Source organism: Gorilla gorilla, chromosome 4, assembly GCF_029281585.2.
Source record: "Gorilla gorilla gorilla isolate KB3781 chromosome 4, NHGRI_mGorGor1-v2.1_pri, whole genome shotgun sequence".
Lineage (NCBI taxonomy): Eukaryota > Metazoa > Chordata > Mammalia > Primates > Hominidae > Gorilla > Gorilla gorilla.
This window is the reverse complement of record NC_073228.2, coordinates 66556791-66628879: the sequence shown is the minus strand read 5'-3', so window position 1 is coordinate 66628879 and position 72089 is coordinate 66556791.

Sequence of the window (72089 nt, the reverse complement as noted above, 5' to 3'; positions counted from 1 at the left end):
ACACATCTCAAAGGAGTTTCCCAGAATATTTCCGTCTAGTTTTTATGTGAAGATATTTCCTTTTTCACCAAAGGCCTCAAAGCACTCCAAATATCTATTTGCAGATTCTACAAAAAGACTCTTTCCAAACTTTTCAATCAAAAGAAAGGCTCAACTATGTCAGATGAAAGCACACACCACAACAAAGTTTCTCAGAATGCTTCTGTCTAGTTTTTATATGAAGATATTTCCTATTTCACCATAAGCCTCAATGGGGTCACAAATATTCCTTTGCAGATTCTACAAAAAACTGTTTCCAAACTGTTCAATCAAAATAAAGGTTCAACTCTGTGACAATAATGCACACATCACAAAGCATTTTCTCAGAATGCTTCTGTCTAGTTTTTAAGTGAAGATATTTTCATTTTCACCAGACGCCTGAAACCGCTCACAAATATCCGTCTGCATATACGACAAAAAGACTGTTTACAAACTGCTGAATCAACAGAAAAGTTCAGCTGTCTGAGATGAATGCGCACATCACAAAGAAGTTTCTCATAAATCTTCCATTTCGTTTTTATGTGAAGATATCTCCTTTTTCACCATGGGCCTTAAAGCGCTCCAAATATCCATTTGCAGATTTTACAAAAGACTGTTTCCAAACTGCTCAATCTAAAGAATGGTTCAACACTTTGAGGTGAATGCACACATCACAGAGAAGTTTCTGAGAAATCTTCCATCTGCTTTTTATGTGAAGACATTTTCTTTTTCACTGTAGGCCTCAAATTAATACCAATATCCATTTACAGATTCTACAAAAAGACAGTTTCCAAATGGCTTAATGAAAAGAAAGTTTCAACTCTGTGAGGTGAATGCACACATCACAATGATGTTTCTCAGAAACCTTCCATTAATTTTTACGTGAAGATAGTTCCTTTTTCACCATAGGCCTCAAAGCGCTCCAAGTATCTATTTGCAGATTCCACCAAAATACTTTTTCCAAACTGCTCAATCAAAAGAATGGTTCAACTCTGTGAGATGAATGTGCACATCACAAAGATGTTTCTCAGAAATCTTCTGTCTACTTTTTTATGTGAAGAAATTTCCTTTTTCACTATAGGCCTCAAAATTCTCCAAATGTCCATTTGAAGGTTCTACAAAAGACTGTTTCCAAACAGAGCAAGCAAAAGAAAGGTTCAACTCTGTGAGATGAATGCACACATCACAAAGAAGTTACTCAGGAATCTTCTATTTAGTTTTTATGTGAAGATATTCCCTTTTTCACCATAGGCCTCAAAGTGCTCCAAATATTCTCCTGCAGATACTACAAAAACACTGTTTCCAAACTGCTCAATCAAAAGAAATGTCAACTCTGTGAGAGGAATGCACACATCACAAAGAAGTTTCTCAGAAAGATTCTGTCTAGTTTTTATGTGAAGATATTTCCTTTTTTATCATAGGCCACAAAGCACTCCAAGTAGCCATTTGCAGATTCTGCAAAAAGACTGTTTCCAAACTGCTCAATCAAAGGAAAGGGTGAACTCTGTGAGATGGAAGCTCTCTTCACAAAGAATGTTCTCAGAAATCTTCTGTATAGTTTTTATGTGAAGATATTTCCCTTTTCGCCAGAGGCCTCAAACTGCTCTGAAATATCCCGTTTCAGATTGTATAAAAAGACTCTTTCTAAACTGCTCAATCAAAAGAGAGTTTCAACTATGTAAGATGAATGAACACATGACAAAGAAGTTTCTCAAAAAACGTCTGTCTAGTTTTTATATGAAGATATTTCCTTTTTCACCATAGGCCTCACACCGCTCACAAATATCCCTCTGCAGAAACTTCAAAAAGACTGCTTCCATGCTGCTCAATCAAAAGAAATTTTCAACTCTGTGAGATGAATGCAGACATCACAAAGAAGTTTCTGAGAAAGCTTCTGTCTAGTTTTTATGGGAAGATATTTCCTTTTTCACTATAGGCCTCAATGTGCTCCAAAAATCCATTTGCAGATTCTACAAGAAGATTCTTTCCAAACTTCTCTCTCAAAAGAAAGGTTCAACATTGTGAAATGAAAGCACACATCAGAAATAAGTTTCTCAGAATGCTTCTGTATTGTTTTGATGTGAAGATATTTCCTATTTCATCATAAGTCTCAATAGGCTCAACAATATACTTTGCAGATTCCACAAAAAACTGTTTCCAAACTGCTCAATCAAAACAAAGTTTCAACTCCGGGAGATGAAAGAACACATCACAAAGAAGTTTCTCAGAATGCTTCTGTCTTGTTTTAATCTGAAGATATTTCTTATTTCACCGTAGGCCTCAATGGGGGTCAAAAATATCCCTTTGCAGATTCCACAAAAAACTATTTCCAAACTGCTCAATCAAAAGAAAGCTTCAACTCTGTGAGATAAATGCACACATCACAAAGCAGTTCTTCAGAATGCTTCTGTCTAGTTTTTATGAGAAGATATCTCCATTTTCACCATAGGCCTCAAACAGCTCACAAATATCCCTCTGAAAATTCCACAAAAAGACTGTTTCCAAACTGCTCAATCAAAAGAAAAGTTCAACTCTGTGAGCTGAAAGCAAACATCACCAAGAAGTTTCTCAGAAATCTTCTGTTTAGTTTTCATGTGAAGATATTTCCTTTTTCACCACAGGCCTCAAAGTGCTCAAAATACACTTTTGCAGATTCTACAAAAAGACTGTTTCCAAACTGCTCAATCAAAAGAAAGTTTCAACTGTGTTAGATGAAAGCACACATCACAAATAAGTTTCTCAGAATGCCTCTGTATAGTTTCTATTTGAAGACACTTCCTACCACCTAATAGGTCTCAATAGGCTCAACAATATACTTTGCAGATTCCACAAAAAACTGTTTCCAATCTGCTCAATCAAAAGAAAGGTTCAACTCTGTGAGATGAAACCATACATCACAAAGCAGTTTCTCAGAATGCTTCTCTGTAATTTTAATCTGGAGATATTTCCTATTTCAACATAGGCCTCAATGGGGTCACTAATATCGCTTTGCAGATTCCACAATAAACTGTTTCCAAGCTGCTCAGTTGAAAGAAAGGTTCAACTGTGTGACATGAATGTACACATCACAAAGCAGTTTCTCGGAATGTTTCTGTCTATTTTTTATGTGAAGATATATCATTTTCACCATAGGACTCAAGCCGCTCACAAATATCTCTCTGCAGATTATAAAAAGACTGTTTCTAAAATGCTCAATCAAAAGACAAGTTCGACTCTGTGAGCTGAATGCACGCATCACAAAGAAGTTTCTCAGAAAGATTCTGTCTAGTTTTTATGTGAAGATATTTCCATTTTCACCATAGGCCTCAAACAGCTCACAAATATCCTCTGCAAATTCTACAAAAAGACTGTTTCCAAACAGCTCAATCAAAAGAAAGTTTCAACTCTGTGAGATGAAAGCAAACATCACAAAGAAGTTTCTCAGAAATCTTCTGTTGTGTTTTTATGTGAAGATATTACCTTTTTCACCAGAGGCCTCAAAGTGCTCCAAATATCCATTTGCAGATTCTACAAAAAGACTGTTTCCCAACTGCTCAGTCAAAACAAAGGTTCAACTATGTGAGAGGAAATAACACATCACAAAGAACTTTCTCAGAAAACTTCTGTCTAGTTTGCATGTGAAGATATTTCCTATTTCACCACGTGCCTCAAACCTCTCAGAAATAGAACTTTGCAGATTCTACAAAAAGACTGTTTCCAAACTGCTCAATCCAAAGAAATGTTCAACTCTGTCAGATGAAAGCACACATCACAAAGAAGTTTCTCAAAAAGCAGCTGTCTAGTGTTTATGTGAATATATTTCCTTTTTCACCATAGGCCTCAAACCACTCACAAACATCCCTCTGTGGAATCCACAAAAAGATTGTTTCCAAACTGCTCCATCAAAAGAAAGGTTCAAATATTTGAGAAGAATGCACACAACACTAAGAGGTTTCTCAGAAAGTTTCTGCCTAGTTTTTATGTGATGATATTTCCTTTTTCACCAAACGCCTCAAACCACTCACAATTATCCCCCAGCATATTCCACAAAAAGACTGTTTCCAAACTGCTTAATGAATAGAAAGGTTCAAATCTTTGAGATGAATGCACACATCACAAAGAAGTTTCTCAGAAAACTTCAGTCTAGTTTTTATGTGAAGATACTTCCTTTTTCACCTTAGTCCTCAAAGTGCTCCAAATGTTCATTTGCAAATTCTACAAAAAGACTTTCCAAACTGCTCCTTTGAAAGAAATGTTCAACGTTTGAGATGAATGCACGCATCACAAAGCAGTTTCTCAGAATGTCTCTGTCTAGTTTTATGTGAAGATATATCCATTTTCACCATAGGCCTCAAACTGCTCACAAATATCCCTCTTCAGATTATAAAAAGACTGTTTTCAAAATCCTCAATCAAAAGACAGGTTAGACTCTCTGAGATGAATGCACTCATCACAAAGAAGTTTCTCAGAAAGCTTCTGTCTAGTTTTTATGTGAAGATATTTCCTATTTCACCATAGGTCTCTTCAGGCTCACAAATATCCCTTTGTGGATTCCACAAAATCTGCTTCCACACTGCTGAATGAAAAGAAAGTTTCAACTCTGTGATATGAATGCATACATCACAAAGAAGTTTCTCAGAATGCTTCTGTCTAGTTTTTATGAGAAGATATCTCCATTTTCACCATAGGCCTCAAACAGCTCACAAATATCCCTCTGAAAATTCCACAAAAAGACTGTTTCCAAACTGCTCAATCAAAAGAAAAGTTCAACTCTGTGAGCTGAAAGCAAACATCACCAAGAAGTTTCTCAGAAATCTTCTGTTTAGTTTTCATGTGAAGATATTTCCTTTTTCACCACAGGCCTCAAAGTGCTCAAAATACACTTTTGCAGATTCTACAAAAAGACTGTTTCCAAACTGCTCAATCAAAAGAAAGTTTCAACTGTGTTAGATGAAAGCACACATCACAAATAAGTTTCTCAGAATGCCTCTGTATAGTTTCTATTTGAAGACACTTCCTACCACCTAATAGGTCTCAATAGGCTCAACAATATACTTTGCAGATTCCACAAAAAACTGTTTCCAATCTGCTCAATCAAAAGAAAGGTTCAACTCTGTGAGATGAAACCATACATCACAAAGCAGTTTCTCAGAATGCTTCTCTGTAATTTTAATCTGGAGATATTTCCTATTTCAACATAGGCCTCAATGGGGTCACTAATATCGCTTTGCAGATTCCACAATAAACTGTTTCCAAGCTGCTCAGTTGAAAGAAAGGTTCAACTGTGTGACATGAATGTACACATCACAAAGCAGTTTCTCGGAATGTTTCTGTCTATTTTTTATGTGAAGATATATCATTTTCACCATAGGACTCAAGCCGCTCACAAATATCTCTCTGCAGATTATAAAAAGACTGTTTCTAAAATGCTCAATCAAAAGACAAGTTCGACTCTGTGAGCTGAATGCACGCATCACAAAGAAGTTTCTCAGAAAGATTCTGTCTAGTTTTTATGTGAAGATATTTCCATTTTCACCATAGGCCTCAAACAGCTCACAAATATCCTCTGCAAATTCTACAAAAAGACTGTTTCCAAACAGCTCAATCAAAAGAAAGTTTCAACTCTGTGAGATGAAAGCAAACATCACAAAGAAGTTTCTCAGAAATCTTCTGTTGTGTTTTTATGTGAAGATATTACCTTTTTCACCAGAGGCCTCAAAGTGCTCCAAATATCCATTTGCAGATTCTACAAAAAGACTGTTTCCCAACTGCTCAGTCAAAACAAAGGTTCAACTATGTGAGAGGAAATAACACATCACAAAGAACTTTCTCAGAAAACTTCTGTCTAGTTTGCATGTGAAGATATTTCCTATTTCACCACGTGCCTCAAACCTCTCAGAAATAGAACTTTGCAGATTCTACAAAAAGACTGTTTCCAAACTGCTCAATCCAAAGAAATGTTCAACTCTGTCAGATGAAAGCACACATCACAAAGAAGTTTCTCAAAAAGCAGCTGTCTAGTGTTTATGTGAATATATTTCCTTTTTCACCATAGGCCTCAAACCACTCACAAACATCCCTCTGTGGAATCCACAAAAAGATTGTTTCCAAACTGCTCCATCAAAAGAAAGGTTCAAATATTTGAGAAGAATGCACACAACACTAAGAGGTTTCTCAGAAAGTTTCTGCCTAGTTTTTATGTGATGATATTTCCTTTTTCACCAAACGCCTCAAACCACTCACAATTATCCCCCAGCATATTCCACAAAAAGACTGTTTCCAAACTGCTTAATGAATAGAAAGGTTCAAATCTTTGAGATGAATGCACACATCACAAAGAAGTTTCTCAGAAAACTTCAGTCTAGTTTTTATGTGAAGATACTTCCTTTTTCACCTTAGTCCTCAAAGTGCTCCAAATGTTCATTTGCAAATTCTACAAAAAGACTTTCCAAACTGCTCCTTTGAAAGAAATGTTCAACGTTTGAGATGAATGCACGCATCACAAAGCAGTTTCTCAGAATGTCTCTGTCTAGTTTTATGTGAAGATATATCCATTTTCACCATAGGCCTCAAACTGCTCACAAATATCCCTCTTCAGATTATAAAAAGACTGTTTTCAAAATCCTCAATCAAAAGACAGGTTAGACTCTCTGAGATGAATGCACTCATCACAAAGAAGTTTCTCAGAAAGCTTCTGTCTAGTTTTTATGTGAAGATATTTCCTATTTCACCATAGGTCTCTTCAGGCTCACAAATATCCCTTTGTGGATTCCACAAAATCTGCTTCCACACTGCTGAATGAAAAGAAAGTTTCAACTCTGTGATATGAATGCATACATCACAAAGAAGTTTCTCAGAATGCTTCTGTCTAGTTTTTATGAGAAGATATCTCCATTTTCACCATAGGCCTCAAACAGCTCACAAATATCCCTCTGAAAATTCCACAAAAAGACTGTTTCCAAACTGCTCAATCAAAAGAAAAGTTCAACTCTGTGAGCTGAAAGCAAACATCACCAAGAAGTTTCTCAGAAATCTTCTGTTTAGTTTTCATGTGAAGATATTTCCTTTTTCACCACAGGCCTCAAAGTGCTCAAAATACACTTTTGCAGATTCTACAAAAAGACTGTTTCCAAACTGCTCAATCAAAAGAAAGTTTCAACTGTGTTAGATGAAAGCACACATCACAAATAAGTTTCTCAGAATGCCTCTGTATAGTTTCTATTTGAAGACACTTCCTACCACCTAATAGGTCTCAATAGGCTCAACAATATACTTTGCAGATTCCACAAAAAACTGTTTCCAATCTGCTCAATCAAAAGAAAGGTTCAACTCTGTGAGATGAAACCATACATCACAAAGCAGTTTCTCAGAATGCTTCTCTGTAATTTTAATCTGGAGATATTTCCTATTTCAACATAGGCCTCAATGGGGTCACTAATATCGCTTTGCAGATTCCACAATAAACTGTTTCCAAGCTGCTCAGTTGAAAGAAAGGTTCAACTGTGTGACATGAATGTACACATCACAAAGCAGTTTCTCGGAATGTTTCTGTCTATTTTTTATGTGAAGATATATCATTTTCACCATAGGACTCAAGCCGCTCACAAATATCTCTCTGCAGATTATAAAAAGACTGTTTCTAAAATGCTCAATCAAAAGACAAGTTCGACTCTGTGAGCTGAATGCACGCATCACAAAGAAGTTTCTCAGAAAGATTCTGTCTAGTTTTTATGTGAAGATATTTCCATTTTCACCATAGGCCTCAAACAGCTCACAAATATCCTCTGCAAATTCTACAAAAAGACTGTTTCCAAACAGCTCAATCAAAAGAAAGTTTCAACTCTGTGAGATGAAAGCAAACATCACAAAGAAGTTTCTCAGAAATCTTCTGTTGTGTTTTTATGTGAAGATATTACCTTTTTCACCAGAGGCCTCAAAGTGCTCCAAATATCCATTTGCAGATTCTACAAAAAGACTGTTTCCCAACTGCTCAGTCAAAACAAAGGTTCAACTATGTGAGAGGAAATAACACATCACAAAGAACTTTCTCAGAAAACTTCTGTCTAGTTTGCATGTGAAGATATTTCCTATTTCACCACGTGCCTCAAACCTCTCAGAAATAGAACTTTGCAGATTCTACAAAAAGACTGTTTCCAAACTGCTCAATCCAAAGAAATGTTCAACTCTGTCAGATGAAAGCACACATCACAAAGAAGTTTCTCAAAAAGCAGCTGTCTAGTGTTTATGTGAATATATTTCCTTTTTCACCATAGGCCTCAAACCACTCACAAACATCCCTCTGTGGAATCCACAAAAAGATTGTTTCCAAACTGCTCCATCAAAAGAAAGGTTCAAATATTTGAGAAGAATGCACACAACACTAAGAGGTTTCTCAGAAAGTTTCTGCCTAGTTTTTATGTGATGATATTTCCTTTTTCACCAAACGCCTCAAACCACTCACAATTATCCCCCAGCATATTCCACAAAAAGACTGTTTCCAAACTGCTTAATGAATAGAAAGGTTCAAATCTTTGAGATGAATGCACACATCACAAAGAAGTTTCTCAGAAAACTTCAGTCTAGTTTTTATGTGAAGATACTTCCTTTTTCACCTTAGTCCTCAAAGTGCTCCAAATGTTCATTTGCAAATTCTACAAAAAGACTTTCCAAACTGCTCCTTTGAAAGAAATGTTCAACGTTTGAGATGAATGCACGCATCACAAAGCAGTTTCTCAGAATGTCTCTGTCTAGTTTTATGTGAAGATATATCCATTTTCACCATAGGCCTCAAACTGCTCACAAATATCCCTCTTCAGATTATAAAAAGACTGTTTTCAAAATCCTCAATCAAAAGACAGGTTAGACTCTCTGAGATGAATGCACTCATCACAAAGAAGTTTCTCAGAAAGCTTCTGTCTAGTTTTTATGTGAAGATATTTCCTATTTCACCATAGGTCTCTTCAGGCTCACAAATATCCCTTTGTGGATTCCACAAAATCTGCTTCCACACTGCTGAATGAAAAGAAAGTTTCAACTCTGTGATATGAATGCATACATCACAAAGAAGTTTCTCAGAATGCTTCTGTCTAGTTTTTATGAGAAGATATCTCCATTTTCACCATAGGCCTCAAACAGCTCACAAATATCCCTCTGAAAATTCCACAAAAAGACTGTTTCCAAACTGCTCAATCAAAAGAAAAGTTCAACTCTGTGAGCTGAAAGCAAACATCACCAAGAAGTTTCTCAGAAATCTTCTGTTTAGTTTTCATGTGAAGATATTTCCTTTTTCACCACAGGCCTCAAAGTGCTCAAAATACACTTTTGCAGATTCTACAAAAAGACTGTTTCCAAACTGCTCAATCAAAAGAAAGTTTCAACTGTGTTAGATGAAAGCACACATCACAAATAAGTTTCTCAGAATGCCTCTGTATAGTTTCTATTTGAAGACACTTCCTACCACCTAATAGGTCTCAATAGGCTCAACAATATACTTTGCAGATTCCACAAAAAACTGTTTCCAATCTGCTCAATCAAAAGAAAGGTTCAACTCTGTGAGATGAAACCATACATCACAAAGCAGTTTCTCAGAATGCTTCTCTGTAATTTTAATCTGGAGATATTTCCTATTTCAACATAGGCCTCAATGGGGTCACTAATATCGCTTTGCAGATTCCACAATAAACTGTTTCCAAGCTGCTCAGTTGAAAGAAAGGTTCAACTGTGTGACATGAATGTACACATCACAAAGCAGTTTCTCGGAATGTTTCTGTCTATTTTTTATGTGAAGATATATCATTTTCACCATAGGACTCAAGCCGCTCACAAATATCTCTCTGCAGATTATAAAAAGACTGTTTCTAAAATGCTCAATCAAAAGACAAGTTCGACTCTGTGAGCTGAATGCACGCATCACAAAGAAGTTTCTCAGAAAGATTCTGTCTAGTTTTTATGTGAAGATATTTCCATTTTCACCGTAGGCCTCAAACAGCTCACAAATATCCTCTGCAAATTCTACAAAAAGACTGTTTCCAAACTGCTCAATCCAAAGAAATGTTCAACTCTGTCAGATGAAAGCACACATCACAAAGAAGTTTCTCAAAAAGCAGCTGTCTAGTGTTTATGTGAATATATTTCCTTTTTCACCATAGGCCTCAAACCGCTCACAAACATCCCTCTGTGGAATCCACAAAAAGATTGTTTCCAAACTGCTCCATCAAAAGAAAGGTTCAAATATTTGAGAAGAATGCACACAACACTAAGAGGTTTCTCAGAAAGTTTCTGCCTAGTTTTTATGTGATGATATTTCCTTTTTCACCAAACGCCTCAAACCACTCACAATTATCCCCCAGCATATTCCACAAAAAGACTGTTTCCAAACTGCTTAATGAATAGAAAGGTTCAAATCTTTGAGATGAATGCACACATCACAAAGAAGTTTCTCAGAAAACTTCAGTCTAGTTTTTATGTGAAGATACTTCGTTTTTCAACTTAGTCCTCAAAGTGCTCCAAATGTCCATTTGCAAATTCTACAAAAAGACTTTCCAAACTGCTCCTTTGAAAGAAATGTTCAACGTTTGAGATGAATGCGTGCATCACAAAGCAGTTTCTCAGAATGTCTCTGTCTAGTTTTATGTGAAGATATATCCATTTTCACCATAGGCCTCAAACTGCTCACAAATATCCCTCTTCAGTTTATAAAAAGACTGTTTTCAAAATCCTCAATCAAAAGACAGGTTAGACTCTCTGAGATGAATGCACTCATCACAAAGAAGTTTCTCAGAAAGCTTCTGTCTAGTTTTTATGTGAAGATATTTCCTATTTCACCATAGGTCTCTTCAGGCTCACAAATATCCCTTTGTGGATTCCACAAAATCTGCTTCCACACTGCTGAATGAAAAGAAAGTTTCAACTCTGTGATATGAATGCACACATCACAAAGAAGTTTCTCAGAATGCTTCTGTCTATTTTTTATGTGAAGATATTTTCATTTTCACCATAGGCCTCAAACCGCTCACAAATATCCCTCTGAAAAGTCCACAAAAAGACTGCTTTTGAACTGCTCAATCAAAAGAAAGCATCAACTCTTTGGGATGAATGCAGATATCACAAAGAGATTTCTCAGAAAGTTTCAGTCTAGTTTTTATGTGAAGATATTTCCTTTTTCACCATAAGCCTCAAACGGCTCACAAATATCCCTCTGCAGAATCTTCAAAAAGACTGTCCCCAAACTGCTCAATCAAAAGAAATGTTCAACTCTGTGAGATGAATGCACACATCACATAGAAGTTTCTCAGAAATCATCAGTCTAGTTTTTATGTGAAGATATTTCCTTTTTCACCATAGGCCTCAAAGTGCTCCAAATATCCATTTGCAGATTCCACACAAAACTGTTTCCAAACAGCTCAATAAAAGAAAGTTTCGTCTCTGTGAAATGAAAACACACATCATAAAGAAGTTTGTCAGAATGCTTCTCTCTACTTTTAATCTGAAGATATTTCCTATTTCACCACAGGCTTCGATGGGGTCACAAATATCCCTTTGCAGATTCCACAAAAAAAAACTGTTTCCAAACTGCTCAGTTGAAAGAAAGGATAAACTGTGTGAGATGAATGCACACATCACAGAGAAGCTTCTCAGAATGCTTCTGTCTAGTTTTTATGTGAAAATATATCAATTTTCACCATAGGCCTCAAACTGCTCACAAATATCCCTCTGCAGATTATAAACAGACTGTTTCCAAGATGCTCAATCAAAAGACAAGTTCAACTCTGTGAGGTGAATGCACGCATCACAAAGAAGTTTCTCATAACGCTTCTGTCTGGCTTTTATGTGAAGATATTTCCTACTTTGCCATAGGCCTGAATGGGCTCACACATATCCCTTTACAGAATCCACAAAAAACTGCTTCCAAACTGCTGCATCAAAAGAAATTTTCAAACCTGTGAGATGAATGCACACATCACAAAGAAGTTTCTCAGAATGCTTCTGTCTAGTTTTTATGTGAAGATACTTCCTTTTTCATCATAGGCCTCAAAACGCTCACAAATATCCCTCTGGAAATTCTACAAAATCTACAAAAAGACTGTTTTGAAACTGCTCAATCAAAAGAAATGTTCAACTCTGTGAGATGAATGCACACATCCCAAAGAAGTTTCTCATAAATCTTCCATTTAGTTTTTGTGTAAAGATACTTCCTTTTTCACCACAGGCCTCAAAGTGCTCAAAATATTTTTCTGCAGATTCTACAAAAAGACTGTTTCAAAACTGCTCAATCAAAAGAAAGGTTCAACTCTGTGAGGTGAGTGGAAAAATTACAATGAAGTTTCTCGGAAGTCTTCTGTTTTGTTTTTTGGTGAAGATATTACCATTTTCACCATAGGCCTCAAAGCGTTCCAAATATCCATTTGCAGATACTACAAAAAGACAGTTTCCCAACTACTCCATCAAAAGAGAGGTTCAACTACTTGAGATGAAATCACACATCACAAAGAACTTTCTCAGAAATCTTCTGTCTAGTTTTTATGTGAAGATATTTCCTATTTCACCATGGGCCTCAAACCTCTCAAAAATATAAGTTTGCAGATTCTACAAAAAGGCTGTTTCCAAACCGCTCAATCCAAAGAAAAGTTCAACTCTGTGAGATGAATGCACACATCAAAAAGAAGTTTCTCAACAACCGTCTTTCTAATGTTTATGTGAAGATATTTCCGTTTTCAGCATGGGCTTCAAACCGCTCACAAATATCCCTCTGTGGAATATACAAAAAGAGTGTTTACAAACTGCTCCATCAAAAGACAGTTTCAACTCTGTGACATGAATGCACACATCACTAAGAAGTTTCTCAGAAAGCTTCAGTCTAGTTTTTATGTGAAGATATTTCCTTTTTCACTGTAGGCCTGAAAGCGATCAAAACATCCATTTTCAGATTCTACAAAAAGACTGTTTCCAAACTTATCAATCAAAAGAAAGGTTCATCTCTGTGAGATGAATGCACACACAACAAAGAAGTTTCACAAAAAGCGTCTGTCTAGTTATATGTGAAGATATTTCCTTTTTCGCCATAGGCCTCAAAGCACTAGAAATATCCACTTGCAGATTCTATGAAAGGAGTTTTTCCAAACTACCCAATCAAAGGAAATGTTCAACTCCATGATATGAAAGCAGACATCAGAAAGAAGTTGTCAGAAATCTTCTGTCTAGTTTTTATGTGAAGATATTTCTTTTTCACCACAGGCCTCAAACCGTTCATAAATATCTCTTTGAAGATTGTATGAAAAGACTGTTTCCAAACTGCTCAATCAAAAGAAAGGTTCAGCTATGTGAGATGAATGCACACATGACCAAGAAGTTTCTCAAAAAGCGTCTGTCTAATTTTTAGGAGAAGATATTTCATTTTTCACCTGAGGCCCCAAATGGCTCAAAAATATCCCTCTGAGGAATCTACAAAGTCTGTTTCCAAACTGCTTAATCAAAACAAAGGTTCATCTCTGTGAGATGAATGCACACATCAAAAAGAAGTTTCTCAGAAAGCTTCTGGCTAGTTTTGATGTGAAGATATTTCCTTTTTCACCATAGGCATCAAAGTGTTCCGAACTTCCATTTGCAGTTTCTACAAAAACACTGTTTCCAAACTTCTCAATCAAAAGAAAGTTTCACCTCTGTGAGATGAAAGTGCACATCACAAAGAAGTTTCTCAGAATGCTTCTGTCTAGCTTTTATGAGATGATAATTCCCATTTCACAACAGTCCTCAATGGATCGCAAATATCCGTCTGCGGATTCTACAAAACAGTGATCCAAAACCACTCTATCAAAAGAGAGGTTCAACTCTGTGAGATGAATGCACACATTGCAAAGCAGTTTTTCAGAGTGCTTGTGTCTAGTTGTTATGTGAAGATATTTCCATTTTCACTATAGTCCTCAAAAGGCTCACAATTATCCCTCTGCAAATTCTACAAAAAGTCTGTTTCCAAGCTGCTCAATCAAAAGAAAGGTTCAAATCTGTGAGATGAATGCACACATCACAAAAAAGTTTCTCTGAAAGCTTCTGTGTAGTTTTTATGTGAAGATATTTCCTTTATCACCATAGACCTCAAACCACTCACAAATATACTTCTGAAGAATCTACAAAAAGTATGCTTCCTAACCCCTCAATCAAAAGAATCATTCAACTCTGTGAGACGAATGCACGCATCACAAAGAAGTTTCTCAGAAAACTTCAGTCTAGTTTTTATGTGAAGATATTTCCTTTTTTACTGTAGGCACAAAAGCGCTCCAAATATCCTTTTGCGGATTCCATAAAAAGGCTGTTTCCAAACTGATCAATCCAAAGAAATGGTCAACTCCATTAGATGAATGCACGCATCACAAAGAAGTTCCTCAGAAAGCTGCTGTCTAGTTTTTATGTGAAGATATTTCCTTTTTCACCATAGGCTTCAAAACGCTCCAAATATCCATTTGCAGATTCTACAAAAAGATTGTTTCCAAACTGATCAATCAAAAGAAAAGTTCAACTCTGTGAGATGAAAGCACACATCACAAAGAGTTTTGTCAGAAAACTTCTCTCTAGTTTTTATGAGAAGATATTCGTTTTCCACCATAGGCCTCAAATCTCTCAGAAATATCCCTTTTCAGATTGTAGAAAGACACTGTTTCCAAACTCCTCAATCAAAAGAAAGGTTCACCTCTGTGAGATGAATGCACACATCACAAAGAAGTTTCTCAAAAAGCATCTGTCTAGTTTTCATGCAAAGATATTTCCTATTTCTCCATGGGCCTCAAACCACACAGAAATATTGTTTTGCAGATTGTACTAAAAGACTGTTTCCAAACTGCTCAATCTAAAGAAAGGTTCAACTCTGTGAGATGAACACACACATCACAAAGAAGTTTCTCAAAAACCATCTGTCTAGTTTTAATGTGAAGATATTCCCTATTTCACCATAGGCCTCTAACTGCTCACAAATATCACTCTGCAGAATCTACAAAAGAATGTTTCCATAGTGCTCAATCAAAAGAAAGTTTTATCTCTGTGAGATGAAAGCACACATCACAAAGAAGTTTCTCAGAAAGTTTCTGTCTAGTTTTTATGTGAAGATATTTCCTATTTCCCCATAGGCCTCAATGGGCTCACAAATATCCCTTTGCCAATTCTATAAAACGACTGTTTCCATACTGCTCAATCAAAAGAAAGTTTCAGCTGTGTGATATGAAGGTAGAAGTCAAAAAGCAGTTTCTCAGAATGTTTCTTTCTACTTTTTATGTGAAGATATTTCCTGTTTTACCATAGGCCTCAAACCGCTCAGAAATATCCATCTGCGGAATCTAAAAAAAGACTGATTCCAAACTGTTCAATTAAAAGAAAAGTTCAACTCTGCGAGATGAATGCAAACATCACAAAGAAGTTTCTCAGAAAGCTTCAGTCTAGTGTTTATATGAAGATGTTTCCTTTTTCACCATAGGCCTCAATGCACCCCAGATATCCATTTGCAGTTCTACAAAAAGATTGTTTCCAAACTTATCTATCAAAAGAAAGGTTCAAGTCTGTGAGGCTAAAGCATGCATCACAAAGAAGTTTCTCAGAATGCTTATGTCTAGTTTTTATTTGAAGATATTTCATATTTGAAGATATTTCCTATCATAGGTCTCAATGGGTTCACAAATATCCCTTTGTAGATTCTACAAAGACCTGTTTACAAACTGCTGAAACAAAGGAAAGTTTCAGCTTTGTGAGATGAATGCACACGTCACAAAGCAGTTTCTTAGAATCCTTCTGTCTAATTTTTATGGGAAGATATTTCCTATTTCGCTATAGGCCTCAAAGCGCTCCAAATATACACTTGCAGATTCTACAAAAAGACTGTTTCCAAACTGCTCAATCAAAAGAAAGGTTTGAATCTGTGAGATGAAAGCACAAATCACAAAGAGTTTTCTCAGAATGCTTCTTTCTAGTTTTTATGTCCAGATATTTCCTTTTTTACCCTAGGTCTCAATGGACTCACAAATATCCCTTGGCAGATTCCACAAAGAACTGTGTCCAGACTGCTCAATCAAAGGAAAGATTCAACTCTGTGAGATGAATGCATACATAACAAATAAGTTTCTCAGAATACTTCTGTCTAATTTTTATGTGAAGGTATTTCTTTTTCACTATAGACCTCAAATTGCTCAGAAATATCCCTTTGCAGATTGTACAAAAAGACTGTTTCCAAACTGTTCAATCAAAAGAAAGGCTCAACTCTGTGACATGAATGCACGCATGACAAAGAAGTTTCTCAGAAACCTTCAGTCTAGTTTTTATGTGAATATATTTCCTTTTTCACCAGAGGCGTCAAAGCACTCCAAATATCCAATTGCAGATTCTACAAAAAGACTGTTTCCAAACTGCTCAATCAAAGGAAAGATTCAACTCTGTGAGATGAATGCACACATCCCAACGAAGTTTCTCAGAAAGCTTCTGTATAGTTTTTATGTGAAGATATTTCCTATTTCACCATAGGATGCAATAGGGTCACAAATATCCCTTTGCAGATTCCAGAAAAAACTGTTTCCAAACTGTTCAATCAAAAGAAAGTTTCAACTCTGTGAGATGAATGCACTCATCACAAAGCAGCTTCTTAGAATGCTTCTGTCCAGTTTTTATGTGAAGATATTTCCATTTTCACCACAGGCCTCAAACTGCTCAAAAATATTCCTCTGCAGATTATGAAAAAAGACTGTTTATAAGTTTCTCAATAAAAAGAAAGTTTCAACTCTGTAAGATGAATGCACACATCATACAGAAGTTTCTAGAAAGCGTCTGTCTAGTTTTTAAATGAAGATATTTTCATATTCACCATAGGCCTCAAACCACTCACAAATATCCCTCTGCAGGATCTACAAAAGACTGTTTCCAAACTGCTCAATCAAAATAAAGGTTCAAATCAGTGAGATGAAAGAACACATCACCAAGAATTTTCTCAGAAAGCTTCTGTCTAGTTTCTATTTGATGATATTTCCTTTTCCACCATGGGACTCAAAGGGCTCACAAATATCCTCTTGCAGATTCTACAAAAAGACTGTTTCCAAACTGCTCAATCGAAGGAAAGGTTCAATTCTGTGAGATGAAAGCACACGTCACAAAGAACTTTCTCAGAAATCTCCTGTCTAGTTTTTATGTGAAGACATTTCCGTTTCCACCATAGTCCTCAAAGAGCTCCAAATATCACTTGGCAGATTCTACAAAAAGTATGATTCAAAACTCCTCAATAAAAATAAGGGTTCAACTCTTTGAGATGAGTGCACACATCACAAAGATGTTTCCAAAAAGCTTCTGTCTATTTTTTATGTGAAGATATTTCCTTTTTCACCGTGGGCCTGAAAGTGCTCCAAATATCTCTGCAGATCTACAAAAAGACTCTATTCAAACTGCTCAATCAAAGGAAATGTTCAAATCTGTTGAGATGAATGCACACATCACAAACATGTTTCTCAGAATGATTTTGTCTAGTTTTTCTATGAAGATATTTCCTTTTTCACTATAGGCCTCAAAGTGCTCACAAGGATCCCTTTGCAGACTCTACAGTAGATGGTTTCAAAGCTGATCAGTCCAAAGAAAGGTTCTAATCTGTGGCATGAATGCACACATCACAAAGAAGTTTCTCAGAAATCTTCTGTCTGGTTTTGATTCGAAGATATTTCCTTTGTCACCATAGGCCTCAAACACACACAAATATCCCTTTGCAGATTCTACAAAAGACAATTTCAAAACTGCTCAATCAAAAGAAAGGTTCTAATCTGTGACATGAATGCACAAATCCAAAGAAGTTTCTCAGAAAGCTTCTGTCTGTTTTTTTGTTGAAGATATTTACTTTTTCAGCATAGGCCTCAATGCGCTCCAAATGTTCCTTCACAGATTATACAAAAAGACTGTTTCAAAACTGCTCAATTAAAAGAAACGTTCAACTGTGTGAAATGAATGCACATATCACAGAGAAGTTTCTCAAAAAGCGTCTGTCTAGTTTTTATTTGGAGATATTTCCTTTTTCACCACAGGCTTCAAACCACTCAGAAATATCCCTGGCAGATCATATGAAAAGACTGTTTCCAAACCACTCATTCAAAAACAGGTTCAACTCTGTGAGATGAATGCTCACATCACAAAGAAGTTTCTCAGAATGCTTCTTACTAGTTTTTATGTGAAGCTATTGCCTTTTTCAACATAGACCTCAAAGAGCTCACAAATATTCCTTTACAGATTGTACAAAAAGACTGTTTCCTAACTGCTCAATCAAAAGAAATATTCAACTCTGTGAGATGAAAGCACACATCTCAAAGAAATTTCTCAGAAATCTTCTGTCTAGTTTTTATTTGAAGACATTTCCTTTCACACCACAGTCCTCAAAGTTCTCCAAGTATCCCTTTGCAGATCCTACAAAAAAACTGTTTCCAAACTGCTCAATCAAAGAAAGGTTCAACCCTGTGAGATGAAAGCAAACATTAGAAAAGAGTTTCTCAGAAAGCTTCTGTCTTGTTTCTATGTGAAGATATTTCCTATTTCACCATGGGCCTCAAAGGACTCACAAATATCCCTTTGCAGATACTACAAAAAGACTGTTTCCAAACTGCACAATCAAAAGAAAGTTTCACCTCTGTGAGATGAAAGCACATATCACAAAGATGTTTCTCAGAAAGCTTCTGCCTAGTTTTATTTGAAGATTTTCCTTTTTCACCGTAGGCCTCAAACCGCTCACGTATATCCCATTGGAGATTCTACAAAACCAGTATATCCAAACTTATCATTCAAAACAAAGGTTCAACTCTATGATATGAAAGCCCACATCACAAAGTAGTTTCTCAGAAAGCTTCTGTCTGGATTTTATATGAATATATTTCCTTTTTCACCATAGGCCTCAAAGTGATCACAAATATCCCATTGCAGATTCTACAAAAAGACTTTTTCCAAGCAGACCAATCAAAAGAAAGTGTCAATTCTATGAGATGAATGCATGCATCACAAAGAAGTTTCTCAGAAAAATTCGGTCTCGTTTTTACATGAAGGTATTTCCTCTTTCATCATAGGCATCAAAGCAATCACAAATATCTATTTCAGATTCAACAAATACTTTTTTTACAATCTCCAAAGGGATATTTCTGAGCAGTTTGAGGCCTATGGTGAAAAACTAATATCTTCATATAAAAACAATACAGAAGCTTTCTGACAAACTTCTTTGTGATGTGTGCTTTAAACTCACAGAGTTGAACCTTTCTTTTGATTGAGCAGTTAGGAAACAGTTTTTTGTAGAATATGAATTGGATATTTGGAGAGCTTTGAGACCTATGGTGAAAAAGGAAATATCTTCACATAAAAACTAGACAGAAACTTTCCGATAAACTTCTCTGTGATGTGTGCATTCATCTCAAAGTGCTGAAACTTTCTTTTAATTGAGGAGTTTGGAAACAGTCTTTTTGTAGAATCTGCAGAGGGATATATGTGAGCCCATTGAGGTCTATGGTTAAATAGGAAATATCTTCACATAAGAACTACAAAGAAGCTTTCTGAGAAACTTCTTCATGATGTGTGATTACACCTTATAGGGTTAAACTTTTCTTTTGATTGAGCAGATTGGAAACGGTCTTTTTTTATAATGTGGAGAGGGATATTTTTGAGCGGTTCGAGACCTGTGGTGAAAAAGGAAATATCTTCAAATAAAAACTAGACAGAGGCATTCTGACAAATTTCTTTGTGAGGTGTGCATTCATCTCACAGAGCTTAACTTTTCATTTGATTGAGCAGTTTGGAAAAAGTCTTTTTGTAGTATCTTCAAATGGATATTTGGAGTGCTTTGAGGCGTATGGTGAAAAAGGAAATATCTTCACATGAAAATTAGACAGAAGCATTCTGAGAAGGTTATTTGTGATGTGTGCTTTCATCTCACAGAGTTGGGCCCTTCTTTTCATTGAGCAGTTTGGAAACAGTCTTTTTGTAGAATCTGCAAATGGATATTTGCAACACTTTGAGGTCTATGGTTAAAAAGGAAATATCTTCACATAAAACCTAGACAGAAACTTTCTGGGAAACTGCTTTGTGATGTGTGCTTTCATCTCACTGAGTTAAACCTTTCTTTTGATTGAGTAGTTTTGAAACAGACCTTTTGTTGTTTCTGCAGAGGGATATTTTTGAGCAGCTTTAGTCCTGTGGGGAAAAAGGAAATATATTCACATAAAAACTAGACAGACACTTTTTGACAAACTTCTTTGTGATGTGTGCATTCATCTCCAAGAGTTGAACCTTTCTTTTGATTTAGCAGTTTGGAAACAGTCTTTTTGTATATTCTGCAGAGGGGTATTTTTAAGTGGTTTGAGGCCTATGGTGAAAAATAAATATTTTCACATAAAAACTAGACAGAAGCATTATGAGAAAATTATTTGTGATGTGTGCATTCATCTCACAGAGTTGAAACGTTCTTTGGATTGAATATTTTAGTAACAGTCTTTTTTATAATCTGCAGTGGGATATTTGTGAGCAGTTTGAGGCCTATGGTGAAAATGGGAATATCTTCCCATAGAAACTAGACAGAAGCATTCTGAGAAACTCCTTTGTGATGTGTGCTTTCATTTCACAGAGTTGAACCTTTCTTTTAATGGAGAAATTTGGAAACAGTCTTTTTGTATAATCTGCAAATGGATAATTGGAGTGTTTTTAGGCCTATGGTGAAAAAGGAAATATCTTCACATAAAAACTAGACAGAAGCTTTCTGAGAAACTTCTTTGTGATGTGTGCATTTATCTCAAAGAGTTGAACCTTTCTTTTGATTGAGCAATTTGGAATCAGTCTTTTTGTAGTTTCTGCATAGGGATATTTTTCCGCGGTTTGAGACCTATGGTGAAAATTGAAATATCTGCACATAAAAACTATACAGAAGATTTCTGATAAAATTGTTTGTGATGCATGCCTTTATCTCTCAGAATTACATCTTTCTTTTGATTGAGCAATTTGGAAACAGTCTTTTTATAGAATCTGCAAATGGATATTTGGAGTGCTTTGAGGCCTATGGTGAAAAAGGAAATATGTTCACATAAAAAATAGACAGAAGCTTTCTGAGAAACTTATTTGTGATGTTTGCATTTATCTCACAGAGTTGAACCTTTCTTTTAATTGAACAGTTTGGAATCAGTCTTTTTGTAGATTATGCAGATGGATGTTTCTGAGCGGTTTGAGGCCTATGGTGAAACAGGAAATATGTTCACATAAAAAGTAGACTGACGCTTTTTGGGAAATGTCTTTTTGATATGTGCATTCATCTCACAGAGTTGCACAATCTACAATGGGATATTTCTGAGCATTTTGAAGCCTATGGTGAAAAAGAAATAGCTTCACATAAAAACTAGACAGAAGCATTCTGAGAAACTTCTTTATGATGTTTGCATTCATCTCACACTGTTGAAATTTGTTTGGATTGAGCAGTTTACAAACAGTATTTTTGGAGAATGTGCAAAGGTATATTTGTGAGCCCATTGAGGCCTGTGGTGAAATAGGAAATATCTTCACATAAGAACTAGTCAGAAGCTTTCTGAGAAACTTCTTTGTGCTGTGTGCTTTCATCTCACAGAGTTGAACCTTTCTTTCAATTGAGCATTTCGGAAACTCTTTTCTTATAACCTGCAGTGAGATATTGGTGAGCAGTATGACATCTATGGTGAAAATTGAAATATCTTCACATAAAAACTAGAAAGAAACATTCTGAGAAACTTATTTGTGATGTGTGCATTCATCTCACAAAGTTGAACCTTTCTTTTGATTGAGCAATTTGGAAACAGTCTTATGGTACAATCTACAAAGGCATATTTCTGAGCGGTTTGAGACCCGTGTTGTAATAGGAAATATCTACACATAAAAACTAGACCGACGCTTTTTGAGAAACGCCTTTGTGATGTGTGCATTCACCGCACAGAGTTGAATCTTTCTTTTGATTGAGAAGTTTGGAAACAGTCTTTTTGTACAATCTGAAAAGGGATATTTCAGAGTGGTGTGAGGGCTATGGTGAAAAACGATCTATCTTAACATAAAAAGTAGACAGAAGTTTTCTCACAAAATTCTTTGTGATATGTGCTTTCATCTCGCAGATTTGAGCCTTACTTTTTATTGAGGAGTTTGGAAACGGTCTTTTTGTAGAATATGCAAATGGACATTTAGAGCATTTTGAGACCTATGGTGAAAAAGGAAATATCTTCATATAAAAACTTGACAAAATCTTTCAGAGAAATCACTTTTTGATGTGTGTATTCATCTCATGCAGTTGAATCCTCCTTTTGATTTAGCAGTTTAGAAACTGTCTGTCTGTAGAATCTGCAAAGGCATATTTGGATTCCTTTGAGGGCTAAGGTGAATAAGGAAATATCTTCACATAAAAACTAGAAAGAAGCTTTCTGAGAAACTTCTTTGTGATGTGTGCATTCAGTGCGCAGTGTTGAACTTTTCTTTTGATTGAGCAGTTTGGAAACAGTATTTTTGTGGAATCTGCAACAGAACATTTGGTGCACTTTGAGGCCTAAGGTGAAGAATGAAATTTCTTCACATAAAAACTAGACAGAAGCATTCTGAGAAACTTCTCTGTGATGTGTGCATTCATCTCACAGATGTGAACATGTCTTTTGATTGACCTGTTTGGAAACAGTCTTTTTGTAGAATCTGCAAAGGGATATTCGTGAGTGCTTTTCAGCCTATGGTGAAAAAGGAAATACCTTCACATAAAAACTAGACAGAAGTTTTCTGATAAACTTCTTTGTGATATGGGCACTCATCTAACAGAGTTGAACCTGTATTTTGATTGAGCTGTTTGAAGTCTTTTTGTAAAATCTGTAAAGGGATATTTGTGAGCAATTTTAGGCCTGTGGTGGGAAAGGAAGTGTTTACACATAAAAACTAGACAAAAGTTTTCAGAGACACTTCTTTGATATGTGTGCATTCATCTCAAAGAGTTGAACCTTCCTTTCAGTTGAGCAGTTAGGAAACAGTCTTTTTGTAGAATCTACAAAGAGATATTTGGAGCACTTTCAGGCCGATGGTGAAAAAGGAAATATCTTCACATAAAAACTAAACAGCAGCTTTCTGAGAAACTTCTTTGTGACGTGTTCTTTCACCTCACCGAGCTCAACCATTCTTTTCATTGATAAGTTTAGAAACAGTCTTTTTGTAGAATCCATAAATGGATATTTGGAGCACTTTTAATACCACAGTGAAAAATGAAATATCTTTACATGAAAACTAGACAGAAGCTTTCTGAGAAACTTCTTTGTGATGTGGGCTTTCATCTTACAGATTTGAACATTTCTTTTCATTCAGCAGTTTGGAGACTGTCTTTTTGTAGAATCTGCAAATGGATATTTAGAGCACTTTGAGGCCTATGGTGAAAAAGGTAATATCTTCTCTTAAAAATTTGACAGAAGCTTTCGAAGAAACTTCTTTGTGATGTGTGCATTCATCTCACGGCATTGAAACTTTCTTTTAACTGAGCAGTTTGGAAACAGTCCTTTTGTAGAAACTGCAATGGGATGTTTTTGGGCCCTTTGTAGCCAATGGTGAAAAAGGAAATATCTTCACATAAAAATTAGACAGAAGCTCTCTGAGAAACTTCTTTGTGATGTTTGCTTTCATCTTCCAGAGTTGAACATTTCTTTTCATTGAGCACTTTGGAAACAGTGTTTTTGTACAGTCTGCAAAGGGATATTTGGAGTGTATTGAGGCATATGGTGAATAAAAAGTATCTTCAAATAAAAACTAGACGGAAGGTTTCTGAGAAATTTCATTGCGATGTTTGCATTCATCTCACAGAGTTCAACCTTTCTTTTCATAGCACAGTTTGGAGGCAGTCTTTTTGTAGAATCTGCAAATGGATACTTGGAGCACTTTGTGGCATATAGTGAAAAAGGAAATATCTTCACATAAATACTAGACAGAAGCTTTCTGAGAAAGTTCTTTGTAATGTGCATTCACCTCACAGAGTTGAACCTTTCTTTTCCTTGAGCAGTTTGGAAACAGTCTTTTTGTACAATCTGCAGAGGGATATTTGTGAGCGTTTTGGGGCCTATGTTGAAAAAGGAAATATCTTCACATAAAAAGAAGAGAGAAGCATTCTGAGAAACTTCTTTGTGATGTGTGCATTCATGTCACAGCTTCGAACCTTTCTTTTTATTGAGCACTTTGGAAACAGTCTTTTGTAGAATCTACAATGGGATACTTTTGAGCTGTTTGGGACTTATGGTAAAAAAATGAATTATCTTCACATAAAAACTAGACAGAAGTTTTGTGAGAAACTTCTTTGTGATGTGTGCTTTCATCTCACAGGCTTGAACCTTTTCTTTGATTAAGCAGTTTGGAAACAGTCTTTTTGTAGAATCTGCCAAGGAATATTTGTAGTGCTTTGAAGCATATGGTGAAAAATGAAATATCTGCACATAAAAACTAGACAGAAGCTTTCTGAGAAACTTCTTTGTGATGTGTGCTTTCATCTCACAGAGTTCAACCTTTCTTTTCATTGAGCAGTTTGGACACAGTCTTTTTGTAGAATCTGCAAGTGGATATTTGGAGTGCTTCATGGCCTATGGTGAAAAAGGAAATATCTTCACCTAAAAACTAGTCAGAAGATTTTGGAGAAACTTCTTTGTGTTGTGTGCATTTATATCATGGAGTTGAACCTTTATTTTCATTTATTACTTTGGAAACAGTCTTTTTGCAGAATCTGCAAAGTGATATTTGGAGCAGTTCTGGGCATATGGTGAATAAGGAAATATCTTCACTTAAAAACTAGACAGAAGCTTTCTGAGAAACCTCTTTGTGATGTTTGAATTCATCTAACAGAGTTGAGCCATTCTTTAGATTGAGCTGTTTGGAGACAGTGCTTTTGTAGTGTCTACAAAGGGATATTTGGAGAGCTTTGGGGCCTGTGGTGAAGAAGGAAATATCTTCACATAAATACTAGACAGAAGCTTTCTGAGAAACTTCTTCGTGAAGTCTGCATTCATCTCACAGAGCTCAACATTTCTTTTCATTGAGCAGTTTGGAAGCAGTCTTTCTGTAGAATCTGCAAATGGATATTTGGTGCACTTTGAGGCCTATAGTGAAAAAGGAAATATCTTCACATAAAAACTAGACAAAAACTTTCTCAGAAACTTCTTTGTTATGTGCATTCATCTCACAAAGTTGAACCTTTCTTTTCGTTGAGCAGTTTGGAAACAGTCTTTTGGTAGAATCCCCAAGGGGATATTTGGAGCACTTTGAGGCCTATGGTGAATAAGGAAAATATTTACATAAAAGCTAGACAGAAGCTTTCTGAGAAACCTCTGTTTGATGTGGGCTTTCATCTGACAGATTTGAACCTTTCTTTTGATTGAGCAGTCTGGAAACAGTCTTTTGTAGAATCTGAAAATGGATGTTTTGAGTGCATTGTTTCCTGTAGTAGAAAAGAAAATATCTTCACATAACAACTAGACAGAAGCCTTCTGAGAAACTTCTTTGTGATGTGTGCATTCATCTTACAGAGTTGAACCTTTCTTTTGATTGAGCAGTTTGGAAAGAGTCCTTTTGTAGAATCTACAAAGGGATATTTGTGAGCCCTTTGAGGTCTATGGTGAAAAAGGAAATATCTTCACATAAAAACTAGACAGAAGCTTTCTGAGAAACTTCTTTGTAATGTGTGATTTCATCTCGCAGTGTTGAAATTTTCCTTTTATTGATCAGTTTAGAAATCTTCTTTTTGTAGTATCTGCAAAGTGATACTTGGAGCACTTTGGTGCCTGTGGTGAATAGGGAAATATCATCATATAAAAAATAGACAGAAGTTTTCTGAGAAACTTCTTTGTGATGTTTGCATTCATCTCACAGAGTTGAAGCTTTCTTTTCATTGAGCAGTTTGCAAACAGTCTTTCTGTAGTATCTGCAAATCGATATTTGTGAGCGGTATGGAGCCTTTGCTGAAAAAGGAAATATCTTCACATAACAACACAGAAACTTTCTGATAAACTTCTTTGTGATGTGTGCATTCATCTCACAGAGTTGAAACTTTCTTCTGATTGAGCATTTTTGAAACAGTCTTTTTGTAGGATCTGCAAATGGATACTTGTGAGCCCTTTGAGGCCTATGGTGAAAATGGAAATGTCTTCACATAAAAACTAGACAGGAGTGTTCTGAGAAACTTCTTTGTGATGTGTGTTTTCATCTCACAGAATTGAAACTTTCTTTTGGTTTATCAGTTTGGAAACAGTCTTTGTGTAGAATCTGCAAAGTGTTAGTTACTTGGAGCCCTTTGAGGCCCATTTTGAAAAAGGAAATAACTTCACATAAAAACTAGACAGAAGCTTTCTGAGAAACTTCTTTGTGATGTGTGCATTCATTTCACAGAGTTGAACCTTTCTTTTGATTGAGCAGTGTGGAAACAGTCTTTTTATAGAATCTGCAAATGGATATTTGTGATCCCTTTGAGGCCTGTGGTGAAAAAGGACATATCTTCACACAAAAAAAGTAGACAGAAGGGTTTCGAGAAACTTCTTTGTGATGTGTGCATTCATCACACAGAGTTGAACTTTTACATTGATTGCGTAGTTTGGAAACAGTCATTTTGTAGAATCTGGCAAAGGATATATAGAACGCTTTGAGGCATATGGTGAAAAACGAAATATCTTCCTATAAAAACTAGACAGAAGCTTTCTGAGAAACTTCTTTGTGATGTGTGCATCCATCTGACACAGTTCAACCTCTCTTTTCATTTGGCAGTTCGGAAACAGTCTTTTTGTAGGATCTCCAAAGGGATATTTTGAGTGCTTTGAGGCCTATGTTAAATAAGGAAAATATTCACATAAAAACTAGACGGAAACTTACGGAGAAACTTCTTTGTGATGTGGGCTTTCATCTCACAGAGTTGAACCTTTGTTTTGATTGAGCAGTTTGGAAACAGTCCTTTGTAGAATCTGCAAATGGATATTTGGAGTGCTTTGAAGCCCCAAGTGAAAAAGGAAATATCTCAACATAAAAACTAGACAGAAGCTTTGTGAGAAACTTGTTTGTGATGTGTGCTTTTATCTCACAGAGTTGAAACTTCTTTTTGGTTGAACAGTTTTGAAACAGTGTTCTTGTAGTATCTGCAAAGGGATACTTGGAGCTCTTTGAGGCCTGTGGTGAAAAAGGAAGCATCTTCAAATAAAAACTAGACAGAAACTTTTGACTTGGAAGCTACCTAAATGCCCAACAATGATAGACTGGATTAAGAAAATGTGGCACATATAACCCATGGAAAACTATGTAGCCATAAAAAATGATAAGTTCATGTCCTTTGTAGGGAGATGGATGAAGCTGGAAACCGTCATTCTCAGCAAACTCTCACAAGGACAGAAAATCAAACACCGCATGTTGTCACTCATAGGTGGGAATTGAACAATGAGAGCACAAGGACACAGGAAGGGGAACATCACAGGGATGGGGGGATGGGTAACATTAGGAGATATAACTAATACTAAATGACGAGTTAATGGGTGCAGCTCACCAATATGACACATGTATACATATGTAACAAACCTGCACATTGTGCCCATGTACCCTACAATTTAAAGTAAAATAATAAATAAAATTAAAAAAACAAGAGAAACTTTTTTGTGGTGAATGCATTCATCTCACAGAGTTGAACCTTTCTATTGATTGGGAAGCTTGGAAACTGTCTTTTGTAGAATCTGCCAATGGATATATGTAGTGCTTTGAGGCATATGGTGAAAAATGAGGAATCTTCACATAAAAACTAAACAGAAGATTTCTGAGAAACTTCTTTGTGATATGTGCATTCATCTCACAGAGTTCAACCTTTCCTTTCATTGAGCAGTTTAGAAATGATCTTTTTGTGGAATCTCCAAAGGGATATTTGGAGCACCTTGAGGCCTATGTTGAATAAAGAAAATATTCAGATAAAATCTAGACAGAAGCTTTCTGAGGAACTTCTTTATGATAGTTGCATTCATCTCAAGAATTGAACCTTTCTATTGATTGAGCAGTTTGTAAACAGTCTTTTGCAGAATCTTCCAAGGGATATATGTAGCGCTTTGAGGCATATGGTGAAAAAAGAAGAATCTTCACATTAAAACTAGACAGAAGATTTCTGAGAAACTTCTTTGTGATGTGTATATTAATCTCATAGAATTCAAACTTTCTTTTCATTCAGCAGTTTGGAAATGGTCTTTTTGTGGAATCTCCAAAGGGATATCTGGAGCACTTTGAGGCCTATGTTGAATAAGGAAAATATTCAGATAAAAACCAGACAGATTTCTGAGAAACTTCTTTGTGATGTGGGCTTTCATCTAACAGAGTTAAAACTTTCTTTTGATAGAGCAGTTTGGAAACAGTCTTTTTGTAGAATCTGTCAAGGGATATTTGGAGCACATTGAGGCCTATGGTGGAAAAGGAAATATCTTCACATAAAAACTACACAGAGTTCTTCTGAGAAACTTCTTTGTGATGTGTGCATTCATCTCACAGAGTTGAGGGTTTCTTTTGATTGAGCAGTTTAGAGACAGTCTATTTATAAAATCTGCAAAGGGATATTTGTGAGCCGTTTGTGGAATATGGTGAAAAGGGAAATATCTTCATAAAAAAAACTAGACAGAAGGTTTCTGAGAAATTTCTTTGTTATGTGTGCATTCATCTCACAGAGTTGAACATTTCTACAGATTAAGTCATTTGGAAACTGTCTTTTTGTTGAATCTGGCCTGGGATATGTGTAGCACTTTGTGGTGTATGGTGAAAAACTAAATATCTTCCCATAAAAACTAGACAGAATCTTTCTGAGATACTTCTTTTTGATGAGTGTACTCATCTCACAGAGTTGAACCTTTCTATTGATTGAGCAGTTTGGGAACAGTCTTTTTGTAGGATATCCAAAGGGATATGAGCGCTTTGAGGCCTATGGTGAATAAGGAAAATATTCACATAAAAACTAGACAGAAGCTTTCTGAGAAACTTCTTTGGGATGTGGACTTTCATCTCATAGAGTTGAATCTTACTTTTGATTGGACAATTTTGAGACAGTCTTTTTGTAAAACCTGCAAGGGGACATTGGCAGTGCTTTGGGGTCTGTGGTGAATAAGGAAATACCTTCACATAAAAAGTAGAGAGAAGTTTTCCAAGAAACTTATTTGTTATGTGTGCATTCATCTCACAAAATGAAGCTTTCTTTTGATTGAGCAGCTTGGACACAGTCTTCTTTTTGTAGAATCTTCAAAGGGATATTTGTGAGCAGTTTGGGGAATATGGTGAAAAGGGAAATACCTTCACATAAAGACTAGACAGAAGCATTCTGAGAAACTACATTATGATGTTTGCATTCATCTCACAGAGTTGAACGTTTCTTTTGATTGAGCAGTTTGGATGCAGTCGTTTTGTAGAATCTGCAAAGGGATATTTCTGACCGCTTTGGGGCCTATGGTGAAAAAGGAAATATACTCTCATAAAACTAGACCAATCTTTCTGACAAACATCTTTGTGATGAGTGCATTCATCTCATGGAGTTCAACCTTCCTTTGGATTAAGCAGTTTGTAAACAGTTTTTTTATAGAATCTGAAAAAGGGATATTTGTGAGCCCTTTGTGTCCCATGGTTAAAAAGAAATATCTTCACATAAAAACTAGACAGACTCCCTCTGAGAAACTTCTCTGTGTTGTGTGATTTCATCTCACTGAATTGAACCTTTCTTTTGATTGATCAGTTTGGAAGCAGTCTTTTTGTAGAATCTGCAAAGGGAAACTTGGAGCACTTTGTGGTGTAGGGTGAAAAAGTAGATATCTTCAAATAAAAACTAGACAGAAGCTTTCTGAGAAACTTCTCTGTGATGTGTGCATTCATCTCACAGAGTTGAACATTTCTTTTGATTAAGCAGTTTGGAAACAGTCCTTTTGTTAAATCTGCAAATGGATATTTCTGAGCAGTTTGAGGCCTATGGTGAAAAAGGAAATATCTTCACATGAAAACTAGACAGAAAGTTTTTAAGAAACATCTTTGTTATGTGTGCATTCATCTCACAGAGTTGAGCCTTTCTATTGACTGGGTCGTTTGGAAACAGTCTTTTTGTAGAATCTGGCCAGGGATATATGTAATGCTTTGAGGCGTATGGTGAATAACGAAATACCTTCCTATAAAAACTAGACAGAAGCTTTCTGAGAAACTTCTTTATGATGTGTGCATTCATCTCAAAGAGTTCAAAGTTTCTTTCACTGAGCAGTTTGGAAAAAGTCTTTTCATAGTTTCCTCAGAGGGATATGTGTAGCGCTTTGAGGCGTACAGTGAAAAATGAAATGTCTCCACATAAGAACTAGCCAGAAGCTTTCTGGCAAAATTCTTTGCGATGTGGCTTTCATTTCACAGAGTTGAACCTTAGTTTTCATTGAGCAGTTTGGAGACAGTCTTTTTGTAGAATCTGAAAATGGATATTTGGAGCGTTTGGAGGCCTATGGTGAAAAAGGAAATATCTCAACATAAAAACTGGACAGAAACTTTCTGAGAAACTCCTTTGTGATGTGTGCTTTCATCCCACAGAGTTGAATCTTTCTTTTTATTGAGCAGTTTGGAAACAGTCTTTTTGTAGAATCTGCAAATGGATATTTGGAGCACTTTGAGGCCCAAGGTGAAAAAGGAAATATCTCAACATAAAAACTAGACAGATCCTTTCTGAGAAACTTCTTTGTGATGTGTGCATTCATCTCACAGAGATGAACCTTTCTTTTGATTGAGCAGTTTAGAAACGCTCTGTTTGTAGAAAGTGCAAAGGGACATTTTTGACTGGTTTGCATACTGTGTTGAAAAAGGAAATACCTTTACATAAAAACAAGACAGAAGCATTCTGAGAAACTTCTTTTTGATGGGTGCATTCATCTCACAGAGATGAAACTTTCTTTTGGTTGAAAAGTTTGGAAACAGTCTTTTTGTAGAATCTACAAGTGGATACTTGTGTGCCCTTTGAGGCCTATGGTGAAAAGGGAAATATCTTCACATAAAAACTAGACAGAAGTTTTCTGAGAAAATACTTTGTGATGTGTGTTTTCATCTCACAGTTGAAAGTTTCTTTTGTTTGATCAGTTTGGAAACAGTCTTTTTACAGAATCTGCAAAGGGATACTTGGAGCCCTTGGAGGCCTATGGTGAAAAAGGAAATATCCTCAAATAAAAAATAGAAACTTTCTGAGAAACTTCTTTGTGATGTGTGCATTCATCTCAGAGAGTTGAACCTATCTTTTGATTAAGCAGTTTGGAAACAGTCTTTTTGTAGAATCTTCAAAAAGATATTTATGAGCAGTTTGAGGCCTATGGTGAAAAAAATATCTTCACATAAAAACTAGACAGAAGCTTGTGGAGAAACTTCATTGTGATGTGTGCATTAATCTCACAGAGTTCAACATTTCTATTGATTGAGCAGTTTGGAAGCAGTCTTTTTGTAGAATCTGCAAATGGATATTTGGTGCACTTTGAGGCCTATAATAAAAAAAGAAATATCTTCACATAAAAACTAGACAAAAACTTTCTCAGAAACTTTTTTGTTATGTGCATTCATCTCACAAAGTTGAACCTTTCTTTTCATTGAGCAGTTTGGAAACAGTCTTTTTGTAGAATCTCCAAGGGGATATTTGGAGCACTTTGAGGCCTGTGGTGAATAAGGAAAATATTTAAATAAAAACTAGAGAGAAACTTTCTGAGAAACCTCTGTTTGATGTGGGCTTTCATCTCACAGATTAGAACCATTCTTTTGATTGAGCAGTTTGGAAACAGTCTTTTGTAGAATCCAAAAATGGATGTTTTGAGCACATTGTTTCCTGTAGTAGAAAAGGAACTATCTTCACATAACAACTAGACAGAAGCCTTCTGAGAAACTTCTTTGTGATGTGCGCATTCATCTCACAGAGGTGAACCTTTCTTTTGATTGAGCAGTTTGGAAAGAGTCCTTTTGTAGAATCTGCAAAGGGATATTTGTGAGCCCTTTGAGGCCTATGGTGAAAAAGGGAATACCTTCACATAAAAATTAGACAGAAGCTTTCTGAGAAACTTCTCTGTGTTGTGGGATTTCATCTCAGAGGATTGAACCTTTCTTTGGTTGATCAGTTTGGAAACAGTCTTTTTCTTGAATCTGCAAAGGGATACTTGGGGCACTTTGAGACATGTGGTGAAAAAGGAAATATCTCAACATAAAAACTAGACAGAAGCTTTCTGAGAAACTTCTTTGTGATGTGTGCATTCATGTCACAGGGTTGAGCTTTTCTTTTGATTGAGCAGTTTGGAAACAGTATTTTTGTAAAATCTGCCAAGAGATATATGGATCCCAGTGCGGTCTGTAGTGGAAATGGAAATATCTTCACATAAATACCAGAGAGAAGCCTTCTGAGAAACTTCTTCTGGTTTGTGCATTCATCTCACAGAGTTGAACCATTCTTTTGATTGAATCCTTTGAAACAGTGCTTTTGTAGAATCTGCAAATGGGTATTTTTGAGGCCTTTGAGACCTATGGTGAAAAAGGATATATCTTCTCATAAAACTAGACAGAAGCTTTCTGAGAAACTTCTTTGTGATGTGTGATTTCATCTCTCAGAGTTGAACCTTTCTTTTGATTGATATGTTTGGAAACAATCTTTTTTGTAGAATCTGAAAAGGGATATTTGGATCACTTTGTGGCCTCTGGTGAATAAGGAAATATCTTCACATAAAAACTAGACAGAAGTTTTCTGAGAAACTTCTTGGTTATGTGTGCATTCATCTCTCAGATTTGAAGATTTCTTTTGATTGAGCAATTTGGAGACTTTTTGTAGAATCTACAAAGGGGTATTTGTGAGCGGTTTGGGGCCTATGTTGAAAAGGGAAATAACTTCATATAAAAACTAGATTGAAGCATTTTGAGAAATTTCTTTGTGATGTGTGCAATCACCTCACAAAGTGCAACCTTTTTTTTTTTTCTGAGACGGAGTCTGGCTCTGTAGCCCAGGTTGGAGTGCAGTGGCGTGATCTCGGCTCACTGCAAGCTCTGCCTCCCAGGTTCCCACCATTCTCCTGCCTCAGCCTCCCAAGCATCTGGGACTACAGGTGCCCGCCACCATGCCCGGCTAATTTTTTGCATTTTTAGTAGAGACGGGGTTTCACCGTGTTAGCCAGGATGGTCTCAATCTCCTGACCTTGTGATCTGCCCGCCTCAGCCTCCCAAAGTGCTGGGATTACAGGCTTGAGCCACCATGCCCGGCTGACACAACCTTTTTTTTGATTGAGCAGTTTGGAAGCAGTCTTTTTGTGGAATCTGCAAAGGGATATTTGTAATCACTTTAATGCCTATGGTAAAAAAGGAAACATCTTCACATAAAAACTAGACAGAAGCATTCTGAGAAACTTATTTGTGATGTGTGTATTCAAACCGCATACTTGAACCTTTCTTTTGATTGAGCACTTTGGAAACCGTCTTTTTATAGAATCTGCAAATGGATATTTGTGAGCCCTTTGAGGCACATGGTGAAAAAGGAAATATCTTCACATAAAATCTAGACAGAAGCTTTCTGAGAAACTTCTCTCTTTTGTGTCCTTTCAACTAAAACAGTTGAATCTTTCTTTTGATTGATCAGTTTGGAAAAAGTCTTTTTGTGGAATCTGCAAAGGGATACTTGGAGCACTTTGAGGCCTATGGTTAATAAGGAAATATCTTCACATAGAAACTATACAGAAGCTTTCTGAGAACCTTCCTTGTGATGTGTGCATTCAACTCACAGAGTTGAATCTTTCCTTTGATTGAGCAGTATGGAAACAGTCTTTTTGTAGTATCTGCAATGGGATATTTGCAGCGCTTTGAGGCCTATAGTATAAAAGGAAATATCTTAACATAAAAATTAGACAGAAGATTTCTGAGAAAATTCTTTGGATGCAGGCATTTATCTCACAGAGTTGAACCTTTCCTTTGATTGAGCAGTTTGGAGGCAGTCTTTTTGTAGAATCTGCAAAGGGATATTTGAGAGTGGTTTCAGCCCTATGGTGACAAAGGAAATATCTTCACATAAAGCTGGACAGAAGCATTTTGAGGTACTTCTTTGTGATGTGTGCATTCATCTAACAGAGTTCAATCTTTCTTTAGAAGGAGCAGTTTGGAAATCGTCTTTTTGTAGAATCTGCAAAGGGATATTTGTGAGTGGTTTGAAGCCTGTGGTGAAAAAGGAAATATCTTCACATAAATAATAGAAATAAGTATTCTGAGAAACTTCTTCATGATGTGTGGCTTCATCACACAGAGTAGAAATTTTCCCTTGATTGAGCATTTTGGAAATGGTCTTTTTCTAGTATCTCCAGAGGGATATGTGTAAGCCCATTGAGGCCTATGTTGAAAAGGGAAATAACTTCAAATAAAAACTAGACAGAAGCATTCTGAAAAACTTCCTTGTGAAGCGTGCTTCATCTCACAGAGTTGAACCTTCCTTTTGATAGAGCAGTTTGGAAACAGTCTTTTTGTAGTATCTGCAAAGGGATATTTGCAGTGCTTTGTGTTCTATGGTGTAAAAAGGACATATCTTAACATAAAAACTAGACAGAAGCTTTCTGAGAAAATTCTTTGGATGTGGGCATTCATCTCACAGAGTTGAACCTTTCTTTTGATTGAGCAGTCGGAGGCAGTCTTTTTGTAGAATCTGCAAAGGGAGTGGTTTCAGCCCTATGGTGACAAAGGAAATATCTTCACATAAAGCTAGACAGAAGCACTTTGAGGTACTTCTTGGTGATGTGTGCATTCATCTAACAGAGTTCAATCTTTCTTTAGAAGGAGCAGTTTGGAAATCATCTTTTTGTAGAATCTGCAAAGGGATATTTGTGAGCGGTTTGAAGCCTGCGGTGAAAAAGGAAATACCTTCACATAAATACTAGACAGAAGCATTCTGAGAGACTTCTTTGGGATGTGTGCCTTCATCATACATTTCCCTTGATTGAGCAGTTTGGAAACAGTCTTTTTCTGGAATCTCCAGAGGGATATATGTGAGCCCATTGAGGCCTATGTTGAAAAGGGAAATATCTTCAAATAAAAACTAGACAGAAGCATTCTGAGAAAATTCCTTTTGATATGTGCATTCATCTCACAGAGTTGAACCTTTCTTTTGATAGAGCAGTTTGGAAACAGTCTTTTTGTAGTATCTGCAAAGTGATATTTGGAGCACTTTGAGGCCTATGGTGCAAAAGGAAATATCTTATCGTAAAAATAAGACAGAAGATTTCTGAGAAGCTTCTTTCATGCTTGCATTCATCTCACAGAGTTGAATCTTTCTTTTGATTGAGGAGTCAGAGGCAGTCTTTTTGTAGAATCTGCAAAGGGATATTTGAGAGTGGTTTCAGCCCTATGGTGACAAAGGAATTATCTTCACATAAAGCTGGACAGAAGCATTTTGAGGTATTTCTTTGTGATGTGTGCATTCATCTAACAGACTTCAATCTTTCTTTAGATGGAGCAGTTTGGAAATAATCTTTTTGTAGAATCTACAAAGGGATATTTGTGTGCAGTTTGAAGCGTACAGTGAAAAATGAAATATCTTCACATAAATACTAGACAGAAGCATTCTGAGAAACTTCTTTGGGATATGTGCCTTCATCTCACAGAGTTGAAATTTTCCTTTGATTGAACAATATGGAACAATCTTTTTCTAGAATCTCCAGAGGGATATGTGTAAGCCCATTGAGGCCTACATTGAAAAGGGAAATATCTTCACATAAAAACTAGACGGAAGCATTCTGAGAAACTTCTTTGTGATGTGTGCATTCATCTCACAGAGATGAACATTGGTTTTGATTGAGCAGTTTGGACACAGTCTTTTTGTACCAGCTGCAAATGGATATTTAGTGTACTTTGAGTCCTATGGTGAAAAAAGAAATATCTTAACATAAAAACTAGAGAGAATCATTCTGAGAAACTTCTTTATGCTGTGTGCATTCATCTCAGAGTTGAAAATTTCTTTTCATTGAGCAGTTTGGAAACAGTCTTTTTGTATAATCTGCCAAGGAATATTTGGAGGGATTTGAGACATATGGTGAAAAAGGAAATATCTTCAAATAAAAACTAGACAGAAGATTTTTGAGAAATTCATTTTTCATGTGTGCTTTAACCCTACAAGAGTTTAAACTTTTTTTGATAGAGCAGATTGGAAACCATCCTTTTGTAGAATCTCCAAATGAATATTTAGAGCGCTTTGAGGGCTACGGTGAAAAAGGAAATATCTTCCAATAAAAACGAGACAGAAGCTTTCTGAGAAACTTCCTTGTGATGTGTGCTTTCATCTCACAGAGTCAAAATTTTCTTGTGAATGAGCAGTTTGGAAACAGTCTTTTTGTAGGAACTGCAAATGGATATTTATAGCACTTTGAGGTCCACGGTGAAAAAGGAAATATCTTCACATGAAAACTAAACAGAAGATTTCTGAGAAAGTTCTTTGTGATGCGTGCATCTGTCTCACAGTGTTGAACGTTTCTTTTGATTGAGCAGTTGGGACATGCTCTGTTTGTAGAATTTGCTGAGGAATATTTGTGAGCGGTTTGAGACTTACGGTGAAAAAGCAAATATCTTCCCATAAAAACTTCACAGACTCTTTAGGAGAAACATTTTTGTGATGTTGACATTCATCTCACATAGTTGAACCTTTCTTTTCATTGAGCAATTTGGAAGCACTCTTTTTATACAATCTGCTAAGGGATATTTCTCAGTCATTTGAGGCCTATGGTGAAAAAGAAATATCTTCACATAAAAACTAGACAGAAGTATTCTGAGGAACTTCTTTGTGATGTGTGCATTCACCTCACAGAGTTGAACCATCCTTTGATTGAGCAGTTTGGAAACAGTCTTTTTGTAGAATTTGCAGATGGATATTTGTGAGTGGTTTGAGGCCTATGGTGAAAATGGAAATATCTTCACATAAAAACTAGACAGGAACATTCTGAGAAACTTCTTTGTGATGTGTGCATTCATCTGAAAGAGTTGAAAATTTCTTTAGATTGAGCAGTTTGGAAACAGTTCGTTGTAAACACTGCTAAGGGATATATGTGAGCCCATTGAGGCCTATGGTGAAATAGGACATATTTTCACATAAAAACTATACAGAAGCTTTCTGAGAAACTTCTTTGGATGTGTGCTTTCAATGTACAGCATTGAAACTTTCTTTTGATTGAGCAGTTTGGAAACAGTCTTTTTGCAGGATCTACAAATGGATATTTGGAGTGCTTTCAGGCCTGTGGTGAAAAAGTTAACATCTTCACATAAAAACTAGAGAGAAGGTTTGTGTGAAAGTTCTTTGTGATGTTTGCATTCACCACACAGAGTTGAATCTGTCTTTTGATTGAGCAGTTTGGAAACAGTCTTTTTGTAGATTCCTGAGAGGGATGTTTTTGAGAGGTTTGAGGCCTTTGGTGAAAAAGGAAATATCTTCACATAAAAACTAGACAGAAGCTTTCTGAGAATCTTTTTTGTGATTTGTGCATTCATCTCTCAGATTTGAATATTTCGTTTGACTAAGCAGTTTGGAAACTGTCATTTTGTACAATCTGACAAAGGATAGTTCTGAGCTGTTTGAGGCCTTCAGTGAAAAGGAATTATCTTCACATAAAAACTAGATGGAAGCATTCTGAGAAACTCCTTTTTGATGCATGCATTCATCTCACAGAGTTGAACTTTTCTTTTGATTGAGCACTTTGGAAACAGTCTTTGTACAATTTGCAGAGGGATATTTGTGAGTGGTTTGAGGTTTATGGTGACTAAGGAAATATCTTCACAGAAAAACTAGACAGAAGTTTTTTGAGAAACTTCTTTCTGATGTGTGCATTCATCTCACAGTTTTGAAACTTTACTTTGATTGAGCAGTTTGAAAAGAGTCTTTTTGTAGAATCGGCAAAGGGTTATTTGTAAACAATTTGAGGCCTATGGTGAAATAGGAAATATCTTCACGTAAAAAATAGACAAAAGCTTTCTGAGAAACTCCTCTTGATGTGTGCTTTCAACTCACAGAGATGATCCTTTCTTTTGATTGAGCAGTTTGGAAACTGTCTTTCTGTACAACCTGCAAATGGATATTTGGTGCGCTTTGAGGCTTATGGTGAAAAATGAAATATCTTCACATAAAAACTAGACAGAAGCATTCTGAGAAACTTCTATGTGATGCATGCATTCATCTTACAGAGTTGAAACTTTCTTTTGATTGAGCAGTTTGGAAACAGTCGTTTTGTAGAATCTGCAAAGGGATATTTCTGAGCCCTTTTTGGCCTATGGTGAAAAAGGAAATATCTTCACATAAAAAGTAGAGAAAAGCTTTCTGAGAAACTTCTTTGTGATGTGTGCTTTCATCTCACAGTGTTGAACCTTTCTTTCAATAGAGCAGTTTGGAAACCATCTTTTTGCAGAATCTGCAAATGGATATTTGGAGCGCTTTGAGACCTATGGTGAAAAAGGAATTATCTTCACATAAAAACGAGACAGAAGATTTCTGAGAAACTTCTTTGTGATGTGTGCATTCATCTCACAGAGTTGAACCTTTCCTTTGATTGAGCCATGTGGAAACAGTCCTTTTGTACATTTGCAGAGGGATATTTGTGAGTGGTTTGAGGACTATGGCGTAAAAGGAAGCACCTTCATTTTAAAACAATACAGAAGATTTTTCAGACACTTCTTTATGATTTTTGCATTCATGTCACAGAGGTGAACCTTTCTTTTCATTGAGAAGTTTGGAAGCAGTCTTTTTTTTACAATCTTCAAAGTGATATTTCTGAGCGGTTTGTGGCCCATGGTGAAAAAGAAATATCTTGATATAAAAACTAGACAGAAGTATTCTGAGAAACTTCTTCATTGTGCGTGCATTTATGTCCCAGAGTTGAACATTTCTTTTGGTTGAGCACATTGCAAACAGTCTTTCTGTGGAATCTGCAAAGGGGTATTTTTGAGACTTTTGAGGAATATGATGAAAAATGAAATACCTTCACATAAAAAGTAGACAGAATCTGTCTAAGAAAATTCTTTGTAATGTGTGCATTTATCTCACAGCATTGAAACTTTCTTTTGATTGAGCAGTTTAGAAACAGTCTTTTTGTAGAATCTGACAAGGGATATTAGGAGTGCTTTGAGGTGTTTGGTGAAAAATGAAATGTCTTCACATGAAAACTAGACAGAAGCTGTCTAAGAAAATTTTTTGTGATGTGTGCATTCATCTCAGAGTGTTCAAACTGTCTTTTCATTGAGCAGTTAAGAAACAGCCTTTTTTTAGTATCTGCCAATGGATATGTGGAGCTCATTGGGTCCTATGTTGAAAAAGGAAATATCTTCACATAAAAACTAGACAGAAGCTTTCTGAGAAACTTCTTTGTGATGTGTGCTTTCATCTCCCAGAGTAGAAACTTTCATTTCCTTGATATGTTTGGAAGCAGTCTTTTTGTAGAATCTACAAAGGGATATTTGGAGCAATTTGAGACCTTTGGTGTAAAAGTAAATATCTTTAAATGAAAAGTAGATAGAACTTTTCTGAGTAACATCTTTGTGATGTGTACATTCGTCTCCCAGAGTTGTTAATTTCTTTTCATGATTGAGAAGTTTGGAAACAGTCTTTTTGTAGAATCTGCAAAGAGATATATGGAGCAATTTGAGGTATATGGTGAAAAAAGAAATTTCTCAAAAAAACTAGACAGAAGCTCTCTGAGAAACTTATTTGTGATGTATACATTCATCTCAGAAAGTTGAACCTTTCAATTGATAAGCAGTTTGGAAAGTCTTTTTTTAGAATCTGCAATGGGATACTTGGAACACTTTGAGGCCTATGGTGAAAAAGGAAATATCTTCAAATAAATACTAGAAAGAAGCTTTCTGAGATACTTCTTTGTGATGTGTGAATTCATCTCACAGAATATTTAACCTTTCCTTTAATTCACCACTTTGGAAACAGACTTTTTGTAGAACCTGCATAGAGATACTTGTAAGAGGTTTGAGGAATATGGTGAAAAATGAAATAACTTCATATAAAAAGTAGACAGAAGATTTTGAGAAACCTGTTTGGGATGTGTGCTTTCATCTCACAGAGTTGAAGCTTTCTTTTCAGTGAGAAGTTTGGAAATAGTCTTTTTGTACAATCTGCAAAGTGATATTTCTGAGCGTTTTCAGGTCCATGGTGAAAAAGTAACATCTTCACATAAAAACTAGACAGAAGGATTCTGAGAAACTTCTTTTTGATGTGTGCATTCATCTCACAGAGTTGGACATTTCTTTATATTGGGCAGTTTGGAAACAGTCTTTTTGTAGAATATGCAAAGGGATATTTGTGAGCCCTTTGAGGCCTGTGGTGAAATAGGAACTATCTTCACATAAAAACTAGACAGAAACTTTCAGAGAAACTTCTTTGTGTTGTGTGCTTTTATCTCACAGACTTGAACCTTTCTTTTGATTGAGCACTTTGGAAGCATCCTTTTTGTAGTATCTGCAAGTGGATATTTGCAGTGCTTTGAATCCTATGGTTAAAAAGGAAATATCTTCACATTAAAACTAGACAGAAGCTTTCCAAGAAACTTCTTTGTGATGTGTGCATTTATCTCACAGAGTTTAAAATTTCTTTTGACTGAGTAGTTTGGAAAAATGCCTTTTGCAGATTCTGCAGAGGGATACTTGTGAGCCTTTTGAGGCCTATGGTGAAAAAGGAAATATCTTCACATAAAAACTAGACAACAGTTTTTCGAGAAACTTTTTGTTATGTGTGCGTTCATCTCATGGAGTTGAAACTTTCTTTTGATTGAGCAGTTTGGAAACAGTATTTTGTAGAATCTTCAAAGGGATACTTGTGAGCCCTTGGTGGCCTATGGTGAAAAGGAAAATATTTTCAATAAATAATAAAAATCATTTTTCTGAGAAACTTCTTTGTGATGTGTGCTTTCATCTCACAGAGTTGAAAGTTTCTTTTGATTGAGTGGTTTGGAAACAGTTTTTTTGTAGAATCTGCCAATGGATATATGGAGTGCTTTGAGTCAAATGGTGTAAAAGAAAATATCACAACATAAAAACTAAACAGAAGATTTCTGAGGAACTTCTTGTGATGTGTGCATTCATCTCACATGGTTGAACCTTTATTTTTATCAAGCAGTTTGGAAACAGTCTTTTTGTAGAATCTGCCAAAGCATATTAGGTGTGCATTGAGGCCTATGGTGGAAAAGGAAACATCTTCACATAAAAACTAGAAAGGAGCTTTCTGAGAAACTTCTTTCTGATGTGTGCATTCATCTCCCAAAGTTGAACCTTTCTTTTGATTGATATGCTTGGAAACAGTGTTTTTGTAGAACCTGCAAAGGGATATTTGAAGCTCTTTGAAGAGAATGGTGAAAAATGAAATATCTTCACATAAAAACTAGATGGAAGCATTCTGAGAAACTTCTTTGTGATGAGTGCATTCATCTCAAAGAATTGAAACATTCTTTTGATGGAGCAGATTGGTAACAGTCTTTTTGTAGAATCTGCAAAGGGATATTTGTGAGCCCATTGAGGCCTAGAAAGAAATAGGTAATATCTTCACATAAAAACTAGAAAGAAGTTATCTGAGAAACTTATTGGTGATGGGTGCTTTTATCTCACTGAATTGAACATTTATTTTGATTGAGAAGTGTGGAAACTGTATTTTTGCAGAATCTGCAAATGGATATTTAGCATGCATTGAGGCCTCTGTTTAAAAAGAAAGTGTCTTCACATAAAAAATAGACAGAAGCATTCTGAGAAATTTCTTTGTGAAGTCTGCATTCGTCTCACAGAGGTGAACCTTTCTTTTCATTGATCAGATTCTAAACAGTCTTTTTGTAGAATCTGTGAATGGATATATGGAGTGCTTTGAGGCCTATGTTGAATAAGGAAAATATTCACATAAAAACTAGACAGAAGCTTTCTCAGAAACTCCTTTGTGATGGGGGCTTTCACCTCCAGACTTGAACATTTCTTTTATTTGAGCAGTTTGCACACTTTCTTTTTGTAACATCTGTGTATGGATGGTTGGAGCGCTTTGAGGTCCATGGTGGAAAGGGAAATTTCTCAATATAAAAACTATACAGAAGCTTTCCAAGAAACTTCTTTGTGATGTGCGCATTCATCTCCCAGATTTCAACTTTTTTTTCTTTGAGCAGTTTGGAAACAGTCTTTTTGTAGAATCTGCAAAGGCATATTTGGAGTGCTTTGCAGCCTATGGTAAATAAGAAAAATCTTCACATAAAACTAGACAGACGCTTTCTGAGAAACTTCTTTGTGATGTATGCATTTATCTCACAGAGTTGAAACTTTCTTTTGATTGAGCAGTTTGGAAACTGTCTTTTTATAGAATCTTCAAAGGGATAATTATGAGCCCTTTGAGGCCTATGGTGATAAAGGAAATCTCTTCACATAAAAACTACAAAGAAGCTTTCTAAGAAACTTCTCTGTGTTGTGTGCTTTCATCTCACAGAGTTGAAACTTTCTTTTGATTGATCAGTTTGCAAACAGTCCTTTTGTACAGTCTGCAAAGGGATACTGGGAAAACTTTGAGGCCCATGGTGAAAAAGCAAATATCTTCACATAAAAACTAGACAGAAGCTTCCTGAGAAACTACTTTGTGATACGTGCATTCATCTCACAGAGTTGAAACTTTCTTTTGATTGAGCAGTTTGGAAACAGTCCTTTGTAGAATCTGCAGAAGTATATTTGTGAGTGATTTGAGGCCTATGGTGGAAAAGGAAATATCTTCACATAAAAACTAGACAAGCTTTTTAAGAAACTTCTTTGTGATGTGTGCATTCATCTCACAGATTTGAACATTTCTTTTCATTGAGCAGTTTTGCAACTGTCTTTATGTAGAATCTGTGAATAGATATATGGAGCTCTTTGATTCGAATGGTGAAAAAGGAAATATCTCAACATAAAGACCAGACAGAAGCTTTCTGAGAAGCTTCTTATGATGTGTGCATTCACGTCACAGAGTAGAACCCTTATTTTGATTGAGCAGTTTGGAACCAGTCTTTTGTAGAATCTGTCAAGGCATATTTTGTGTGCATTGAGGCCTATGGTGGAAAAGGAAATATCTTCACATAGAAACTAGATAGAAGCTTTCTGAGAAACTTCTTTGTGATGTGTGCATTCATCTCCCAGAGTTGAACTTTTCTTTTGTTTGAGCCGTTTGGAAACAGTGTTTTTGTAGAATACGCAAAGGGATGTTTGAAGCTCATTGAAGCAAATGTTGAAAAATGAAATATCTTCACATAAAAACTAGACAGAAGTCTGAGAAATTTATTTGTGATGTGTGCATTCATCTCACAGTGTTGAATATTTATTTTGATTGAGCAGTTTGGAAAAAGTCTTTTTGTAGAATCTGCAAAGGGATATTTGTGAGCCACATGAGGCCTATGGTGAAATAGGAAATATCTTCAAATAAAAACTAGACAGAAGCATTCTGAGAAACTTCTTTGTGAAGTATGTATTCATCAAACAGAGTTGAAGCTTTCTTTTGATTGAGCAGTATGCAAACAGTCTTTTGTAAAATCTGCAAAGGGATATTTCTGAGCACTTTGAGGCCTATGGTGAAAAAGGAAATATCTTCATATAGTAGCTAGACAGAAGTTTTTTGAGAAACTTATTTGTGATGTTTGCATTCATCTCACAGAGATGAAACTTTCTCTTTATTGAGCAGTTTGGAAACGGTCTTTTTGTACAATCTGCAAAGGAATATTTCTGAGCAGTTTGAGACCTTTGGTGAAAATGAAATATCTTCACATAAAAACTAGACAGAGGCATTCTGAGAAACGTCTTTGTGATGTCTGCATTTATCTCACAGTGTTGAACCTTCCTTTTGATTGAGCACTTTGCAAACAGTCTTTTTGTGGAATCTGCAAAGGGATATTTGTGAGCCCTTTGAGGTCTATGGTGAAACAGGAAATATCTTCACATGAAAACTAGACAGAAGGTTTCTGAGAAACTTCTCTGAGATGTGTGCTTTCATGTCACAGAGTTGAACCTTTCGTTTCATTGAGCAGTTTGGAAACAGTCTTTTTGTGGAATCTACGAATGGTATTTGAAGTGCTTTAAGGCCTATGGTGAAAAAGGAAATCTTCACTTAAAAACTAGACAGAACCTTTCTGGGAAACTTCTTTGTGATGTCTGCATTCATCTCAGAGAGTTGAATCTTTCTTTTGATTGAGCAGTTTGGAAAATGTTTTTGTAGAATCTGCAAAGGGATATTTGTGATCCCATTAAGGCCGATGGTGAAAAAGAAATATCTTCACAAAAAAACCATACAGAAAGATTCTGAGAAACTTCTTTGTGATGAGGGCATTCATCTCAAGAGTTGAACTTTTCTTTTGATTGAGCAGTTTGGGAACAGCCTTTTTGTTGAATCTGTGAATGGATATTGGAACGCTTTAAGGCTTACGGTGAAAAAGGAAATATCTTCACATAAAAACTAAATAGAAGATTTCTGAGGAACGTCTTTGTGATGTCTGCATTCATCTCACAGAGTTGAAACTTTCTTTTGATTGAGCAGTTTGGAAACAGTGTTTTTGTGGAATCTGCAGAGGGATATATGTGAGTGGTTTTAGGCCTACGGTGAAGAAGGAAATATCTTCAAATAAAAACTAGAGAGAAGCATTCTGAGAAACTTCTTTGTGATGTGTGTACTCATCTCACAGATTGAAACATTTTTATTAAGCAGTTTGGAAACATACTTTTTGTAGAATCTTCAAAATATACTTTTGAACAAATTGAGGCCTATGGTGTAATAGCAAATATCTTCACATAAAAACTAGACAGAAGCATTCTGAGAAACTTCTTTGTTATGTGTTCTTTCATCTCACAGAGTGAACCTTTCTTTTGATAGAGCAGTTTGGAAACAGTCTTTTTGTATAATCTGCAAAGGGATATTTGTGAGCCCATAGAGGTCTATGGTGAAATAGGAAATGCCTTCAAATAAAAACTAGACAGAAGCTTTCTGAGAAACTCCTCTTTTTTTTTTTTTAGGAAAACTCTTATTAACTCTGTTATTTATTTGAATCAGAGGTTCTCAGGGTACCTTTTTTATTTTTTATTTCATTATTATTATACTTTAAGAATTAGGGTACATGTGCACAATGTGCAGTTTCGTTACATATGTATACATGTGCCAAGTTTTTGTGCTGCACCCATTAAGTCGTCATTTAGCATTAGATATATCTCCTAATGCTATCCACCCCCCTTCCCCGCAGCCCCAGCAGTCCCCGGTGTGTGATGTTCCCCTTCCTGTGTCCATGTGTTCTCACTGTTCAATTCCCACCTATGAGTGAGAACATGTGGTGTTTGGTTTTTAGTCCTTGCGATAGTTTGCTCAGAATGATGGTTTCCAGTTTCATCCATGTCCCTACAAATGACATGAACTCATCACTTTTGATGGCTGTATAGTATTCCATGGTGTATATGTGTCACATTTTCCTAATCCAGTCTATCATTGTTGGACACTTAGGTTGGTTTGAAGTCTTTGCTACTGTGAATAGTGCTGCTATAAACATACATGTGCATGTGTCTTTATAGCAGCAAGATTTATAATCCTTTGGGTATATATCCTGTAATGGGATGGCTGGTTCAAATGGTATTTCTAGTTCTAGATTCCTGAGGAATCACCACACTGACTTCCACAATGGTTGAACTAGTTTACAGTCCCAGCAACAGTGTAAAACTGTTGCTATTTCTCCACATACTCTCCAGCACCTGTTGTTTCCTGACTTTTTAATGATCAGCATTCTACCTGGTGTGAGATGGTATCCCATTGTAGTTTTGATTTGCGTTTCGATGATGGCCAGTTATGATGAGCATTTTTTCACGTGTTTTTTGGCTGCATAAATGTCTTCTTTTGAGAAGTGTCTGTTCATATTCTTTGCCCACTTTTTGATGGGGTTGTTTGTTTTTTTCTTGTAAATTTGTTTGACTTCATTGTAGATTCTAGATATTAGCCCTTTGTCACATGAGTAGGCTGCAAAAATTTTCTCCCAATCTGTAGGTTGCCTGTTCACTCTGATGGTAGTTTCTTTTGCTGTGCAGAAGCTCTTTAGTTTAATTAGATCTCATTTGTTAATTTTGGCTTTTGTTGCCATTGCTTTTGTTGTTTTTCCTTGCCCATGCCTATGTTGCCTATGTCCTGAATGGTAATGCCTAGGTTTTCTTCTAGGGTTTTTATGGTTTTTGGTCTAACATTTAAGTGTTTAATTCATCTTGAATTAATTTTAGTATAAGGTGTAAGGAAAGGATCCAGTTTCAGCTTTCTACATATGGCTAGCCAGTTTTCCCAGCAGCATTTATTAAGTAGGGAATCCTTTCTCTATTGCTTGTTTTTGTCAGGTTTGTCAAAGATCAGATAGTTGTAGATACGTGGCACTATTTCTGAGGGCTCTGTTCTGTTCCTTTGATCTATATCTCTGTTTTGCTACAAGTACCATGCTGTTTTGGTTACTGTAGCCTTGTAGTATAGTTTGAAGTCAGGTAGCGTGATGCTTCCAGCTTTATTCATTTGGCTTAGGATTGACTTGGTGATGCAGCCTCTTTTCTGTTCGATATGAACTTTAAAGTAGTTTCTTCCAAGTCTGTGAAGAAAGTCATTGGTAGTTTGATGGGGGTGGCATTGAATCTGTAAGTTACCTTGGGCAGTATGGCCATTTTCACGATATTGATTCTTCCTACCCATGAGCATGGAATGTTCTTCCATTTGTTTGTATCCTCTTTTATTTCCTTGAACAGAGGTTTGTAGTTCTCCTTGAAGAGGTGCTTCACATCCCTTGTAAGTTGGATTCCTAGGTATTTTATTGTTTTTGAAGCAATTGTGAATGGGAGTTCACTCATGATTTGGCTTTCTGTTTGTCTGTTATTGGTGTGTAAGAGTGCTTGTGATTTTTGTACATTGATTTTGTATCCTGAGGCTTTGTTGAATTTGCTTATCAGATTGAGGAGATTTTGGGCTGAGATGATGGGGTTTTCTCGATGTACAATCATGTCATCTGCAAACAGGGACAATTTGAATTCCTCTTTTCCTAATTGAATACCCTTTATTTCCTTCTCCTGCCTGATTGCCCTTGTCAAAACTTCCAACACTATGTTGAATAGGAGTGGTGAGAGAGGGCATCCCTGTCTTGTGCCCGTTTTCAAAAGTAATGCTTCCAGTTTTGGCCCATTCAGTATGATATTGGCTGTGGGTTTGTCATAGATACCTCTTATTATTTTGAGATACATCCCATCATACCTAATTTATTGAGAGTTTTTAGCATGAAGGGTTGTTGAAATTTGTCAAAGGCCTTTTCTGCATCTATTGAGATAATCATGTGGTTTTTATCTTTGGTTCTGTTTATATGCTGGATTACGTTTATTGATTTGCATAGGTGGAACCAGCTTTGCATCCCAGGGACGAAGCCCACTTCATCATGGTGGACAAGCTTTTTGATGTGCTGCTGGTTTCGGTTTGCCAGTATTTTATTGAGGATTTTTGCATCAATGTTCATCAAGGATATTTGTCTAAAATTATCTTTTTTTGGTTGTGTCTCTGCCAGGCTTTGTTATCAGGATGATGCTGGCCTCATAAAATGAGTTAGGGAGGATTCCCTCTTTTTCTATTGATTGGAATAATTTCAGAAGGAATGGTACCAACTCCTCTTTTTACCTCTGGTAGAATTTGGCTGTGAATCCATCTGATCCTGGACTTTCTTTGGTTGGTAAGCTATTAATTATTGCCTCAATCTGAGAGATTGCTATTGGTCTATTCAGAGATTCAACTTCTTCCTATTTGAGTTTTGGGAGGATGTATGTGTTGAGGAATTTATCAATGTCTTCTAGATTTTCTAATTTATTTATGTAGAGGTGTTTATAGTATTCTCTGATGGTACCTTGTATTTCTGTGGGATCGGTTGTGATATCCCCTTTATCAATTTTTATTGTGTCTCTTTGATTCTTCTCTCTTTTCTTTTTTATTAGTCTTGCTCGTGGTCTATCAATTTAGTTGATCCTTTCAAAAAACAGCTCCTGGATTCATTAATTTTTTGAAGGGATTTTGTGTCCTATTGCCTTCAGTTCTGCTCTGATCTTAGTTATTGCTTGCCGTCTGCTAGCTTTTGAATGTGTTTGCTCTTTCTTTTGTAGCTCAATCAATTGTGATGTTAGGTTGTCAATTTTTGATCTTTCCTGCTTTCTCTTGTGGGCATTTATTGCTATAAATTTCCCTGTACACACTGCTTTGAATGTGTCCCAGAGATTCTGGTATGTTGTGTCATTGTTCTCATTGATTTCAAAGAAAATCTCTATTTCTGCCTTCGTTTCATTATATACCCAGTGGTCATTCAGGAGCAGGTTGTTCAGGGAAACAGTCTGTTTGTAGAATCTGCAGAGGGATGTTTGTGAGCAGATTGAGGCCTATGGTGGAAAAGGAAATATCTTTACATAAAAACTAGACAAAAACGTTCTGAGAAATTTCTTTGTGATGTGGGAATTCATCTCACAGAGTTGAACTTTCTTTTCATAGAGAACTTTGGAAACAGTCTTTTTGTAGAATCTGCAGAGAGATAATTGTGAGTGGTTTGAGGCCTATCATGAAAAAGGTAATATCTTCACATAAAAACTAGACAGAAGCATTCTGAGAATCTTCTTTGTCATATGTGCATTCATCTCAGGGAGCTGAACCTTTCTTTTGATTGTGCACTTTGGAAAGAGTCTTTTTGTAAATCTGTGAGTGGTTTGATTCCTATCTGAAAAAGGAAATATCTTCACAGAAAACTACACAGAAGGATTCTCAGAAACTTCTTTGTGATGTGTGTATTCATCTCACAGAGCTGAACCTTTATTTTGAATGAGCAGTTTTGAAAGAGTCTTGTTGTACAATCTGCAAAGGGATATTTGTGAGCCCATTAAGGACTACAGTGAAAAAGGAAATATCTTCACATGAAAACCAGACAGAAACTTTCTGAGAAACTTCTTGAAGATATGTTCTTTCATCTCACAGAGTTGAACCTTTCTTTTGATTGAGCAGTTTGCAAACAGTCTTTTTGTAGAATCTGCAAGTGGATATTTGGAGCGCTTTGAGGACTATGATGAAAAATGAAATATCTTCATGTAAAAAGTAAATAGAAGCTTTCTGAGAAACCTCTTTGTGATGTGTGCATTCATCTCACAGATTTGAACCTTACTTTTGATTGAGTGGATTGGAAACAGTATTTTTGTACAATTTGCAGAGGGATAATTCTGAGCAGTTTGAGGCCTATGGTGAAAAAGGAAATATCTTCACATAAAAACTAGACAGAAGCTTTTTGAGAAACTTCTTTGTGGTGTGTGCTTTCATCACATAGAGTCAAACCTGTCTTTTGATAGAGCAGTTTGGAAACAATCTCTGTGTAGAATCTGCAAAGGGATATTTGAAGAGCTTTGAGGTCTATGGTGAAAAATGAAATATCTTCAAATAAAAACTAGACAGAAGCTTTCTGAGAAACTTCTTTGTGATGTGTGCATTCATCTTACTGGGTTGAAACTTTCCTTTGATTGAGCACTTTGGAAACCGTCTTTTTGTAGATTCCTCAGAGAGATATTTGTGATTGGTTTGAGGCCTCTGGTGAAAAAGGAAATATCTTCACATAAAAAGTAGACAGAAGCTTTTTGAGAAACTTCTTTGGATGTGTGTATTCATCTCACTGAGTTGGAAATTTCTTTTCATTGAGCAGTTTGGAAACCATCTCTTAGTCGAATCTGCAGAGGGATATTTGTGAGAGGTTTGAGACCTATGCTGCAAAAGGAAATATCTTCACATAAAAACTAGACAGAAGTTTTTGAGGAACTGCTATGTGATGTGTGCATTTATCTCACAGAGTTGAGAGTTTCTTTTGGTTGAGCAGTTTGGGAAACAGTCTTTTTGTGGAATATGCAAAGGGATATTTGTGAGTGGTTTGAGGCTATGGTAAAAAAGAAATATCTTCACATAAAAGTTAGACAGAAGATTTCTGAGAAACTTCTTTGTGATGTGTGCTTTCACCTCATAGAGTTGAAGCTTTCTTTTGGTTGGGCTTATTGGAAACAGCCTTTTTGTAGCATTTGCAAATGGATATTTGGAGAGCTTTGAGTCCTTTGTAACAAAGGAAATATTTCAAACAAAGACTAGACAGAAGCATTCTGAGAAACTTCTTTGTGATTTGTGCATTAATCTCACAGAGTTCAAACTTCTTTTTGATTGAGAAGTTTATAAACTGTCTTTTCATAGAATATGCAGAGGGATATTTGTGAGCGGTTTGAGTCCTATGTGAAAAAGGAAATATCTTCACATAAAAACTACACAGAAATATTCTGAGAAACTGCTTCGTGATTTGTACATTCATCTCACATTGCTGAACCTTTCTTTTGATTGAGCAGTTTGGAAAGAGTCTTTTTGTAGAATCTGAAAAGAGACATTTGTGAACTCTTTGAGGCATATGGTGATATAGGAAAAATATTCACATAAAAACTAGACAGAAGCTTTCTGAGAAACTTCTTTGTGATTTGTGCTTTCATCTCACAGAACTGAACCTTTCTTTCAATTGAGCAGTTTGGAAACAGACTTTTATACAATCTGCAAGTGGATATTTGGAGTGCTTTGAGGTCTACAGTGAAAAAGGAAATATCTTCACATAAAACAAGACAGAAGCATTCTGAGAAACTTCTTTGCAATGTTTGCATTCATCTCACATATTTGAAACTTCGTTTTAATTGAGCAGTTTGGAAACAGTCTTTTTGTAGAATCTGAAAAGGGATATTTGTGAGCCCTTTGTGGCCTATGGTGAAAAAGGAAATATCTTCACATAAAAACTAAACAGAAGCTTTCCGAGAAACTTCTAGTGATGTATGCCTTCATCTCACAGAGTTGAACCATTCTTTTGATCGAACAGTTTGGAAACAGTCTTTTCATAGAAACTGCAAATGGATATTTACAGCACTTTGAGGCCTGTGGTAAAAAAGGAAATATCTTCACATAAAAACTAGACAGACACTTTCTGAGAAAGTTCTTTGTGATTTGTGCGTTCATCTAACAAAGTTGAAACTTTCTTTTGATTGAGCAGTTTGAAAAACAGTCTTTTTGTAGATTCCTCAGAGGGATATTTGTTAACGTTTTGAGGCTTATGGTGAAAAAGAAATATCTTCAGATAAAAACTAGGCAGAAGCATTCTGAGAAACTTCTTTTGATGCTTGCATTCATCTCTCACATTTGAACCTTTCTATTCATTGTGCAGTCTGAAAGCAGTCTTTTGTAGAATCTGCAAAGGGATATTTGTGAGCCCTTTGAGGCCTATGGTGAAATAGGAAATATCTTCACATAAAAACTAGACAGACACATTCTGAGAAACTTCTTTTTGTTGTGTGTTTCATCTCACAGAGTTGAGCCTTTCTTTTGATTGAGCGGTTTGGAGACAGTCATTTTGTAGAATCTGCAAATGGATATTTGGAGCGCTTTGAGACCTATGGTGAAATAGGTAATATGTTCACATAAAAATTAGACAGAATCTTTCTGAGAAATTTCTTTGTGATGTGTGCTTTCATCTCACAGATGTGAACCTTTCTTTTGATTGAGTAGTGTGGAAACAGTCTTTTTGTAGAATCTTCAAATGGATACTGGAGCGCTTTGAGGCCTAAGGTGAAAAAGGAAATATCTTCACATAAACACTAGATAGAATCTTTTTGAGAAACTTATTTGTGACATGTGCATTCATATCACAGGGTTGAACCTTTCTTTTAATGTAGCACTTTGGAAACAGTCTTTTTATACAATCTGCAAGGGGAAATTTCTGAGTGGTTTGAGGCCTATGGTGAAAAAGAAATATCTTCACATAAACACTAGACACAAAATTTCTGGGAAACTTCTTTGTGATGTGTGCATTCATCTCACAGAGTTGAACATTTCTTTTGATTGAGCAGCTTTGAAACACTCTTTTTTTAGAATCTGCAAATGGATATTTGGAGCTATTTGGGGCCTATGGTGAAAAAGGAAATATCTTCATATAAAACTAGACAGAAGCATTCTGAGAAAATACTTTGTGATGCCTGCATTCATCTCATGGAATTAAACCTTTCTTTTGATTGAGCAGTTTGGAAACTGTGTTTTTGTACAATCTGTGAAGGGATATTTCCGAGCCGTTTGAGGCCTATGGTGAAAAAGAAATATCTTCACATAAAACCTAGGCAGAAACATGCTGAGAAACTTTTTGTGATGTGTGCACTCTTCTCACAGAGTTGAACATTTCTTTTGATTGAGCAGTTTGGAAACAGTCTTTTCACAAAATCTGCACATTGATATTTGTGAGCCCTTTATGGCCTATGGTGAAATATTTTCACATCAAAACTATGTTCATATATCTTCACATAAAATATCTTCACATAAAAGCTAGACAGAAGGATTCTGAGAAACTTCTTTGTCATGTGTGCATTCATCTCACAGAGTTGAACCTTTCTTATGATGCAGCAGTGGGTAAACATTATTTTTGTAGTATCTGCAGAGGGATATTTGTGACTGTTATAAGGCCTATATTGAAAAAGGAAATATCTTCACATAAAAACCAGAGAGAAGCATTCTGAGAATCTACTTTGTGATGTATGCATTCACCTCACAGAGTTGAACCTCTCTTTTGATTTAGCAGTCTGGAAACAGTCTTTTTGTAGAATCTGCACAGGGATATTTGTGAGCCTTATATGGCCTATGGTGAAATAGGAAATATCTTCACATAAAAACTAGACAGAAGCTTTCTGAGAAACTTCTTTGTTATGTATGCTTTCATCTCACAAAGTTGAATCTTAGTTCTGATTGAGCACTTTGGAAACCATCTTTTTGTAGTATCTGTAGATGGATATTTGTGACCAGTTTAAGGCCTATGGTGAAAAAGGAGATATCTTCACATAAAAACAAGCCAGAAGCATTCTGAGAAACTTTTTTATGATGCGTGAATTCATCTCAGAGAGTTGAACCTTTCTTTTGATTTAGCAGGCTGGAACCACTCTTTTTGTCAAATCTGCAAATGGATATTTGGAGTGCTTTGGGGCCTATGGTGAAAAAGGAAATATCTTCACATGAAACTAGCCAGAAGCATTCTGAGAAACTTTTTTTTTTTTTGATGCATGCAATCATCTCAGATAGTTGAAACTTTCTTTTTATTGAGCGGTTTGGAAACACTCTTTTTGTAGAATCTGCAAATGGATATTTGGTACACTTTGAGGCCTATGATGAAAAAGGAAATGTCTTCACATAAAAACTAACAGAAACTTTCTGAGATACTTCTTTGTAATGTGTGCATTCATCTCAAAGAGCGAAACTTTCTTTTGAATGATCAGTTTGGAAACAGTCTTTTCATAGAATCTGCACAGGGATATTTGGGAGCCCTTTATGGCCTATGGTGAAGTAGGAAATATCTTCACATAAAAACTATAAAGAAGCTTTCTGAGAAACTGCTTTGTGTTATGTCCTTTCATCTCACAGAGTTGAACTTTTATTTTGATTGAACAGTTTGGAAACACTCTTTTTGTAGAACATGCAAATGGATATTTGGAGAGCTTTGAGGCCTATGGTGATAAAGGAGGTATCTTCACATAAAAACTAGACAGAAACATTCTGAGAAACTTCTTTGTGATGTGTGCATTCCTCTCATACAGTTGAAACTTTCTTTCGGTGGAGCACTTTGGAAACAGTCTTTTTTTGTATCTGCCAAGATATATTTGTGACCGGTTTAAGGTCTATGGTGAAAAAAGAGATATCTTCACATAAAAAATAGACAAAAGAATTCTGAGAACCTTCTTTGTGATGTCCACATTCATCTCACAGAGTCGAACCTGTCTTTTGATTGAGCAGGCTGGAAACACTCTTTTTGTGGAATCTGCAAATGGATACTTGGCACGCTTTGAGGCGAGTGATAAAAAAGAAAATATCTTCACTTAAAAACTAGACAGAAGCATTCTGAGAAACTACTTTGTTATGTGCACATTCATCTCACAGAGTTGATTGTTCCTTTTCATTGAGCAGTTTAGAAACAGTCTTTTTGTTGAATCTGCAAATGGATATTTGGAGCGCTTTGAGACCTATTGTGAAAAAGATAATATCTTCCAATAAAAACTAGACAGAAGCATTTTGAGAAGCTTCCTTGTGATGCCGGCATTCATCTCAGAGAGTTGAACCTTTCTTTTGATTGAGCAGTTTGGAAACAGTCTTTTTTACAATCTGCAAAGTATATGTCTGAGCCGTTTGAGGCCAATGTTGAAAAAGAAATATCTTCACAAAAAAACTAGACAGAAGCATTCTGAGAAACTTCTTTGTGATGTATGCATTCATCTCACAGAGTTGGACCTTTCTTTTGTTTGCATAGTTTGATAAACAGTCTTTTCATAGATCTGCACAGGGATATTTGTGAGCCCTTTATGACCTATGGTGTAATTGGAAATATCTTCACATAAAAACTTGACAGAACATTTCTGAGAAACTTCTTTGTGATGTATGCTTTCATCTAACAGAGTTGAACGTTTCTTTTCATTGAGCAGTTTGGAAGCAGTCTTTTTGTAGAATATACAAATGGATATTTAGAGAGATTTGAGGCCTATGGTGAACATGGAAATATCTTCACATAAAAACTAGACAGAAGCATTCTGAGAAACTTCTTTGTGATGTGTGCATTCATCTCTGAGAGTTGTACCTTTCTATTGATGGAGCACTTTTGAAACAGTCTTTTTGTAATATCTGCAGTGGGATATTTGTGACAGATTTAAGGCCTAGGGTGAAAAAGGAAATATCTTCACATAAAAACTAGACAGGAGCATTCTCAGACACTTCTTTGTGATGTCTGCATTCATCTCATAGAGTTGAACATTTCTTTTGGTGCAGCAGTATGGAAACAGTCTGTTTTAGTATGTGCAGAGGCATATTTCTGACCAGTTTGAGGCCTATGGTAAAAAGGAAATATATTCACATAAAAACTAGACAGAAGCATTCTGAGAAACTTCTTTGTGATGTGGGCATTCATCTCACATTGTTGAACCCTTCTTTTGATTGAGCCGTTTGGAAACACTCTTTTTGCAGAATTTGCAAATGGATATTTGGAGCGCTTTGAGGACTATGGTGAAAAAGGAAATATCTTCACATAAAAACAAGGCAGAAGCATTCTGAGAAACTTCTTTTTGATGTGTTCATTCATCTCACAGAGTTGAAACTTCCTTTTGATGCAGCAGTTTGGAAACAGTCTTTTGTAGTATCTGCAGAGGCATATTTGTGACCGGTTTAAGGCCTATGGTAAGAAGGAAGTATGTTCACATCAAAACTAGGCAGAAGCATTCTCAGAAACTTCTTTCTGTTGTGTGCATTCATCTCAGAAAGTTGAACCTTTCTTTTGATTGAGGAGGTTGGAAGCACTGTTTTTGCAGAATCTGCAAATGGATATTTGTAGCAATTTTAAGCCAATGGTGAAATAGGAAATATATTCACATAAAACTTGAGAGAAACATTCTGAGAAACTTCTTTGTGATGTGTGCATTTATCTCACAGAGTTGAACTTTTCTTTTGGTGGGGCAGTTTGGAAAGAGTCTTTTTGTGTTACTTGCAGAGGGATATTTGTAACAGGTTTGAGGCCTGGGTTGAAAAAGGAAATATCTTAACATAGAAACTAGACAACTAGACAGAAGCATTCTGGGAAACTTCTTTGGATGTGAGCATTCATCACACAGAGTTGAAGTGTTCTTTTGATTGAGCAGGTTGGAAACACTCCTTTTGTAGAATCTGCAAATAGATATTTGGAGAGCTTTGAGGCATATGTTGGAAAAGGAATTATCTTCACATAAAAACTAGACAGAAGCATTCTGAGAAACTTCTTTGTGATGTGTGCTTTCATCTCACAGAGTTGAACCTTTCTTTTGATGGAGCAGTTTGGCAACAGTCTTTTTGTCATATCCGCACAGGGATATTTGTGACTTGTTTAAGGCCTATGGTGAAAAAGGAAATAACTTCACATAAAAAGGATACAGAAGCATTCTGAGAAAATTATTTGTGGTGTGTGCATTTATCTAAGAGTTGAACGTTTCTTTTGATGTAGCAGTTTGGAAACAGTCCGTTTGTAAAATCTACAAATGGATATTTGGAGTGCTTTGAGGACTATGGTGAAAAAGGAAATATCTTCACATACAAACTAAATGGAAGCATTCTGGGAAATTTCTTTAGGATGTGTGAATTCATCTCACAGGGGTGAAACTTTCTTTTCTTTGAGCAGTTTGGAAATTCTCTTTTCATAGTATCTGCAAGTGAATATTTGGAGTGCTTTGACGCCTATGGTGAGAAAAGAAATATCTTCACATCATAATTAGACAAAAACATTCTGAAAAAATTCTTTGTGATGTGTGCATTCATCTCAAATAGTTCACCCTTTCTTTTGATTGAATATTTCTGAAACACTCTTTTTGTTGAATCTGCAAGTGGATATTTGGAGCGCTTTGAGGCCTATGGTGAAAAACGAAATATCTTCACATAAAAACTAGACACAAGCATTCTGAGAACCTTTTTTTTGTGATGCCTGCATTTATTTCACAGAGTTGAAGCTTTCTTTCATTTAGCAGTTTGGAAACTGTCTTTCTGAAGAATCTGTAAATGGATATTTGAAACGCTTTGGGCCTGTGGTGAAAAAGGAAATATACTAACATAAAAACTATACAGAAGCATTCTAAGAAACTTCGTTGTGATGCCTGCATTCATCTCACACAGTTGAACCTTTCTTTTGATTGAGCCATTTTGACAGAGTCTTTTTGTACAATCTGCGAAGGGCTATTTCCGAGCTGTTTGAGGCCTATGGTGAAAAAGAAATATCCTCACATATAAACTAGACAGAAGAATTCTAAGAAACTTATTTGTGATGTGTGCATTCATCTCAGAGTTGAAACTTTCTTTTGATTGAGCACTTTGGAAACAGTCTTTTTGTAGAAACTGCAGTGGGATATTTGTGAGCCTTTTATGGCCTGTGGTGAAATAGGAAATATCTTCACATTAAAACTAGACAGAAGCTTCCTGAGAAACTTCTTATTGATGTATGCTTTCATCTCACAGGGTTGAACCTCTCTTTTGACTGAACAGTTTGGAAATAATCTTCTCGTAGAATCTGCAAATTTATATTTGGATCGCTTTGAGGCCTATAGTGAAAAAGGAAATATCTTCACATAAAAACTAAACAGAAGCATTCTGAGAAACTTCTTTGTGATGTGTGCATTCATATCACAGATTCGAATCTTTCTTTTGATTGAGCAGTTTGGAAAGAGACTTTTCTTTTTTTTTTTATTTTCTTTTTTTTTAATTTTTTTTTTTTATTATACTTTAAGTTTTAGGGTACATGTGCACATTGTGCAGGTTAGTTACATATGTATACATGTGCTGTGCTGGTGTGCTGCATCCACTAACTCGTCATCTAGCATTAGGTATATCTCCCAATGCTATCCCTCCCCCCTCCCCCCACCCCACCACAGGCCCCAGAGTGTGATATTCCCCTTCCTGTGTCCATGTGATCTGATTGTTCAATTCCTACCTATGAGTGAGAATATGCGGTGTTTGGTTTTTTGTTCTTGCGATAGTTTACTGAGAATGATGATTTCCAATTTCATCCATGTCCCTACAAAGGACATGAACTCATCATTTTTTATGGCTGCATAGTATTCCGTGGTGTATATGTGCCACATTTTCTTAATCCAGTCTATCATCGTTGGACATTTGGGTTGGTTCCAAGTCTTTGCTATTGTGAATAATGCCGCAATAAACATACGTGTGCATGTGTCTTTATAGCAGCATCATTTATAGTCATTTGGGTATATACTCAGTAATGGGATGGCTGGGTCAAATGGCATTTCTAGTTCTAGATCCCTGAGGAATCGCCATACTGACTTCCACAATGGTTGAAGTAGTTTACAGTCCCACCAACAGTGTAAAAGTTTTCCTATTTCTCCACATCCTCTCCAGCACCTGTTGTTTCCTGACTTTTTAATGATTGCCATTCTAACTGGTGTGAGATGGTATCTCATTGTGGTTTTGATTTGCATTTCTCTGATGGCCAGTGATGATGAGCATTTTTTCATGTGTTTTTTGGCTGCATAAATGTCTTCTTTTGAGAAGTGTCTGTTCATGTCCTTCGCCCACTTTTTGATGGGGTTGTTTGTTTTTTTCTTGTAAATTTGTTTGAGTTGATTGTAGATTCTGGATATTAGCCCTTTGTCAGATGAGTAGGTTGTGAAAATTTTCTCCCATTTTGTAGGTTGCCTGTTCACTCTGATGGTAGTTTCTTTTGCTGTGCAGAAGCTCTTTAGTTTAATTAGATCCCATTTGTCAATTTTGTCTTTTGTTGCCATTGCTTTTGGTGTTTTGGCCATGAAGTCCTTGCCCATGCCTATGTCCTGAATGGTAATGCCTAGGTTTTCTTCTAGGGTTTTTATGGTTTTAGGTCTAACGTTTAAATCTTTAATCCATCTTGAATTGATTTTTGTATAAGGTGTAAGGAAGGGATCCAGTTTCAGCTTTCTACATATGGCTAGCCAGTTTTCCCAGCACCATTTATTAAAGAGGGAATCCTTTCCCCATTGCTTGTTTTTCTCAGGTTTTTCAAAGATCAGATAGTTGTAGGTATGCGGCGTTATTTCTGGGGGCTCTGTTCTGTTCCATTGATCTATATCTCCGTTTTGGTACCAGTACCATGCTGTTTTGGTTAATGTAGCCTTGTAGTATAGTTTGAAGTCAGGTAGTGTGATGCCTCCAGCTTTGTTCTTTTGGCTTAGGATTGACTTGGTGATGCGGGCTCTTTTTTCGTTCCATATAAACTTTAAAGTAGTTTTTTTCCAATTCTGTGAAGAAAGTCATTGGTAGCTTGATGGGGATGGCATTGAATCTGTAAATTACCTTGGGCAGTATGGCCATTTTCACGATATTGATTCTTCCTACCCATGAGCATGGAATATTCTTCCATTTGTTTGTATCCTCTCTTATTTCCTTGAGCAGTGGTTTGTAGTTCTCCTTGAAGAGGTCCTTCACGTCCCTTGCAAGTTGGATTCCTAGGTATTTTATTCTCTTTGAAGCAATTGTGAATGGGCGTTCACTCATGATTTGGCTTTCTGTTTGTCTGTTGTTGGTGTATAAGAATGCTTGTGATTTTTGTACATTGATTTTGTATCCTGAGACTTTGCTGAAGTTGCTTATCAGCTTAAGGAGATTTTGGGCTGAGACAATGGGGTTTTCTAGATATACAATCATGTCGTCTGCAATCAGGGACAATTTGACTTCCTCTTTTCCTAACTGAATACCCTTTATTTCCTTCTCCTGCCTAATTGCCCTGGCCAGAACTTCCAACACTCTGTTGAATAGGAGTGGTGAGAGAGGGCATCCCTGTCTTGTGCCAGTTTTCAAAGGGAATGCTTCCAGTTTTTTCCCATTCAGTATGATATTGGCTGTGGGTTTGTCATAGATAGCTCTTATTATTTTGAAATACGTCCTATCAATACCTAATTTATTGAGAGTTTTTAGCATGAAGGGTTGTTGAATTTTGTCAAAGGCTTTTTCTGCATCTATTGAGATAATCATGTGGTTTTTGTCTTTGGCTCTGTTTATATGCTGGATTACATTTATTGATTTGCGTATATTGAACCTGCCTTGCATCCCAGGGATGAAGCCCACTTGATCATGGTGGATAAGCTTTTTGATGTGCTGCTGGATTCGGTTTGCCAGTATTTTATTGAGGATTTTTGCATCAATGTTCATCAAGGATATTGGTCTAAAATTCTCTTTTTTGGTTGTGTCTCTGCCAGGCTTTGGTATCAGAATGATGCTGGCCTCATAAAATGAGTTAGGGAGAATTCCCTCTTTTTCTATTGATTGGAATAATTTCAGAAGGAATTGTACCGGTTCCTCCTTGTACCTCTGGTAGAATTCAGCTGTGAATCCATCTGGTCCTGGACTCTTTTTGGTTGGTAAACTATTGATTATTGCCACAATTTCAGCTCCTGCTATTGGTCTATTCAGAGATTCAACTTCTTCCTGGTTTAGTCTTGGGAGAGTGTATGTGTCGAGGAATTTATCCATTTCTTCTAGATTTTCTAGTTTATTTGCGTAGAGGTGTTTGTAGTATTCTCTGATGGTAGTTTGTATTTCTGTGGGATCGGTGGTGATATCCCCTTTATCATTTTTTATTGTGTCTATTTGATTCTTCTCTCTTTTTTTCTTTATTAGTCTTGCTAGCGGTCTATCAATTTTGTTGATCCTTTCAAAAAACCAGCTCCTGGATTCATTGATTTTTTGAAGGGTTTTTTGTGTCTCTATTTCCTTCAGTTCTGTTCTGATTTTAGTTATTTCTTGCCTTCTGCTAGCTTTTGAATGTGTTTGCTCTTGCTTTTCTAGTTCTTTTAATTGTGATGTTAGGGTGTCAATTTTGGATCTTTCCTGCTTTCTCTTGTGGGCATTTAGTGCTATAAATTTCCCTCTACACACTGCTTTGAATGCGTCCCAGAGATTCTGGTATGTTGTGTCTTTGTTCTCGTTGGTTTCAAAGAACATCTTTCTTTCTGCCTTCATTTCGTTATGTACCCAGTAGTCATTCAGGAGCAGGTTGTTCAGTTTCCATGTAGTTGAGCGGCTTTGAGTGAGATTCTTAATCCTGAGTTCTAGTTTGATTGCACTGTGGTCTGAGAGATAGTTTGTTATAATTTCTGTTCTTTTACATTTGCTGAGGAGAGCTTTACTTCCAAGTATGTGGTCAATTTTGGAATAGGTGTGGTGTGGTGCTGAAAAAAATGTATATTCTGTTGATTTGGGGTGGAGAGTTCTGCAGATGTCTATTAGGTCCTCTTTGTGCAGAGCTGAGTTTAATTCCTGGGTATCCTTGTAGACTTTCTGTCTCGTTGATCTGTCTAAAGTTGACAGTGGGGTGTTAAAGTCTCCCATTATTATTGTGTGGGAGTCTAAGTCTCTTTGTAGGTCACTCAGGACTTGCTTTATGAATCTGGGTGCTCCTGTATTGGGTGCATATATATTTAGGATACTTAGCTCTTCTTGTTGAATTGATCCCTTTACCATTATGTAATGGCCTTCTTTGTCTCTTTTGATCTTTGTTGGTTTAAAGTCTGTTTTATCAGAGACTAGGATTGCAACCCCTGCCTTTTTTTGTTTTCCATTTGCTTGGTAGATCTTCCTCCATCCTTTTATTTTGAGCCTATGTGTGTCTCTGCACGTGAGATGGGTTTCCTGAATACAGCACACTGATGGGTCTTGACTCTTTATCCAACTTGCCAGTCTGTGTCTTTTAATTGGAGAATTTAGTCCATTTACATTTAAAGTTAATATTGTTATGTGTGAATTTGATCCTGTCATTATGATGTTAGCTGGTGATTTTGCTCGTTAGTTGATGCAGTTTCTTCCTAGTCTCGACGGTCTTTACATTTTGGCATGATTTTGCAACGGCTGGTACCAGTTGTTCCTTTCCATGTTTAGCGTTTCCTTCAGGAGCTCTTTTAGGGCAGGCCTGGTGGTGACAAAATCTCTCAGCTTTTGCTTGTCTGTAAAGTATTTTATTTCTCCTTCACTTATGAAGCTTAGTTTGGCTGGATATGAAATTCTGGGTTGAAAATTCTTCTCTTTAAGAATGTTGAATATTGGACCCCACTCTCTTCTGGCTTGTAGGGTTTCTGCCGAGAGATCCACTGTTAGTCTGATGGGCTTCCCTTTGAGGGTAACCCGACCTTTCTCTCTGGCTGCCCTTAACATTTTTTCCTTCATTTCAAGTTTGGTGAATCTGACAATTATGTGTCTTGGAGTTGCTCTTCTCAAGGAGTATCTTTGTGGCGTTCTCTGTATTTCCTGAATCTGAATGTTGGCCTGCCTTGCTAGATTGGGGAAGTTCTCCTGGATAATATCCTGCAGAGTGTTTTCCAACTTGGTTCCATTCTCCGCATCACTTTCAGGTACACCAATCAGACATAGATTTGGTCTTTTCACATAGTCCCATATTTCTTTGAGGCTTTGCTCATTTCTTTTTATTTTTTTTCTCTAAACTTCCCTTCTCACTTCATTTCATTCATTTCATCTTCCATTGCTGATACCCTTTCTTCCAGTTGATCACATCGGCTCCTGAGGCTTCTGCATTCTTCATGCAGTTCTCGAGCCTTGGTTTTCAGCTCCATCAGCTCCTTTAAGCACTTCTCTGTATTGGTTATTCTAGTTATACATTCTTCTAAATTTTTTTCAAAGTTTTCCACTTCTTTGCCTTTGGTTTGAATGTCCTCCCATAGCTCAGAGTAATTTGATCGTCTGAAGCCTTCTTCTCTCAGCTCGTCAGAGTCATTCTCCATCCAGCTTTGTTCCGTTGCTGGTGAGGAACTGCGTTCCTTTGGAGGAGGAGAGACGTTCTGCGTTTTAGAGTTTCCAGTTTTTCTGCTCTGTTTTTTCCCCATCTTTGTGGTTTTATCTACTTTTGGTCTTTGATGATGGTGATGTACAGATGGGTTTTCGGTGTGGATGTCCTTTCTGTTTGTTAGTTTTCCTTCTAACAGACAGGACCCTCAGCTGCAGGTCTGTTGGAATACCCTGCCGTGTGAGGTGTCAGTGTGCCCCTGCTGGGGGGTGCCTCCCAGTTAGGCTGCTCAGGGGTCAGGGGTCAGGGACCCACTTGAGGAGGCAGTCTGCCGGTTCTCAGATCTCCAGCTGCGTGCTGGGAGAACCACTGCTCTCTTCAAAGCTGTCAGGCAGGGACATTTAAGTCTGCAGAGGTTACTGCTGTCTTTTTGTTTGTCTGTGCCCTGCCCCCAGAGGTGGAGCCTACAGTGGCAGGCAGGCCTCCTGGAGCTGTGGTGGGCTCCACCCAGTTCGAGCTTCCCAGCTGCTTTGTTTACCTAAGCAAGCCTGGGCAATGGCAGGCGCCCCGCCCCCAGCCTCACTGCCGCCTTGCAGTTTGATCTCAGACTGCTGTGCTAGCAATCAGCGAGATTCCGTGGGCATAGGACCCTCCGAGCCAGGTGTGGGATATAGTCTCGTGGTGCGCCGTTTTTTAAGCTGGTCTGAAAAGCGCAATATTCGGGTGGGAGTGACCCGATTTTCCAGGTGCATCAGTCACCCCTTTCTTTGACTCGGAAAGGGAACTCCCTGACCCCTTGCACTTCCCAGGTGAGGCAATGCCTCGCCCTGCTTCGGCTCGCGCAGAGTGCGCGCACCCACTGGCCTGCGCCCACTGTCTGGCACTCCCTAGTGAGATGAACCCAGTACGTCAGATGGAAATGCAGAAATCACCCGTCTTCTGCATCGCTCACGCTGGGAGCTGTAGACCGGAGCTGTTCCTATTCGGCCATCTTGGCTCCTCCCCCCGGAAAGAGACTTTTCATAGAATCTGCATGGGGATACTTGTGAGCCCTTTTTGTCCTACGGTATAATAGGAAATATATTTAAATAAAAACAAGACAGAAGTATTCTGAGAAACTTCTTTCTGATGTGTGCATTCATCTCACAGAGTTGAAAATTTCTTTTGATTGAGCAGGTGGGAAGCTTTGTTTTTGAAGAATCTGCAAATGGATATTTGGAGTGATTTGAGTCCAGTGGTGAAATAGGAAATATATTCACATAAAAACTAGAGAGAAGCATTATGAGAAACTTCTTTGTGATGTGTGCATTCATCTCAGAGAGTGGAACTTTTCTTTTGATAGAGCAGTTTGGAAACACTCTTTTTGTGGTATATGTAGAGGGATATTTGTGACCAGTTTGAGGCCTGGGGTGAAAAAGGAAATATCTTCACATAGAAACTAAACAAAAGCATTCTGAGAGACTACTTTGTGATGTATGCTTTCATCTCACAGAGGTGAAATTTCCTTTGATGGAGCAGTTTGGAAGCAGTCTTTTCGTAGTATCTGCAGAGGGATATTTGTGACAGGATTAAGGCTAGGGATGAAAAAGGCAATATCTTCATATAAAAACAGGACAGAATCGTTCTGAAAGACTTCTTTGTGATGTAGGCATTCATCTCACAAAGTTGAACATTTCTTTTGATTGAGCAGGTTGGAAACACTCTTTTTGTACAATCTGCAAATGGATATTTGGAGTGCTTTGAGGTCTATGGTGAAAAAGGAAATATTTTCACATAAATACTAAACAGAAGCCTTCTGAGAAACATATTTGGATTGTGTTCATTCATCTCACAAACCTGAAATTTCTTTTGATTGAGCAGTTTGGAAATAGTCTTTTCATAGAATCTGCCAAGGGATATTTGTGATCCCATTGTGGCCTATGTGGAAATAGGAAATATCTTCACATAAAAACTGGACAGGAAGTTTCTGAGAAACTTCTTTGTGATGTGTGCTTTCATCTCACTGAGTTGAAACTTTCTTTTGATTGAGTAGTTTGGAAAGAGCCTTTTTGTACAATCTACAAATGGATATTTGGAGTGCTTTGAGGCCTAAGTTGAAAAAGGAAGTATCTTCACATAAAAACTAGACAGAAGTATTCAGAGAAACTTCTTTCTGATATGTGCATTCATGTCACAGAGTTGAACCTTTCGTTTGAGCAGTTTTGAAACAGTCTTTTTGTAGTATCTGCAAGTGGATATTTGGAGTGTTTTGAGACACATGGCTGACATGGAAATATGTTCACATAAAAACTAGACAGAAACATTCTGAGAAACTTCTTTGTGATATGTGCATTCATCTCACAGAGGTGAACATTTCTTTAGATTGAACAGTTTTGAAACATTCTTTTTCTTAGAATCTGCGGGTGGATATTTGGAGTGGTTTGAGACCTATGGTGGAAAAGGAAATATCTTCACAGAAAAACTAGACAGAAACATTCTGAGAAACTTCTTTGTGATGTGAGCATTCATCTCACAGAGTTGAATTTTCTTTTCATTGAGCAGTTTTGGAAACCTCTTTTTGTAGAATTTGCACGTGTATATTTTGAGCGCTTTGTGGCCTAAAGTGGAAAAGGAAATATATTCACATATAAACTAGACAGAAACATTCTGAGAAACTTCTCTATGATGGGTGCATTCACATCACAGAGTTGAAAGTTTCTTCTGATTGAGCAGTACGGAAACAGTCAATCTGTAGAATCTGCGATGGGATATTTGTAAGCCCATTGAGGCCTATGGGGAAATAGGAAATGTCTTCACATAAAAATTAGACAGAAAATTTGTGAGAAACTTCTTTGTGATTTGTGCTTTCATCTCAGAGAGCTGAAACTTTCTTTGATTGAGCATTTTGGAAACAGTCTTTTTGTAGAATCTGCAAGTGGATATTTGGCGTGCTTTGAGGCCTATGGCAAAAAAGGAAATATCCTCACATAAAAACTAGACAGAAGCATTCTGAGAAACTTCTTTGTGATGTGTGCATTCATCTCACAAAGTTGAACCTTTCTTTTGATTGAGCAGTTTTGAAATACTCTTTAATAGAATCTGCATGTGGATACTTGGAGCACTTTGAGGCCTATGATGGGAAAGGAAATATCTTCATATAAAAACCACACAGAAGCATTCTGAGGAACATCTATGTGATGTGTGCATTCATCTCAAAGAGTTGCACCTTTCTTTTGATGGAGCAGCTTAGAAGCAGTCTTTTTGTAGTATTTACAGAGGTATATTTGGGACAGGTTTAAGGCCAGGGGTGCAAAAGGCAATATCTTCACATAAAAACCACACAGAATAATTCTGAGATACTTCTTTGTGATGAGGGCATTCATCTCACAGAAATGAACCTTTCTTTTGTTTGAGAAGTTTGGAAAGGTTCTTTTTTTAGAATCTGCAAATGGATATTTGGAGTGCTTTGAGGTCTATGATGTAAAAGGAAATATCTTCACAAAAACACTAACCAGAAGTTTTCTGAGAAACTTATTTGGATCGTGTGCATTCATATCACAAACCTGAACTTTCTTTTGATTCAGCAGTTTGGAGGTAGTCTTTTCATAGAATCTGCAAAGGGATATTTGTGAGCCCATTGAGACCTATGGGGAAATAGGAAATATCTTCACATAAAAACTAGACACTAACTTTCTGAGAAACCTCTTTGTGATGAGTGCTTTCATCTCACAGAGTTGAAACTTTCTTATGATTGAGCAGTTTGGAAACAGTCTTTTTGTAGAATCTGCAAGTAGATATTTGGAGCGCTTTTAGGTCTATCATGGAAAAGGAAATATCTTCACCTAAAACCCAGACAGAAGCATTCTGAGAAACTTCTTTGTGATGTGTGCATTCATGTCACAGAGTTGAACCTTACTTTTGATGGAGCAGTTTTTAAACAGTCGTTTTACACAATCCGCAGAGGGAGATTTGTGAGCCCATTGAGGCCTATGGGAAATAAGAAATGTCTTCACAGAAAAATTAGACAGAATATTTCTGAGAAACTTCTTTGTGACGTGTGCTTTCATCACACAGAGTTGAAACTTTCTTTTGATTCAGCAGTCTTGAAATACTCTTTTTGTAGAATCTGAAAGTGGATATTTGAAGCACTTTGAGGCCTCTGGTGGAAACGGAAATATCTTCATATAAAAATTAGTCGGAAGCATTCTGAGAAACTACTTTGTGATGTGTGCATTGATCTCACAGAGTTGAACCTTACTTTTGATTGAGCAGTTTGGAAACACTCTTTTTGGAGAATCTGCAAATGGATAATTGGAAGGATTTGAGGACTATGGTGAAAAAGGAAATATCCTCACATGAAAACTAGACAGACGCATTCTGAGAAACTTCTTTGTGATGTGGACATTCATATCACAGTTGAGCCTGTCTTTCGAGTGAGTAGCTTTGAAACCCTCTTTCTGTGCAATCTGCAAGTGGATATTTGTAGTGCTTTGAGGCCTACAGTGGAAAAGGAAATACCTTCACATAAAAACTAGACAGAAGCATTCTGAGAAACTTCTTTGTGATGTGTGCATTCATCTCACAGAGTTGAACCTTTCTTTTGATTGAGCAGTTTTCAAACAGTCTTTTTGGACTATCTGGAAATGAATATTTGGAGTGTTCTGAGGCCTATGGTGGAAAAGGAAATATCACATAAAAACTAGACAGAAGCATTCTGAGAAACTACTTTGTGATGTGTGCATTCATCTCACAGAGTTGAAACTGTCTTTTGATTGAGGAGTTTGGAAACCATCTTTTTTGTAGATTCTGCAAGGGATAATTTGTGAGCCCTTTGAGGCCTCTGGGGAAACAGGACATATCTTCAAATAAAAACTAGACAGAAGCATTCTGAGAAAATATTTGTGATGTGTGCTTTCTTTCCACAGGGTTGAAATTTTCTTTTGATTGAGCAGTTTGGAAAGAGTCTTTTGTAGAATCTGCAAATGGATATTTGGAGTGCTTTGTGTCCTATGGTGGAAAAGGAAATATCTTCACATAAAAACTAGACAGAAGCATTCTGAGAAACTACTTTGTGATGTGTGCATTCATCTCACAGAGTTGAAACTGTCTTTTGATTGAGGAGTTTGGAAACCATCTTTTTCTAGAATCTGCAAATGGATAATTTGTGAGCCCATTGAGGTCTCTGGGGAAATAGAAAATATCTTCAAATAAAAACTGGACAAAGCATTCTGAGGAGCTTCTTTGTGATGTGTGCTTTCCTCTTGCAGTGTTGAAACTTTCTTTTGATTGAGCAGTTTGGAGACAGTCTTTTTGTAGAATCTGAAAATGGATATTTAGAGGAATTTGAGGCGTATGGTGGGAAAGGAAACATCTTCACAGAAAAAGTAGACGGAATCATTCTGAGAAACGTCTTTGTGATGTGTACATTCATCTTAAAGAGTTGAACCTCTCTTTTAAATGAACAATTTTGAAATAACCTTTTTGTAGAATCTGCAAGTGGAGATTTGGAGTCCTTTAGTCCTATGGTAGAAAAGAAAATATCTCCACATAAAAACTAGACAGAAGCATTCCAAGAAACTCCCTTGTGATGTGTGAATTCATCTCACAGAGTTGAACCTTTCTTTTGATTGAGCAGTTTTGAAACACTCTTTTTGTAGAATCTGCAAGTGGATATTTAGAGCGATTTGAGGCCTATGGTGGAAAAGGAAATATCTTCACATGAAAACTACACAGAAGCATTCTGGGAAACTACTTTGTCATGTGTGCATTCATCTCACAGAGTTGAACCTTTCTTTTGATTAAGCAGTTTGGAAACGCTCTTTTTGTAGAATCTGCAAAGGGAAATTTTTGAAGCCAATTGAGGCCTATGGGGAAATAGGAAATATCTTCACATAAAAACTAGACAGAAACTTTCTGAGAAACTTCTTAGTGTTCTGTGCATTTATCTCATAGAGATGAACCTTTCTTTTGATTGAGCAGTTTTGAAACAGTCTTTTTATAGTATCTGCAAGTGGATATTTGGAGTGATTTGAGGCCTATTTTTGAAAAGGAAATATCTTCACATAATATCTGGACTGAAGCATTCTGAGAAACTTCTTTGAGATGTTTGCATTCATCTCACAGAGTTGAATATTTCTTTTGATTGAGTAGTTTGGAAATAGTTGATTTGTAGAATTTGAAAAGGGAAATTTGTGAGCCCATTGAGGCATTTGGGGAAATCAGAAATATCTTCACATAAAAACTCGACATGAACAATCTAAGACGCTACTTTGTGATGTGAGTTTTCATCCCACAGAGTTGAAACTTTCTTTTGATTGAGCAGTTCAGAAACAGTCTTTTTGTAGAATCTGAAAAATGCTTATTTGGAGCGCTTTGAGTTCCATGGTGAAAAAGGAAAAATCTTATAAAAACAAGGCAGAAGAATTCTGAGAAACTTCTTTGTCACGTGTGCATTCATCTCACAGAGTTGAACATTTCTTTTTATTGAGTTGTTTTGAAAAAGTCTTTTTGTAGTATCTGGAAATGGATATTCGGAGTGCTTTGAGGCCTATGGTGGAAAAGGAAATATCTTTGCATAAAAACTAGACAGAAGCATTCTGAGAAACTACTTTGTGATGAGTGCATTCATCTCACAGAGTTGAAACTTGCTTTTTATTGTGCAGTTTGGAAACAGTCTTTTTTATAGAAGCTGCAAAGGGATATTTGTGAGTCCCTTGTGGCCTCTGGGGATGTAGGAAATATCCTCAGAGAAAAGCTAGACAGAAGCATTCTGAGAAACTTCTTTGTGATGTGTGCTTTCAGTCCACAGAGTTGAAACTTTCTGTTGATTGAGCAGGTTAGAAAAAGTCTTTTTGCATTATATATAAATGGAAATTTGGAGCACTTTGAGGCCTATAGTGAAAAAGGAAATACCTTCACATAAAAACTAGACAGAAGCATTCTGAGATACTCCTTTGTGATGTGTGCATTTATCTCACAGAGTTGAACATTTCTTTTGATTGAGTAGTTTGGAAACAGTCTTTTTGTAGTATCTGCAAATGAATATTTGGAGATCATTGAGGCCTACAGTGAAAAAGAAAATAACTTCAGATAAAAACTAGACAGAAGCATTCTGAGAAACTGCTTTGTGATGTGTGCATTCATCTCACAGGGTTGAACGTTTGTCTTGATTGAGCAGTTTGGAAACAGTCTTTTTGTGATATATGCATATGGATATTTGAATGCTTTGAGGTCTATGGTGAAAAACAAATATCTTCACATAAAAACTAGATAGTAGCATTCTCAGAAACTTCTTAGTGTTATGTGCATTCATCTCACAGTGTTGAACATTTCTTTTCATTGAGCAGTTTAGAAACAGTCTTTTTGTAGTATGTGCAAATGGATATTTGGAGCACTATGAAACCTATGGTGAAAAAGGAAATATCTTCACATAAAAACTAGACAGAAGCATTCTGAGAAACTTCTTTGTGATGTGTGCATTCATCACACAGCGTTGAATGTTTCTTTTGATTGAGCAGTTTGGAAGGAGTCTCTTTGTAGTATCTGCAAACGGATATTTGGAGTGCTTTGAAGCAAATGGTGAAACAGGAAATATTTTTACATAAAAATTAGACAGAAGCATTCTGAGGAACTTCTTTGTGATGTGCGCATTCATCTCACAGAGTTGAACCATTCTTTTGATTGAGCAGATTTGAAACTCTCTTTTTGTAGAATCTGCAACTGGATATTTGAAGTGCTTTGAGGCCAGTGGTGGAAAAGGAAATATCTTCATATAAACACTAGACAGAAGCATTCTGAGAAAGTTCTTTGTGACGTGTGCATTCATCTCACAGATTTGAATCTTTCTATTGACTGAGCAGTTTGGAAACCGTCGTTTTGTAGATTCTGCAAAGGGATAATTGTGAGTTCATTGAGGTTTATGGGGAAATAGGGAATATCTTCGCATAAAAACTAGACAGAAAGTTTCTGAGCAACTTCTTTGAGATGTGTGCTTTCGTCTCACAGAGATGAAACGTTCTTTTGATTGAGTAGTTTGAAAACAATCTGTTTGTAGAATCTGCAAATGGATATTTGGAGCACTTTTAGGCCTATGGTGAAAAAGGAAATATCTTCACATAAAAAATAGACGGAAGCATTCTGAGAAACTTCTTTGTGATGTGTGCATTAGTCTCACAGAGTTGAACTTTTCTTTTGATTGAGCAGTTTGGAAACAGTCTTTTTGTTGTATCTGTTAATGGATATTTGGAGTGCTTTGAGGCCTATGGTGAAAAAGGAAATATCTTGACATAAAAACGAAAGATAATCCTTTTGAGAAACTTCTTTGTGATGTGTGCTTTCATTTCACAGAGTTGAACCTTTGTTTTGATTGAGCAGTTTGGGAACACTGTTTTTGTAGAATCTGCAAGGGGATATTTGGAACTCTTTGAAGGCTTTTATGGAATAGGAAATATCTTCACCTAAAAACTAGATCGAAACATTCTGAGAAACTTCTTTGTGATGGATGGGTGCATTCATCTGACACAGTTGAATATTTCTTTTGATTGAGCAGTTTAGAAAGCAGTTGTTTTGTAGAATCTGCAAAGGGATATTTTTGAGCCCATTGATGCCTATGGGGAAATAGGAAATGTCTTGACATAAAAAGTAGACGGAAGCATTCTGAGAAACTTCTTTGTGGTGTGTGTTTTCATACCACAGAGTTGAAAGTTTCTTTTGATTGAGCAGTTTGTAAACAGTGTTTTTGTAGAATCTGCAAATGGATAGTTGGATTGCTTTTAGGCCTATGGTGAAAAAGGAAATATCTTCACATAAAAACTAGACAGAACAATTCTGAGAAACTTCTTTGTGATGTGTGCATTCATCTCACAGTGTTGAACGTTTCTCTTGATTGAGCAGTTTGGAAACAGTCTTTTTGTAGTATCTTCAAAAGGATATTTGGATCGCCTTGAGGCCTACAGTGAAAAAGGAAATATCTTCACCTAATGACTAGACCAAAGCATTCTGAGAAAATTCTTTGTGATGTGTGCATTCATCTCACAGAGTTGAACATTCTTTTGATGGAGCAATTTGGATACCATTGTTTTGAAGAATCTGCGGGGGGATATTTGTGAGCTCACTGAGGCCTATGGGAAATAGAAAATATCTTCACGTTAAAACTAGACAGAACCATTCTGAGAAACTTCTTTCTGATGCGTGCTTTCATCTCACAGAGTTGAAACTTTGTTTTGGTTGAGCAGTTTGGAAACAGTCTTTTTATGGAATCTGCAAATGTATATTCAGAGCGCTTTGAGGCCTATGGTGAAAAAGGAAATATCTTCACATAAAAACTAGGCAGAAGCATTCTGAGAAACTTCTTTGTAATGTGTGCCTTCATCTCACAGACATGAACCTTTCTTTTGATTGAGCAGTTTGGAAACAGTCGTTTTGTATAATCTGCAAAGAGATATTTGTGAGCCCATTGAGGCGTAAGGGGAAATAGGAAATATCTTCACATAAATACTAGACAGAATTTTTCTGAGAAACCTCTTTGTGATGTGTGCTTTCATCTCACAGGGTTGAAACTTTCTTTTGATTGAGCAGTTAGGAAACACTCTTTTTGTAGAATCTGCAAGTGGATATTTGGAGTGCTTTGAGGTCAATGGTGGAAAAGGAAATATCTTCACATAAAAACTAGATAGAAGCATTCTGAGAAACTTCTTAGTGATGTGTGCATTCTTCTCACACAGTTGAACCTTTCTTTTTATTTAGCAGTTTCTAAACAGTCTTTTTGTACTATCTGCAAATGGATATTTGGAATGC